The sequence below is a fragment of the Panicum hallii genome, chromosome 2 (genome assembly GCF_002211085.1).
Source record: "Panicum hallii strain FIL2 chromosome 2, PHallii_v3.1, whole genome shotgun sequence".
Classification (NCBI taxonomy): Eukaryota; Viridiplantae; Streptophyta; class Magnoliopsida; order Poales; family Poaceae; genus Panicum; species Panicum hallii.
In genome coordinates, this window is record NC_038043.1 from 26,144,514 (window position 1) to 26,216,602 (window position 72,089).

A 72,089-nucleotide genomic window follows, 5' to 3' on the forward strand; every position below is an offset into this window, starting at 1 on the left:
ATGAAGAAAGAAAACCCAAGTATACCTTGAGTGATCATCCACTACCACAAGACAATAGCAATTTCCACCATTACTTCTATAAGTAGTAGGACCAAATAAATCAATATGCAATAATTCCAATGGTCTCTCGGTTGACATGACACTCTTAGTTGGATGAGCATTTGCAACTTGCTTCCCGGCTTGACATGCACTACATAACTTATCTTTCTCAAACTTCACATTCTTCAAGCCAACTACTAAATCATGTTTTATGAGACGGTTGAGTTGTTTCATGCCAACATGACCAAGTCTTCTATGCCATAACCAACCCAAAGATGATTGAGTGAACAAACATGTAGACAAGTTGGCCTCTTTAGTAGCAAAATCCACAAGATATACATCCTCATATCTAAATCCTGTAAAGATGTGATTTTTTCCATCCAAGCTAGTCACAACTACATCATCTTTAGTGAAACTACATTTATATCCAAAATCACAAAGTTGAGTGACCACTAAGAGATTAAACTTGAGAGAATCAACCAACAATACTTTTGAAAGAGAATGATCACTTGAGATTGAAATTGTACTAACTCCTTTGACTTTGCCTCGGCTATTGTCACCAAAAATAATATCACTATAGCCATCCACATTCTCATCTAGAGAGGAAAACATCATTGGATCTCCGGTCATGTGTTGAGTGCATCCACTATCAAGTACCCAATGTCTTCCTCCGGACTTGTAGTTTACCTACAATAAAGAGATAACTCTTTTAGGTACCCAAACTTTCTTGGGTCCTTTAACGTTAGCAACCAAGACTTTTGGTACCCAAATGGCATTCTTTTTAGCACCATCTATAGGTATTCCAACAAATTTTTCACTAACATTGCCATTTGAATTTCTCATAAGAATGTAACTTGAATCAAAGGATATGACTTTCATGTTGGTGCAATTCTTCTCAACATGACCAACCTTCTTGCATTTTTCACAATATGACTTACCACTACTCTTCACAAAAGTAGTTTTGGTTTGCACAAAAACCTTCTTCCCTTTCTTAGGAATGTATCCAAACCCTTGCTTGTTCAAAGTGAACTTTTGACTTGCTCAACAATGATTAAACATGGCTCTACTATCATAGCACTTTCTCAAATCATTAGTCAAGCAAGTAACCTCTTTCTTTAACAAATCATTTTCCATAATGAGAGATTCATTGCAAGATTAGTCATCAATTTTGATGCAAAAAGAACTAGTAGAACTAGAACCACAAGGTTTATCATCAATTAAGTCACAACTCACACCAATGCTCAATGTTGCTTTTCTTTCATGATTAAGTAGGGCATTGTGAGCTTCCTCAAGCTTCTCATGAGTTTCTTTGAGATTCTTATGTGAAGTCTTTAGCTCCTCATAGGAATCTTGAAGAGAAGAAAACTTCAACTTCAATTCTTTTAACTTTGCCTTTTCTTTAGTCATGAATTCATCGGCATCATTGAGCATTTCAACAAGATCATCATATGAAAGTTCATCAAGTTCATCATCTTGTTGTACCTTTGCACCACCCTATGCCATAAGGCAATGTGGTGTGGAGAAGAGAGATGGAGCCTCCTTGATGGCGATCCCGGCAACTCCCTTGGATGGCTTGTCATCATCATCATCATCATCATCGGAGCTTGCATCGGAATCCCACTCAACAAAATAAGCTTGACCATTCTTCTTCTTCTTGATGAACTTCTTCTTCTTCTTTTCATCATTTTTCTTGTCTTTCTTGTTCTTGTCATCTTTCTTATTTGGACAATTTACACTAATATGACCCATTTCACCGCATTGGAAACAAGTCTTGTCCATAAAAGGATTTTTTCTTGATGATTGACCTTTCTTGCCAAAGTTCTTCTTGCTCATCATTCTATTGAATCTCTTGACAAAGAGAGCCATCTCTTCATCCGATTCTTCTTCTTGGCACTCACTTTCTTCTTCCTTTTTGCTATCTTGAGCTTTGAATGCCACACTTTTCTTTTTCATATCAATTTCTCCCCCATGAGCTTCATCTTGAGATTTCTTGAACATGTCATGAGTGAGAACTTCTCCCAATATTTGTGTGGGAGTTGCGGTCTTCACATTTGACCTTACAAGCAAGGTCACAATTGTATCATATCTTTCCGGAAGGCATCTAAGAAATTTGTGGTTGAAATCCGCATCCGGTACCTCAAATCCAAGTCCCTTGAGGTCATTCACAATGTCATTTAGCCGGTTGAACATCTTGGCTATACTCTCATCCTTCTTCATGGTAAATTCACTAAAATTGCCCTTAAGCAAGTATAACTTGGCCTCTTTCACACTTGATGTGCCCTCATGAATTTCCATGAGCTTTTCCCATATGTCATGTGCATTTGTGAGACTCTTGACTCTATTAAATTCGGTCACACCAATGGCACTAAAGAGCACATTGACCCCTTGATCATTTAGTATCTCATTTTCCTCTTCTAGGGGTGTCAAATTTTTTGAGTCCAAAATGATATATCCATCATTTACCACTCTCCATAGCTTTCTACTCATGGCTTTGATATGAGCCGACATCCTAGTCTTCCAATAATCATAATTGTTCCCATCAAAGAACGGTGGCTTCCCAACATGAATTCCATTATCACTAGTCATTGTTCTACTCCAAGATGGTTAAATCCGCAATTAATGGAGTACTTAGCTCTGATACCACTTGTAGGATCAAGAACACCGACTAGAGGGGGGGGTGAATAGGCGGTTTAAAACTAAAACCAACAACACTAGAGAAATTTAATTAGTAACAAAAGAAAGCCCTATGTCATGCTACTACTATGTCTAGAAAGGTTTGCAACCTAGGGTGACAAAATACAATTCAAGTTCTAGTAAAGTAAATTGCTCAAAATAACAACAATTAAAGTGAGCTAGAGAGATAACCAAGCTTGACACACAAATTTATCCCGTGGTGTCAATGACTTGCCGGTCACCCCTAATCCACGTTGAGGTGGATTCCAAGAATCAACCGCTCCTCTGTCAAGAACCTCTTGATCTTGAGCCGACTAGAAACAAGGAACCACTCCACACCTCGATTTCACTAGAGTTGCTCTTCACCACTCCGGTGAGGTGAGCACAAAACCTCTCACAACCGAAATCAGGGCTTCTCAACAATCTCCTTCAAGAAGCTCTACGAAATCACCTTCTCCAAGCCGTCTAGGGAGCGGCAACTCCCAAGAGTAACAAGCCAATGATCCTTGCTTGAAGATTCCCTAGTGCCACAAAGCTCAAACTCTAGATGCAATGCACTAGGAAGCACTCTCACTCTAAAAAATGCAAATCCTTAGCAAGTGTGTGTGAGAGAGGGATGTCTTAGCTCTAGAGGGTCAAGAATGCAGTCCAAATGGCCAAGAGAGAGACCCAAAGGCCGGGCATTGGGTATATATAGACATCCCATCAAAAACTAGCCATTACAGTCTTTTCTGCGAGATCGCGGACCGTCCGGTTTCAAAAACCGGACCGTCTGCCGTTATAAACCAGAGAGTCAGAGAGCATTTAATGCGTGTCAGAACTAGCCGTTACAGCCCTAGCGGACCATCCGCTCCCAACTAGCGGACCGTCCGCAGTTAAGAGTTCCACAACTCCAGAGACATGAGAGTTTCTGGAACAGACCTGAAATTAAACAGCGGACCGTCCGCCCCCAAAGGGCGGACCGTCCGCCGTTCATCCTAGAAGAACAGGCAGAGACAACAATGTTTCTGGATCAAGTTATCAGAGAGCCTGCGGACCGTCCGCACCACAGATGCGGACCGTCCGCGGGCCACACAATTCAGACAGACCAGAGAACATCCTTTCTGGAACGAAAGTGAGTTAGAGTGGCGGACCGTCCGCCCAAGAGAACCGGACCGTCCGCCAGCCACAAGGGGTTTCCACTAAGCCTTCTGTAACGGTAGCGGACTGTCCGCGCCCAAGGGGCGGACCGTCCGCGCTTGAGCAATCAGCACTCAAACATGTTCTTTTTCAAAACCCAGCAAAGCGTAGTTAGCCCTCATGCATGCACTTAGACATTTTGAGCAAAATGGCACTAGAGACCCGTCAAGCACGAGTACATGACTCCTCTTGATAGTACGGCTATCTATCCAACAAATCCGGTCACTTATCATCCACTAAACACCTTGTTACCGGTAAAATTCAAAAGACCCTATTTTATACCTTTGCCTTAAGCCCAAACTTTTCTCATCGTCTCCAAAAATCTACATGTTCACAAATAACTCTCATTCATCCGTGGATCAACCTATACTCATTTTCTCAAAAAGAATTGTTAATCCACAAACCGTTGTCATTAATTACCAAAACACGAATTAGGGGCCTAGATGCTTTCACTTGCGCTACCTCCTGGGTCGCGCTCGCGCTGGCCCCCACGCCCGCTGCCTGCTGCAGCCGCTCGCACGCCCAGCGCCTGAGCCGCGCTCCGTCTGCCTGCTGCCGCGAGCCGCCTGGACGCCTGGCGCTGCTGCTCGCCTTCCTGCGCCCCGCACCGCGCCACCTGAGCCCAAATCCTTGCCGAGCCGCTACCTGCTCCGCGCAGCTAACCCGCTGCTCGCCTACTCCCTCGCCAGCGCCCGCGCTTCCCAACCGAACCGCCTGAGCCCACCGTCGCGTGGCCTGCCTCCGCTCGACCGCAGCCTCTCCGAGCCGCTGCGCTGCGCGCCGGCCTGGCCCCAGCACCGCCTGCCGCTTGGGCCGCGACCGCTTGCCTGCGCGCCGCCACCGCCGCTGGGCCCGCCTGCTCGCCTGGGCTGCTTGCTCTGGCCCCGCCGTGCACCGCTGGCCCGCCTGCCCCCGCGCACGCCACACCAGTGCCAGCTCGCGCAGCGCCGCCCCAAGCTCCTGGATCCCGAGCTGCACCGCGTGGAGGAGAGAGGAGGGATGGAACCGGGTGGGGATAGGAATGGACGCAAGATGAAGCGTCCCCCCATCAGGGAAGACTTAAAAGTGTTAATTTATCAGTCCCAGGAGGCTGATAACACTTTTATTACAACAGATGGTACATCACCGTACAACTCTTCGCGGTAATGGGCAGTGAAGCGCCACTATCGTGAGGATTACAACTAAAACCCACACCACTACACTAGTTAGGAAAAGAGGATCATCAGAGTCTTGTGCCATGCGGAATCCAACGGTGGCCTCAACCACAGGCAAGACTGGGTGCAGGACGGAACCCTACTCGTTGTCTTCGGGGACGTAGTCTGGGTCTTCCACTGTAAAAGTAGGAAAGGGGTGAGTACAAACGTACTCAGCAAGTCCAATCACACCCACGGAGGGGGTATAACAGAATTTAATGCACAAGGTAATCCAAGGACAAGGTTATGGTTCGTTTACGGAAAAATTCGGTTATATGCAGAGGTTCGTTTAAAAATATTTTCAAAACTAGTTTTCAAACACCAAAAGGCACGTAATGTTGATCCACACAGGATCCAAGTTTTAAACTGCTACCGGACTCCCCGTCCGCCGTAGCACACGGCACAACTGCCGGACACCTTCCAAACAACTCACATCAGCCCAACCATTCCCAGAGAGAAACACTAGTTATGTGACCACACCATAACTTACCCAATACCGTGGGCACGGCTATTCGAATAGATTTTCAACTCTGTAGAGGTGTGCAACTTTACCCACAGGTGGGGTACCACAGCACGAACACCTTAGTGCCGGTGCAGATCCCATCAAAGCCCTTACCCACCTTAGCTAGACCTGACTAGCCACCACGGGATCTATCAAGGGGTCGTTCGACCTATCACCGAGGTTTAACCGGGGCATAAGTCACACAGAGCTTATCCCGTGGGCTTGGTCCTCGGTTGCTTGGTCGCAGTCGGGAACTTCTTCGTTCACTCCGTGTCCTACGACGCAAACAAACAGACATACAATCAAGCGAAAGAACTAAAAGCTTTTATCGTTGGGCTTGAATCGGAAATAATTTAGTTACGGAGTTAGGGGTGATATCTTTGGGTGGTTTCTTAATGGCATGACTAAAACTATACTAGAAAGGGCGTGGTAAAGTTTCGGGTCGATCGGAGACCGTTTCGCACATAAAATGATGAGGTAAAGGGGGGTTCAGGGTTAAACAGGGGTTCAGGGACTTATTCGTAAATAGTTAGGCTTGATTATAATTTCCAGAACTACTTTGGGGTATGTTAGAAAGGTGTAGGGGTTTGTTTGACATTAGGTTTACACGGCTGGGGTCGTTTTCCTAATTAACTAAGAGCAGAAGGGTCTATGGCTAAAAGTGGCACGGGGGGTGTTCTTTTGGAAATACAGGAAAAAGGGGGGGTTTTGGGCAAAAATGCCCCTTCTTCCTCCTCTCCCCGTACAGAACAGAGGAGGGGTGGGGGGGGCGCCGGCGGCGGCCCAATCCGGCCGGCCAGGACCAAGGGCGGCTCGGGGGTATGGGGGATGACAGAGAGGGGGGCACGGGGATCCCATCCCCGGCCTCACCTTGAGCCGAGGTGGAGCGAGGGGGTCGGGCGACGGTGGCCTGCGGGCGGCGGCAGAGCTGCGGGCGGCGGGCGGTGGTAGTGGAGGCCGTGGGGAAGGGCGGAGCGGGGTGGGGGCGTACTTATAGGCCGGCGAGGCGGTGAGGTAGGGGGGGTTGGCCGGCGGCTCCGTGGACGGCCTTAATGGTGTTTGGCCGTTCGCGGCCGTCGTGGAGCGGCGAGCGCGTAGCGAGGCGTACTCCGGGTGATGGGACGCCTCGGGCGGGCAGCGAGCGGCGCGGGCAGCAGTGCCGCGCGTGCGTGTGCACAGGGGAGCGGACGGCGGTGAACGCGGGGTGCCAGCGGCGGGCGGCGCGGTCCCGCGCAGGGAGAGCGCGCGCGTGGATGGGCGGGCGCGCGCGCGTGCGCGGGTGGCGCGACACGGCGCGGGCCAGGGGCGTGGTGCGGGTGGCAATCGGCACGGCGCGGCGCACGGCCACGCGTTGCACGTGCGCGCGTCGCGGCGCGGCCGGGCAGGAGCTCGCGCGCGTGGCACGGGCAGGGGTGAGCGGTGCACGAGCGCGCGCGCGTGCGCGACGCAGGAGGGGCCGGCGCGTGCGTGCGCGAGGGGGAGGGAAGGCAGCGTGGCCGGCGCGGCGGGGTGCAGCCAGGGCCGGGCGGCGTTCAGGGGCAGGAGGAGGGGAGAAGAGAAGGGAGGAGAAGGGAGGGGGAAAAAAAGGAAAAGAGAAAAAGACAAAGGGAAAGAAAAAGAGAGGAGAATTGGGAGAGAAAAAGAAAGGGAAAAAAAAGGAGAGAGAGAGAGAGGGAAGAAGGGGAAGAGGGGGTTGCGTCGGCGGCGACCGCGGCGGCGACCGCGGCCGGTCGGCCACGCGCGCGGGATTCGCGCGAGGAGAGGGAGAAAAGAAAAGGAGTCGCGTCGGCGCCAATCACGGCAGGTGGTCACGCGTAAGTGACAAGCCACCGAGTGGTGCGGAACGTAACAGCGATCCGGTTAGGGTTAGGGTTTTGACGTCGGACCGTTTTTACGAACTACTCTAGCGCATGATAAGTGAATTTTCAGGGCGTCACAAACCTACCCCACTTAAATGAATCTCATCCTCGAGATTCGGCTGGCTCCTAAACAGATGGGGAAATTCCTTCTTTAGAGCCTCCTCGCGTTCCCAGGTTGCTTCCTCTTCTCCGTGTCTGCTCCATTGAACTCTGCATATCCGTACTTCGGAGTTTCTTGTCCTTCTGGTGACTGTGTCCAGAATTTTGACCGGTACTTCCTGATATCGCAGATCCGGCTGTAGATCTATTGTTTCCACCGGCACATGTTCTCCCTCGGGTACTCTTAGACACCTCCTTAATTGCGAGACATGAAATACTGGGTGTATATCTGACATTTCTTCTGGTAACTCCAGTCGGTATGCCACTGCTCCGACTTTCTTCAGAACTCGATACGGTCCAATGTATCGAGGGGCTAATTTCCCTTGTACCTGAAACCTTCGTGTCCCTCGAATGGGTGAGACTTTGAGATAGGCAAATTCTCCCGGGTTGAAACTCAGTTCTCGCCTTTTCTTGTCTGCGTAGCTCTTTTGTCGAGACTGAGCCGCTTTCAGCTTTTCGCGGATCTCCGCTACTTTTTCTTCTGCTTCCTTTATAAGTGCGGGCCCTACTAGTGCACGTTCTCCAACTTTCGACCACATCAAGGGAGTTTTGCACTTTCTTCCATAGAGGGCTTCGAATGGCGACATGCCCAAGCTGGCTTGGTAACTATTGTTGTACGAGAATTCCGCATAGGGCAGACTCTGCTCCCAGTCCTTTGCGTAAGTCAGGACACATGCTCTCAGCATATCCTCCATAATTTGATTTACCCTCTCGGTTTGACCATCCGTCTGCGGGTGATATGCGGAGCTGAAATCTAACTTGGTGCCCATGGCTTGATGCAAGCTCTTCCAGAATCTAGAGGTAAATTGGGTTCCTCTATCTGAGACAATTCTGCTAGGCACTCCATGTAACTTTACTATGTTTTCCACATAAAGCTTTGCCAGCTTTTCTCCACCGTAAGTGGTTCGTACGGGTATAAAATGAGCCAATTTAGTGAGTCGATCCACTATTACCCATATGGAATCGTGTCCCTTCTGTGTTTTAGGTAGACCCACTACAAAGTCCATCCCTACCTCATCCCATTTCCATACCGGGATAGGCAAGGGTTGCAACAATCCCGCCGGTTTCTGATGTTCGGCCTTGATCCTTTGGCAAGTATCGCAATGAGCCACGAATCGTGCAATGTCCGCCTTCGTTCCATTCCACCAATATTTTTGCTTTATGTCCATATACATTTTGGTGGATCCTGGGTGGATGGAGTAGGCCGAGTTATGGGCTTCGTCCATGATTAATTGCCGGAAATCCCCATCCTGGGGAACACAAATTCTATCCTCGTACCATAACGTTCCCTTATAGTCCACTCTGAAACCTGGCGCTTTGTTTTCTCCGGTTTGTTTGCAGATTTTCATTAACTCCTGATCCGATCGTTGGGCCTCTCTAATCCCATCTTCTAGTGTCGATTGGACGTTTAGCACTTGGCTGAAACCTCGAGGCACAATGTGCACATTTAATCGTGCCATTTCCTCGCGCAAATTGTCATCCTTGGGTCCATAGGATTTCCGGCTTAAGGCATCGGCTACCACGTTTGCCTTTCCGGGGTGGTAATGAATTTCTAGATTGTAGTCCTTAACCAACTCCAGCCATCTCCTCTGCCTTAGGTTCAAATCCGGTTGGGTGAATATATACTTCAAACTCTTGTGGTCGGTGTAAACCTCACACTTATTTCCAATTAGGTAGTGTCTCCAAATCTTAAGGGCATGCACTACGGCTGCTAATTCCAAATCATGGGTCGGATAATTCTGCTCATGAGTCCTGAGTTGGCGGGAAGCATATGCAACGACTTTCCCGTCTTGCATCAGTACACACCCTAATCCTTGTCGGGATGCGTCACAATAAATGACAAAGTCCCGATGAATGTCCGGTAAGGTCAGCACTGGGGCGGTTGTCAACCTTTGTTTCAATTCTTGAAAACTTCTTTCACAAGACTCCGTCCAGGCGAACTTCTTCTCCTTCTTAAGAAGTTCCGTCTTGGGTCGGGCTATCTTGGAGAATCCCTCAATAAATCTCCGATAGTATCCGGCTAATCCAAGAAAACTTTTGATTTCACTAACATTGGTCGGCCGCTGCCAGTTGGAGACCGCTTCGACCTTCTCTGGGTCCACTGCTACGCCTTCAGCGGTCAGAATGTGACCAAGGAAAGCTACTCTCTCTAGCCAGAATTCACACTTGCTAAATTTGGCATATAGTTTATGTATCCTTAGCTTTTCCAACACTACCCGCAGATGTTGCTCATGTTCCTGAACACTCTTGGAGTAAATAAGTATGTCATCGATAAAGACTACGACAAACTTATCCAGTTCGTCCATGAATACCTTGTTCATGAGGTTCATAAAATAGGCAGGGGCATTGGTTAGTCCGAAGGACATTACGGTGAACTCAAACTGCCCGTAGCGGGTGACAAAAGCTGTCTTAGGGATGTCACTTTCTCTAATCTTGAGCTGGAAGTATCCCGACCTTAGGTCGATCTTGGAAAAGTACTTGGCTCCTTTTAGCTGATCGAACAGGTCATCAATCCTGGGAAGGGGGTACTTATTCTTAATGGTAACTTCATTCAATGCCCGGTAATCTACACATAACCTCATACTCCCATCCTTCTTCTTGACAAACAGCACTGGGGCTCCCCATGGCGACGAGCTTGGTCTGATGAAGCCAATTCGCTGCAGTTCTTCTAGTTGTTTCTTTAATTCTGTTAGCTCAGAAGCCGCCATCCTATAGGGTCTCTTGGCTATCGGAGAGGTTCCGGGAATAAGGTCTATGACGAATTCTATATCCCTGTCCGGCGGCATACCGGGAAGCTCCTCGGGGAATACATCTGGGTATTCGTTTACTACCGGGACTCCTTCTAAGGGCTTGGCTTCCAGGCTAAACACCATTGAGTCAAACTTACTATCCCAGGTATGGCAGATCACTTGTACTCCTTCGGGGTTTGTTAGGTGTACCACTTTGTCGGTACAGCCTATGAGACCATTGTATCGGCTTAACCAGTCCATTCCAAGGATCACGTCTAATCCCCCAGACTTAAGTACTACCAAATCTGCTAGAAAGTCTACCCCACTTAAATTGATCCTTACTCGTGGACAACCTAATTGACAATTGATGTCGCCTCCAGGCGTCCGGGTTAATAGGGGTGTTTTTAGTAGCACTGTAGGTATTTTGTGTTTCTCCACATAGCTCGAGGATATAAACGAGTGCGATGCTCCAGAATCGAATAGTACTGTTGCCAGAGCTGAGTTGACTAGGTACTCACCGAGCACTACGCCTTGAGCTTCTTGAGCCTCCTGCGCATCGATGTGATTGACGCGGGCTCGTCCAAATGATTGCTGGGGCTGCTTCGTCTGCTGGCTATTGTCGTTGTTGCGGATAGGCACTCGGTTGGCACCGGTCAGGGCTGGTCTGGGTCCATTCACCGAGTTGGAGAAGGCTGATGTGGCCGGCTTATTCTTGGCGTAAGGGCAATTGGCAATATAATACCCTATCTCGCGGCAGTTGAAGCAGGCCCTAACATTGTTGTTGTCGGAGGCGGCCAGACTTGCATTGCTCTGTGGGGCCCTCATGGTATTCTGGCTTCTAGGCTGTGTGTCAGGGGCCCGTGGTCCTGTCACTTGGGACTGAGTCCTATACTGCATTGGGGCCTGAGATCTTGGTGCAGTGTAGCTGGAGTTTCTCGGCCTTTGGAAGCGGTCCTGTTGGCGGGCCTTACTTTCCAGGAATTTGCGTTTATTATCTTTCCTCTCTTCGGCTTTGGCCCTCTCCGTGAGGATGGCTTTGTTCATCAGGGTGTTGAAGTCCGGATAGATCTGTGGGGTAAGCAAGGTCCGGAGTTCTGGGCTTAATCCCTTCTTGAACATGTCTTGCTTCTTATCGTCATCGCTCACTTCTTCCGGCGCATATCGGGCCAATTCCATGAACCGGTGGGTGTACTCTTCCACCGTGATGCTTCCTTGTTGTAGTGCGCGGAATTCATCCGCCTTGCGTTTCATGGTGGCCGAAGGGATGTGGTAGCGGCGGAACTCCCTTACGAATTCTCCCCAGGTGATGGTAGAGGCATCTTCGGCTGCGGCACAATAGTTTTCCCACCAGGATAATGCTGTTCCGGTGAGCTGGTGGGCTGCCAGAAGGACTTTGTCCCGGTCCTGGCATTCGAATGGTTCGAGCTTCCTCTGAATCACTCGCAACCAGTCGTCTGCATCCAACGGGTTGCAAGATCCGGCAAAGGTGGGCGGCTTGGTCCTTAGAAAGGCCGTCAGCTTGTCGTTCATGTTCTGCCCTCGTGGTTGCCGGTTAACGAGGGCGTTGGCCAGTGTTTCCAGTATGAGGGTCTGGTTGTGAATTATTTGTGCCAGGTCTCCGAGGGGTGGGGGTGGTGGTAGTTGCTCTCCTCCTTGGTTTTCTCCTCGGTTCTGGCTTACTTCTTGTTCTCCTTGTGGAAGATTTTGCCCTACAGGCTGCGCTTCGGCACCAGCGGCTGTAGGGTTCCGGCTGCGGGAGGCCCTTGCGATGCTTCGGGGAGCCATCTGTTGATTGGGTAGAGTGGGGTTACTATTATGTGATGTTTAAGTTGTTTAATTCGTATATAAGGCAGAACCTACCTTCTGCCAGTATTTATATAACAAGCAGCACACAACAGACCAGCATACAACATCACAAACAACAAGCACAAACAACTTTATTACTGCAAGGGGGTACAACTTGGGGTAAGGCTAGGTCTCGTACTACTCGTCCGGGATCAGGTACAACTTAAACAAAAGCGGCTGGGGACACATCACTAGGGTGCCGTCGGTCATTTTACTCACGGGGCAGGCCTTCTTCTGGGGCGGGAAGTGTGAGTGATCCTTGCTCGCCGTCCTCTGGGTTCCTATCCGTCAAGGGTCGCGCCGCAACATCCACTTCGATGGCGGCAGCGGAACTTTCAGGGTTCTCGGGTGGGGCTTGTGTGTTTCCAAAAAGGGGTCCCCATCCTATGATGGGCGTCCCGAGTAAAACATGGTCCTCCCCAATTGCTGGGACTGGTGTCCCACTTCGGGTCCAATCTTGCATGCGCCGGTCTCGGGCTTGCCTGAGGCTTTCTTGGGCGACTGCTTCGCTACTGACCGCGGCTGCGGCTCTTGCCTCGGCGTGGGCGGCTCGGATCTGCTGTAATCTCACTGCGAGCTCCGCTTGCTCGGCTCGATGGGTCTGCTCCCTTAGAAAGTTGGCTTGCTCATAGAAGAGTTGGTCCAAGGCGGCTAGGTAAGTAGCCACTTGGTACAGGGGGCCTTCTTCGTGGCGACGTCGTTCCAGGTTTCTCATGCGCGCTTCCCAGACTGGGGTTCTGATGGCCGGCGGGAAGAATTTGGCTGGCGTGGGGGCGAGGTGTTCTTCAAAAATCCGGCACAGATAACGGAGTGCTTTTCTGATGGCCAAGGGGTAGGTGTCTTGGTGTCTAAACCCTGTGGCGGTCGCTCGCCAAGGTTGGATGTCGGGGTAGCGGTTGCTCCTAGCGATGGCCATGATCACCCTGCAGCGGAGGGTACCATGGTGCTCGTACTCTCGGCTGTAGTACCTCGGGCGTTCTGTAACGCCAAGGTCCTCCAGGGTGTTGATTAAGAGGCCGGGAAAGCCAGGTGCTGCTTGGCAATCGCCCTGGGTCCATCCTTCCTCAGCCATCTGAAACATGAACAGGGTAAACAGTCTAGCACAAATACAAAAGGGAGTGGATAGCATTTATTATTGCAATACGGGGATACAATTTTCATGGGCACGGGGTTATTAGGGTCTGGTTCTAGCTTGGAGTGCTAATCCTATCACGGGGATTCTTCCTCGGTCCTAATAGAGCGCTTCTTTATTGGGAGGAACCGATCCATCTCGTTTTCGGTCTGAGTACCCTTATCCCAATGGGTCTCCATGGGTTCTTCTTCTTCTTCCTCTATCCATCCACCTATTCCGTTGCGGTTCTCGTACTCTTGTATCTGGGCTTGGAGGGTGGCTAAGGAATACTCGGCGTTTGCGGCTCTTGTCCGTTGTTCCTCCAGCTCCTGGGTTATCTTTTCAATCCCATGGATTAGTTGCTTCAGTTGTGCCGCCTGTTCGTGGTAGAGTGCATCCAAGCCAGTGAGGTAGATGGACAGGTGAGAGACCGTATCTTCTAGGTCTTCTTCTTCTCATCCAAGTCCCCTCATCCGGGCAATCCAAGTGCATCCTCTTCCCTCAGCGGGTGGGAAAAATCCCATAGGGGTCCGCTGAAGGTGGCGCCTGTAGAGCACACGCAGCCGTCGCAGGGCTTTACGAGCGGCCTTTCGATAGGTGTCGGGGTAGCGGAAGCCAGCGGTGGAGATGAACCAAGGATCCACATCAGGGTAGCGGGTGCTTCTCTCCACAAAAACCATCATGTCGCACCGAAGGGTGCTTCCGGCAATGTACTCACGGTAGGCATACTCTGGTGGTTCCATAATCCCGACGCGTTCCATGCTGAGCAATAGTAACTTGGGAAGGCCGGGCTCTGCGTGGCAGATTCCGTTAACCCATCCATTGCCAGCCATCTGGAACAAGGCAAAGACCAGTGGTGAGTGTTTGTGTAAAAAAAAATTCTAAATCGGGACAAGTTCTAGGGCCTAAAAAGGGGTCTCGCTCCTAGGGTCACGTCCTACGGCCAGTCTTCGGCTCTGATATCACCTGAAGCGTCCCCCCATCAGGGAAGACTTAAAAGTGTTAATTTATCAGTCCCAGGAGGCTGATAACACTTTTATTACAACAGATGGTACATCACCGTACAACTCTTCGCGGTAATGGGCAGTGAAGCGCCACTATCACGAGGATTACAACTAAAACCCACACCACTACACTAGTTAGGAAAAGAGGATCATCAGAGTCTTGCGCCATGCGGAATCCAACGGTGGCCTCAACCACAGGCAAGACTGGGTGCAGGACGGAACCCTACTCGTTGTCTTCGGGGACGTAGTCTGGGTCTTCCACTGTAAAAGTAGGAAAGGGGTGAGTACAAACGTACTCAGCAAGTCCAATCACACCCACGGAGGGGGTATAACAGAATTTAATGCACAAGGTAATCCAAAGACAAGGTTATGGTTCGTTTATGGAAAAATTTGGTTATATGCAGAGGTTCGTTTAAAAATATTTTCAAAACTAGTTTTCAAACACCAAAAGGCACGTAATGTTGATCCACACAGGATCCAAGTTTTAAACTGCTACCGGACTCCCCGTCCGCCGTAGCACACGGCACAACTGCCGGACACCTTCCAAACAACTCACATCAGCCCAACCATTCCCAGAGAGAAACACTAGTTATGTGACCACACCATAACTTGCCCAATACCGTGGGCACGGCTATTCGAATAGATTTTCAACTCTGCAGAGGTGTGCAACTTTACCCACAGGTGGGGTACCACAGCACGAACACCTTAGTGCCGGTGCAGATCCCATCAAAGCCCTTACCCACCTTAGCTAGACCTGACTAGCCACCACGGGATCTATCAAGGGGTCGTTCGACCTATCACCGAGGTTTAACCGGGGCATAAGTCACACAGAGCTTATCCCGTCTCCTTGATCACCCGTTGCTCCCAGCTCTCCTGATGGCTATCAGACTAACTAGTGGGGTTAGGCCAAGCCGTTGCCCATACAACGGTCAAGTGGTTTGCACGACAGGAAGCTAGGTGAGACGACACATCAACTCGGTCCTTAGGGGTGACAAGATGGATATCTCCCTTCCACGCTCAACCACACAGGTACGAGCACACCAACGGCAATTCACACAGAAATGCCATCCATCCTGTCTAACTCACTTTTCAAAACCACATTTTATCCCTTCCCACACGTACACACACTTTCTTTGCAAAACCAGGTGGTCAAGGTATGGTTATCACAAGTAGGGATGGCTATCCTACCATGTTTTCGGCACACAAAACCATGCAATTTTATAAAACAGGCCTCTGGGTTGTGTTTATAAAAACTAGGACAGAAACATGCATCAAAGGGCGGAATTGAACTTGCCATCGTCAAGTCCTTGCGGAAGGTCCTGATCGAAGTATTGTCCCTCGGGTTCGGGGTCGCAGAACTGGTCCTCGGTTGCTTGGTCGCAGTCGGGAACTTCTTCGTTCACTCCGTGTCCTACGACGCAAACAAACAGACATACAATCAAGCGAAAGAACTAAAAGCTTTTATCGTTGGGCTTGAATCGGAAATAATTTAGTTACGGAGTTAGGGGTGATATCTTTGGGTGGTTTCTTAATGGCATGACTAAAACTATACTAGAAAGGGCGTGGTAAAGTTTCGGGTCGATCGGAGACCGTTTCGCACATAAAATGATGAGGTAAAGGGGGGTTCAGGGTTAAACAGGGGTTCAGGGACTTATTCGTAAATAGTTAGGCTTGATTATAATTTCCAGAACTACTTTGGGGTATGTTAGAAAGGTGTAGGGGTTTGTTTGACATTAGGTTTACACGGCTGGGGTCATTTTCCTAATTAACTAAGAGCAGAAGGGTCTATGGCTAAAAGTGGCACGGGGGGTGTTCTTTTGGAAATACAGGAAAAAGGGGGGGTTTTTGGGCAAAAATGCCCCTTCTTCCTCCTCTCCCCGTACAGAACAGAGGAGGGGTGGGGGGGGGGGCGCCGGCGGCGGCCCAATCCGGCCGGCCAGGGCCAAGGGCGGCTCGGGGGTATGGGGGATGAGAGAGAGGGGGGCACGGGGATCCCATCCCCGGCCTCACCTTGAGCCGAGGTGGAGCGAGGGGCCGGGCAACGGTGGCCTGCGGGCGGCGGCAGAGCTGCGGGCGGCGGCGGCGCTGGAAGCGAGGGAGGCGGCGGGCGGTGGTAGTGGAGGCCGTGGGGAAGGGCGGAGCGGGGTGGGGGCGTACTTATAGGCCGGCGAGGCGGTGACGTAGGGGGGGGGGTTGGTCGGCGGCTCCGCGGACGGCCTTAATGGTGTTTGGCCGTTCGCGGCCGTCGTGGAGCGGCGAGCGCGTAGCGAGGCGTACTCCGGGTGATGGGACGCCTCGGGCGGGCGGCGAGCGGCGCGGGCAGCAGTGCCGCGCGTGCGTGTGCACAGGGGAGCGGACGGCGGCGAACGCGGGGTGCCAGCGGCGGGCGGCGCGGCCCCGCGCAGGGAGAGCGCGCGCGTGGACGGGTGGGCGCGCGCGCATGCGCGGGTGGCGCGACACGGCGCGGGCCAGGGGCGTGGTGCGGGCGGCGATCGGCATGGCGCGGCGCACGGCCACGCGTTGCGCGTGCGCGCGTCGCGGCGCGGCCGGGCAGGAGCTCGCGCGCGTGGCACGGGCAGGGGTGAGCGGTGCACGAGCGCGCGCGCGTGCGCGACGCAGGAGGGGCCGGCGCGTGCGTGCGCGAGGGGGAGGGAAGGCAGCGTGGCCGGCGCGGCGGGGTGCAGCCAGGGCCGGGCGGCGTTCAGGGGCAGGAGGAGGGGAGAAGAGAAGGGAGGAGAAGGGAGGGGGAAAAAAAAGGAAAAGAGAAAAAGAGAAAGGGAAAGAAAAAGAGAGGAGAATTGGGAGAGAAAAAGAAAGGGAAAAAAAAGGAGAGAGAGAGAGAGAGGGAAGAAGGGGAAGAGGGGGTTGCGTCGGCGCCGACCGCGGCGGCGACCGCGGCCGGTCGGCCACGCGCGCGGGATTCGCGTGAGGAGAGGGAGAAAAGAAAAGGAGTCGCGTCGGCGCCAATCACGGCAGGCGGTCACGCGTAAGTGACAAGCCACCGAGTGGTGCGGAACGTAACAGCGATCCGGTTAGGGTTAGGGTTTTGACGTCGGACCGTTTTTACGAACTACTCTAGTGCATGATAAGTGAATTTTCAGGGCGTCACACAAGAGCATGTGCCGCCGGTGGGAAATAAAGAAATAGAAGGGAAGCGTCAGGATAAGGAGGAGAAGAGAAGAAGAACAGATGGATTTTCCCAAGGGCCTAAACGCAAATTCAGAAAACTGCAGGGACTTGTTTGTAAAGCAAAATTTTCCCATCGATTTAAAACCCGAATGAAGAAATGCCCAAAACGAAAGTTGGAGAGTTTTTCAAACTCTACAACATTGCTTTAGGGCCCAAGTTCAAAAACTCAAAACTTGTATTTTTACACGTGAATATTTGAACAAAAGTCGGTTTTGAATTGCTTTTGTCCTAAAGAATGAAATTTTATAAAATTCAGGACCTAAATGCAAGCATTTATGACACGTCATAATGACAAGATAGACTCGTCATGATGACTTGTACTTTTACACTTTAGCCCTGAGTAAAATTGAAAGTTATTTTTGTAAATCAAATATTTGCACAAAAGGACTTATACTTTTATAAAATTACATAAACACCCTTGTTTTTACCATTTTACCCAAACTTTTACACAATTCAACACATGCATTTCTAATACAACTTTTTGGGTAAAGATATATTTTTACAAGATATAGAATAAAGAAAACATGTTTGCAAAACCACCCTTCACTTATTTTGAAGTTATCCCTTATCCAAATACATTTTGCAAAAACAACCCTAGGTTTTTCTGTAATTATAGAAATACCCTTTTTACTTGTACTTTTAAATTTTCAAAAGCTTCACATAAACTCACATAATCTTTACACAAACAAACACATATTTCACACTAACGAAATATCTGCCTAGCGTTACAAATACATGAACTGTCACAATGGCGGCGCGACGTTCTGCTGGCTGGAGTGTCGGAGGGCAGTGAAGGAGTAGCTGGATCGCTTCTGCGGGAGGATGTAGTGCTGCTGGTACCCTTGGTTGGGGCTGCGGGGCGGTATCGCGTCGGGTCGACGGCGAGGCCGAGCGGTGGCGGAGCTCAAGCTCACCGGTGCTGCGGAAGGCGATGCTTGGATGCGGGAAAGGGAAATTGGGTGGGTCGGTGAGCTGCGGGGAGTTGCGGTGGTGCTCTAGGAGCACTGGATCGTGGCTGGGAGGCGGCGTGGGTGGCTGATGACGGTGACCAGGGGTTGCGGCGAAGGTCCAGTGAGGCGCGGCGGTCAGAAAAGAGAAATGCCGGGGAAACGAAGTGTTTGGGTGAGTAAAAAAGGTCGTGGAGCAGCTGCTGAGCATGCTTTAAGGCCGGGAGAGGCATTGCGCGCGCGAGCAGGAGCTGTCAACACGGGCGGCGGTGTGACGTGGAGAGGCGCGGAGAGAGCCAGTGCGGGCCGGGGAAGCGGCGGCGCGGACGCAGGGGCGGCACGTGGCGCGAGGAAAGGCGGCGCGGGGGCGGCGGGTGCGCAGCACATGGCCGGCGAGGGCGACGAGGCGGCGCAAAGAAGAAACAGAGGAGGAGGGAGCTGGAGGTAGACGATGGGGGCTGATCTGCTATTTTCAAAAAGTGCAGGGACTCCTCTGTAATGCCTAGATAACTTTCAAACCATAACTCAAATGAAAACGTGCCCAAAAGCAAAACTGTAGGGTTTAGCAAGATCTACAACTTTGCTTTAAGGTTCAGTTACAAAAGAGCTAAGGATTTGAAACTAACATAAAACTTGGCAAAGTTTAAACTTTAATTAAATCCTATTTAAAAACTACACTAAACTTACATCCTATGTGTAGTTTCACCTATATTCGTGATTTAAAAGCAAGTTTTTGACTTTTGTAAAACAACCTTCATATCTTTTGATTTTACCTCCCATGCTCTCCCATTTAGCACTAAAGGACCTATATTTTCCAAAATATAATAAAATATCCTTTTCCCTTTGCATTTAAATTTTAGCACACCTATACAAAATTAAACATACACACTTTATACTAGAATCTAGTGTATTTTAACCCTAGTTACATGAATGTCACAGAAAAATTCTAACGCAACTTCGTTTAGCGAACTTGTGCGTTAATGGCACTAGTTCGGCCAGTTTTGCATCAACTTTCGTGCAGTAACGTAACGGTCCAAAACGCCCCAAAATATGAGTTTTGGGTCCAATGGAGTGGATCCGGTGCGTGTGTTGCGAAAAATTCCAAGGCAACTTCATTTAGCGAACTTGGGCGTTAATAGCGCTAGTTCAGCCAGATTTGTATCGACTTTCGTGTAGTAACGAAACGGTCCGAAACGCACCAAAACATGAGTTTTGGATCCAATGGAGTGGATCTGGTGCGTTCGTTGTGAAATTTTCCGACGTAACTTCGATTAGCGAACTTGTGCGTTAATTGCACCAGTTCGACAAGTTTTACATCGACTTTCGTGCAATAACTAAACAGCCCGAAACGCCACAAAACACGAGTTTTGGGTCCAATGGAGTGGATCTGGTGCGTTCGTAACAAAAAAATGCAACGCAACTGATGTGAACCCGTTAGGGTTTGTTCCCAATCTTTCGGTGAGAGGGGATGGATAACTCGATCGGTGGATGGAGATGACGTTCACGGCCCGACTACAGCCTTCCAAGGATACTGCACCTTAGCAACCGATACACCACCTCCAATGGCTGCTGCGATCTTGTGGAGCGCAACACCCGGCCACTAGGGCACTTGTCCTGCAAGCAATCGAAGAATAAGCAAGAACAAGTAGAACAAGGAACTCAATTGCAAATATGGAGATAAGAACCAATCTGAAATCATAAAGGTGGGGTTCTGAATCGAGTAGAACGGATGGTCTAGCCAACACACCCGTCTACAAGCAAGTAGCAATGGCTAAACTTTCAACAAAACAAAACCCAATCTGTTCATGGTGGCTATGGAGGTATATGAGAGGGTAGAGGATGACCAGGACGTGGTGGAGGTCATCTCTAAACCCTAGGACGCGCCCCTGTTGGGCCCCACTTGATACACGCCCCATCGGGCTAAAATCAGTTGACGCAGCACCGTGGACAGAAAAGGTCTTTGTAGTAAATCAACGATTGCGGCTGCCTCAGGGAAGAAATGGACATGAGTCTGAATCTATATGAAAATAGACTTTATAAGCTTTCCGTGAAGTCCAAGAACTCCCCAATCAGAGTCCGTATGAAGTCGTGGCAGCCGTTACAACTTGGTTCTGTCCTGCAGTCCGAATCCAATATCCAAAACGTGTTGGATTTGAACTCTTCCTTTCCTTGCACCAAAAGTGACGTGGTGGCCTGGTGGAGAACATTGGGAAGACTTGGGTTTGGTCCCCAATCAATTTTTTTGTCCTCCGTGTTTTCCATATAATTTCCACGCACGGCTTTATCCAGTCAAGTAATTCTGAAAACGAGAATGCACAGAAATCATAGTGCAGCATTAATTGTTCAAATGTATCAAATTTAATCTTGATATAGAGTTGATTCACCTTTGGAAAAGAAGGTACTAATATGGTCGTATTCATGCTAGTGATGTCCTCATCATTCTCCCCTTTTTGGCTGCAAACCGTCCTCGGTTTGGCGTTACGAGTGTTGTTCAGTAATGGAGTCTTTTCAAGTAACCCAAAGTATTCAAAGATGATATGAGTTTCAGCTCTTCATTCTTATTATTAACGCAATGAAAATCAGGAAAAGCAACATGTTCATCATTCAAATGAGATTGCACATGTCCATGTACTAGTTGTGTGGTAGATTTGAGTGAATTATGATCATGCAACTCCTCTTTATCACAAGGATCAACAAGCAAATCACCATGTAACAAAGGCAAATCAGCGATGATTTCCACTATTTGTTGTTTTCTAGTAGCATGATAAGTAGACAATTGCGTTTGATCTTGATGGCACTCACCTCTAGTATCTGAAGCACTCCATACGTTACCTATATGAGCCTCCTTAGGGAAGGATGGCGGAAGAAGCTTGTCTTCTTGATTATCCATTGATGCACATGGCAGCTCATCTCCCGAGTTGGAGATGGGCCCGATTTCCTGCAAATTATTAGAACCATACAATGGAACAAAAGGAAACTCCTCTGCTGAAAGCACTTCATCATTGCAAGTATGCAAGGCTAACAAAATCTCATTTTCAGTAGTGCAAGCTAATTTTAACAATTGAGGCAAGGAAGTATATGTTTCATGAACAAGAATATCATATATTTCTTTGTTCAGCCCTCTCAAAAATCTATTTTCAGTAGCATCTTCGCATTCTATCAAACCACATTGCAACATAAGAATCTGGAGATCTAGGTAGTATGTTTCAACGGTGTTATTACCTTATTTCAAACTTTGTAGCTTAGCAAGCAAATGATCAGCATAATATTCAGGAATAAAGTACTCTCTAAAAACAGTTTTCAACGCATTCCATATTTTAGGTACCTTATCATGTCTACATAAGTGTTTCCAAGCAGCCAAAGCATGATCAATAAGAACTCCAGCAACAACTAGAATTTTTTGCTCTTCTGACAAATCATGTTTGCAAAATTCTAAATGTACTGCTAGTTCCCATTTAACATATCTTTTAGGATCAAACTTACCATCATATAACAGCAAGTGTTGAATGACATCCTAAATCTGAAGGTGTACTTTCATTAGCTCAAAAATCTCTGAATCACCTGCCATAATTAGTAGAAAACAAGAAACACAAATAATATGTACCCTCCTGTCAACTACTAGGATGTGTCGATTGTAAAACTCTCAAACTCAACTTGTTTAAAACAAGCTCTTACAAGTTCTTTCCAAGCCAAAACAGGACCGGTCGGCAATCAACAAGTGAAGCACCTAGAAAGAAGTGTATCGGTGCTGCAGCAACAACACCTATCAAGCCATAGTCGGATATGTGGAGCTGTAGGTGGGCTAAAAAAAACACAAGAAAATACTAGCACCACATTAGTCACAAAAGCGAGCTCAGTAATCGTTCAACGGCGGGAGTGTGCTGGTCCTAACCTAGACCGTACTAGAGGCGTGAGCCTGGACACAAAGGAAAGTCACAACACACCTTCAGAATCAAAACAGAAACACAAAGAACAGCCCCTTTCTTTTTCCTTTTCTCTTCTTTTTTTCTTTCATTTCTTTTTCTTTTTTTGTTTCTTTCTTCTCTTTTCTTTTCAGGGGAATAAAATCTTTTGTCTGACAACCAAAACAAAAAGATTACTACATACAACCTCTACCAACTCAGAATGACAAATCTTGTTTCAGACAGCCAGACGCACAAATCTCCAAGCCGATTCTGGAGTGCTCAGATGAAGTTTGTGACCAAGGTCAGATCCGTTGGAAAGAGCACGAGTTGAGCTCTCTAGATTGTCTTAAAACTCCCAAATTGGATACTGAACACAGAAACTATAGCAGTTTTCTCCCCGGGCTGAATTGAAACTCCGAAACAAAATTTGGTGACAAGAACTCGAAACTCTAAAGGACTACAACTAAGACCAGCAACTCGACACAACCGATGCAACCAAAAACTCAACAAGCCCTAACTAAGAAGTACTAGTAAAGGCTCAAAAGGGTCTATAGGATTGCGGTGGGGGACAAATTCTACTATTTTTAGCTTTTTCTGGACTGTAGGAAAATAAAAATAGCGAAGGATTGGAAGTCTCTCACCGAACAACCTTGCTCTGATTACCAACTGATATGAACCCGTTAGGATTTGTTCCCGATCTTTCGGTGAGAGGGGATGAATAACTCAATTGGTGGATGGAGATGACGTTCATGGCCCGACTACAGCCTTCCAAGGATGCTGCACCTTAGCAACCGATACACCACCTCCAATGGCTGCTGCGATCTTGTGGAGCGCAACACCCGGCCACTAGGGCACTCGTCCTGCAAGCAATCGAAGAACAAGCAAGAACAAGTAGAACAAGCAACTCAATTGCAAATATGGAGATAAGAACCAATCTGAAATTATAAAGGTGGGGTTCTGAATCGAGTAGAACGGATGGTCTAGCCGACACACGCATCTACAAGCAAGTAGCAATGGCTAAACTTTCAACAAAACAAAACCCAATCTGTTCATGGTGGCTATGGAGGTATATGAGAGGGTAGAGGATGACCAAGACGTGGTGGAGGTCATCTCTAAACCCTAGGACGCGCCCCTGTTAGGCCCCACTTGATACACGCCCCATCGGGCCAAAATCAGGTGACGCAGCACCGTGGACAGAAAAGGTCTTTGTAGTAAATCAATGATTGCGGCCGCCTCGGAGAAGATATGGACATGAGTCTGGATCCATATGAAAATAGACTTTATAAGCTTTCCGTGAAGTCCAAGAACTCCCCAATTGGAGTCCGTATGAAGTCATGGCAGCCATTACAACTTGGTTCTGTCCTGCAGTCCGAATCCAATATCCAAAACGTGTTGGATTTGAACTCTTCCTTTCCTTGCACCAAAAGTGACGTGGTGGCCTGGTGGAGAACATTGGGAAGACTTGGGCTTGGTCCCCAATCAATTTCTTTGGTCCTCCGTGTTTTCCATATAATTTCCACGCACGGCTTTATCCAGTCAAGTAATTCTGAAAACAAGAATGCACAGAAATCATAGTGCAGCATTAATTTTTCAAATGTATCAAATTTAATCTTGATATAGAGTTGATTCACCTGTGGACAAGAAGGTACTAATATGATCGTATCCATGCTAGTGATGTCCTCATCAGCAACTTCGTCTAGCGAACTTGGGCGCTAATGGCGCTAGTTCGGCCAGTTTTTCATCGACTTTCGTGCAGTAACGAAACAGTCCAAAACGCCCCAAAACATGAGTTTTGGGTCAAACAGAATGAACCAGGTGCGTTCGTTGCGAAAAATTTTGATGCAACTTCCTTAAGCGAACTTGGACGTTAATGACGCTAGTTTGGCCAGTTTTGCATCGACTTTCATGCAGTAACGAAACGGTCCGAAATACCGCAAACCATGAGTTTTGGGTCCAATGGAGTGGATCTGGTGCATTCGTTGCGAAAAATTCCAACGCAACTTTGTAAATCGAACTTTTGCGTTAATGGGCAATAGTTCAGCCAGTTTTGCACGACTTTCGTGCAGTAACGAAACGATCCGAAACGCTCCAGAACATGCGTTTTAGGTCCAACGGAGTGGATCGAGTCCGTTCGTTGCGAAAAATTCTGACGTTACTTTGTTTAGCGAACTTGTGCGTTAATTGCACCAGTTCGGCCAGTTTTGCATCAACGTTCGTGCTGTAACGAAACGGTCCGAAACGCCCCAAAACATGAGTTTTGGGTACAACGGAGTAGATCATGTGCGTTCGTTGCGAAATTTTCCGTCGTAACTTCGTTTAGCGAACTTGTTTTGGGGCCATTTACTGGCCGAACTTGCGCCATTTACGCACAAGTTCGCTAAACGAAGTTACGATAGAAAATTTCGCAAGAACGCACCCGATCAACTCCATTGGACCCAAAACTCATGTTTTGGGGCGTTTCGGACCGTTTCGTTATGGCGCGAAAGTTGATGCAAAACTGGCCGAACTGGTGCAATTAACGCACAAGTTCGCTAAAGAAAGTAACTGTTATCGCCATAATTTGACTGGGCCAAAGGATGGGCCGAGAGCAACATGGCTGAAGTAAGTCATCGTGGCCCACCAGCAGTCCCGGAAGCCTCCCGGCTCCTCATGTTGCCTGTCGTTGCTCGCCGGTGGGTTTTGGCCGATAACAGTACCATCAGAATTTTTCGCAACCAACGCACCTGATCCACTCTATTAGACGCAAAACTCATATTTTGGGGCATTTCGGACTGTTTCCTTACTGCACGAAAGTCGATGCAAAACTGGCCAAACTAGCGCTATTAATGCACAAGTTTGCTAAACAAAATCACGTCAGAATTTTTCGAATGGAGTGGATCACGTGTGGTCGTTGCAAAAAGTGCAAACGCAACTTCGTTTAGCGAACTTGTGCGTTAATAGCGCAAGTTTAGCCAGATTTGCATCGACTTTCGTGCAGTAACGAAACGGTCTGAAATACCCCAACACATGAGTTTTGGACCCAACGGAGTGGATCAGGTAAGTTCGTTGTGAAATTTTTCGACGTAACTTCGTTTAGTGAACTTGTGCATTAATCGCACAAGTTCGACCAGTTTTGCATTAACTTTTGTACAGCAACGGAACTGTCCGAAACGCCCCAAAACATGAGTTTTGGGTCCCATAGAGTGGATCTGGTGCGTTCGTAGTGAAAAATTTCTAACGCAACTTCGTCTAGCGAACTTGTGCGTTAATGGCACTAGTTCGGCCAGTTTTACATCGACTTTCGTGCAGTAACGAAACGGTCCGAAACGCCCCAACACATGAATTTTGGGTCCAATGGAGTGGATCCGGTGCATTTGTTGCGAAAACTTCCAAGGCAACTTTATTTAGCGAACTTGGGCGTTAATAGCGCTAGTTCAGCCAGATTTGTATCGACTTTCCTGGAGTAACGAAATGGTCCGAAACGCCCCAAAATATGAGTTTTGGATCCAACAGTATGGATCAGGTGCGTTCATTGCGAAATTTTCCGACGTAACTTCATTTAGCGAACTTGCGCGTTAATTGCACCAGTTCAACCAGTTTTACATCGACTTTCGTGCAGTAACGAAGCGGCCCAAAACGCCCCAAAACACGAGTTTTGGGTCCAACCGAGTGGATCAGCTGCGTTTGTTGCGAAATTTTCTGGTGTAACTTCGTTTAGCGAACTTGTGCGTTAAAGGCACTAGTTCAGCCAGTTTTGCATCAACTTTCGTCCAGTAATGAAACGGCCCGAAACGCCGAAATACGAGTTTTGGGTCCAATGGAGTGGATCTGTTGCATTGATAGCGAAAAAATGCAACACAATTTCGTCTAGCGAACTTGGGCGTTAATGGCACTAATTCGGCCAGTTTTGCATCGACTTTCGTGCAGTAACGAAATAGTCCAAAACGCCCCAAAACATTAGTTTTGGGTCAAATGGAGTGAACCAGGTGCGTTCGTTGCAAAAAATTTCGATGCAAGTTCGTTAAGCGAACTTGGGCATTAATGGCGCCAGTTCGGCCAGTTTTGCATCGACTTTTGTGCAGTAACGAAACAGTCCGAAACGCCCGATAACATGAGTTTTGGGTCCAATGGAGTGGATCCGGTGTGTTCGTTGCGAAAATTCCAACGCAACTTCGTAAAGCGAACTTTGGCGTTAATGGCGATAGTTTAGCCAGTTTTGCATCGACGTTTGAGTAGTAACGAAATGGTCCGAAACGCCCCAAAACATGTGTTTCGGGTCCAATGGAGTGGATCGGATGTGTTCGTTGCGAAAAATTCTGACGTGTCTTTGTTTAGCGAACTTGTGCGTTAATCGCACCAGTTCGACCAGTTTTGCATCGACTTTCGTGCAGTAACGAAACGGTCCGAAATGCCCCAAAACATGAGTTTTGGGTCCAACGGAGTAGATAAGGTGCGTTCGTTGCGAAATTTGCCGACGTAACTTCGTTTAGCGAACTTGTGCGTAAATGGCGCCAGTTCGGCCAGTTTTGCATCGACTTTCATGTAGTAATGAAACGGTTCGAGACGCCCCCAAACATGAGTTTTGGGTCGAATGGAGTGGATCAGGTGCGGTCGTTGCAAAAAACGCAAATGCAACTTCGTTTAGCGAACTTGTGCGTGAATAGCGCCAGTTTTGCCAGATTCGCATCGACTTTCGTGCAATAACGAAACGGTCCGACACGCCCAAAAATATGAGTTTCGGATCCAACAGAGTGGATCAGATCCGTTCGTTGTGAAATTTTCCAACGTAACTTCATTTAGCAAACTTGTGTGTTAGTGGCACCATTTCGGCCAGTTTTGCATCGACTTTTGTGCAGCAATGAAACGGTCCAAAACGCCAAAAAATAAGAGTTTTGGGTCCCTTGGAGTGGATTGGGTGCGTTCGTTGTGAAAAATTCTAACGCGACTTTGTTTAGCGAACTTGTGCGTTACTAGCATGAATTCGGCCAGTTTTGCATCGATTTTCGTGCAGTAACGAAACGGTCCAAAACGCCCCAAAACACGTGTTTTGGTTCCAATGGAGTGGATCTCGTGCGTTCGTAGAAAAAATTCTAGCGCAACTTCGTCCAGCGAACTTGTGCGTTCATGGCACTAGTTCGGCCAGTTTTGCATCGACTTTCGTGCAGTAATGAACCAGTTCGAAACGCCCCAAAACATGAGTTTTGGGTCCAATGGAGTGGATCCGGTGCGTTTGTTGCGAAAAATTCCAATGCAACTTCATTTAGAGAACTTGGGCGTTAATAGCGCTAGCTCAGCCAAATTTATATCGACTTTCGTGCAGTAACGAAACAGTCCAAAATGCCCCAAAACATGAGTTTTGGGTCAAATGGAGTGGACCAGGTGCGTTCGTTGCGAAAAATTCCCACGCAACTTTGTAAAGCGAACTTTTGCGTTAATGGCGATAGTTCAACCAGTTTTGCATCGACTTTCGTGTAGTAACGAAACGATCCGAAGCACCCAAAAACATGTGTTTCGGGTCCAATGCAATGGATCGGGTGCGTTCGTTGTGAAAAATACTGACGTTACTTTGTTTAGCGAACTTGTGGGTTAATTGCACCAGTACGGCCAGTTTTGCATCAACTTTTGCGCCGTAACGAAACGGTCCGAAACACCCCAAAACATGAGTTTTGGGTCCAATGGAATTGATCGGGTGCGTTCGTTGCGAAATTTTCCATCGTAACTTCGTTTAGCGAACTTGTGCGTAAATGGGGCCAGTTTGGCCAGTTTTGCATCGACTTTCGTGTAGTAATGAATGGTTTGGAACACCCCAAAACATGTGTTTCGGGTCGAATGGAGTGGATCAGGTGTGATCGTTGCAAAAAATGCAAACGCAACTTCGTTTAGCGAACCTGTGCGTTAATAGCGCAAGTTTAGCCAAATTTACATCGACTTTCGTGGAGTAACGAAACGGTTCGAAACGCCCCAACACATGAGTTTTGGATCCAACCGAGTGGATCAGGTAAGTTCATTGCAAAATTTTACGGCGTAACTTCGTTTAGCGAACTTGTGCGTTAATCGCACAAGTTCGACCAGTTTTGCATCGACTTTTGAGCAGCAACGAAACGGTCCGAAACGCCCCAAAACATGAGTTTTGGGTCCCATAGAGTGGATCTGGTACGTTCGTAGCGAAATATTCTAACGCAACTTCATCTAGCGAACTTGTGCGTTAAATGCACTAGTTTGGCCAGTTTTGCATCGACTTTCGTGTAGTTACGAAACAGTCCGAAATACCCCAAAACATAACTTTTGGATCCAATGAAGTGGATCCGATGCGTTTGTTGTGAAAAATTCCAAGGCAACTTCATTTAGCGAACTTGAGTGTTAATAGCGCTAGTTCAGCCAGATTTGTATCGACTTTCGTGTAGTAACGAAACGGTCCAAAATGCTCCAAAACATAAGTTTTGGATCCAACAGAGAGGATCAGGTGCATTCGTTGCGAAAGTTTTGGGGCACTTGTTCGGCCAGTTTTGCATCGACTTTCGTGCAGTTACGAAATGGTCCGAAATGCCCCAAAACATGAGTTTTGGATCCAATGGAGTGGATCCGGTACGTTTGTTGCAAAAAATTCCAAAGCAACTTCATTTAGCGAACTTGGGCGTTAATAGCGCTAGTTCAGCCAGATTTGTATCGACTTTCGTGTAGTAATGAAACGGTCCAAAACGCCCCAAAACATAAGTTTTGGATCCAACAGAGTGAATCAGATGCGTTCGTTGCGAAAGTTTCCGACGTAACTTCGTTTAGCGAACATGTGCGTTAATTGCACCAGTTCGACCAGTTTTACGTCGACTTTCTTGCAGTAATGAAATGACCCGAAACGCCCCGAAACACGAGTTTTGGGTCCAATGGAGTGGATCTGGTGCGTTCGTAACGAAAAAATGCAACGTAACTTCGTCTAGCGAACTTGGGCGTAAATGGCGCTAGTTCGTTGCAAAAAATTTTGACACAACTTCGTTAAGCGAACTTGTGCTTTAGTGGCGCCAGTTCGGCCAGTTTTGCATCGAATTTCGTGCAGCAACGAAACGGTCCGAAATGCCCTGAAACATGAGTTTGGGGTCCAATGGAGTGGATCCGTTGCGTTCGTTGCGAAAAATTCTGACGTTACTTTGTTCAGCGAACTTGTATGTTAATAGCACCAGTTCGGCCAGTTTTGCATCAACTTTCGTGCAGTAATGAAACGGTCCAAAACGCCCACAAACATGAGTTTTGGGTGCAATGGAGTGGATCTGGTGCGTTTGTTGCGAAAAATTCCAAGGCAACTTCATTTAGCGAACTTGGGCGTTAATAGCGCTAGTTCAGCCAGATTTGTATCGACTTTTGTGTAGTAACAAAACGGTCCGAAATGCCCCAAAACATGAGTTTTGGATCCAACAGAGTGGATCAGGTGCGTTCGTTGCGAATTCCGACGTAACTTCGTTTAGCGAACTTGTGTGTTAATTGCACCAGTTCGACCAGTTTTACATCGACTTTCTTACAGTAACGACACGGCCCGAAACGCCCAAAAACATGAGTTTTGGGTCCAATGGAGTGGATCTGGTGCGTTCGTAATGAAAAAATGCAACGCAACTTCATCAAGCGAACTTGGGCGTAAATGGCGTTAGTTCGTCTAGTTTTGCATCGAATTTCATGCAGTAACGAAACAGTCCAAAACACCCCAAAATATGAGTTTTGGATCAAATGGAGTGGACCAGGTGCGTTCGTTGTGAAAAATTTCGACGCAACTTTGTTAAGCGAACTTGTGCGTTAGTGGCGCCAGTTCGGCCAGTTTTGCATCGACTTTCGTGCAGTAACGAAACGGTCCGAAACGCCCTAGAACATGAGTTTAGGGTCCAATGGAGTGGATCTGGTGCGTTCATTGCGAAAAATTCCAACGCAACTTTTAAAGGGAATTTTTGCGTTAATGACGATAGTTCAGCCAGTTTTGCATCGACTTTCGTGCAGTAACGAAACGGTCTGAAATGCCCCAAAACATGTGTTTCAGGTCCAATGGAGTGGATTGGGTGCATTCGTTGCGAAAAATTCTGACGCGACTTTGTTTAGCGAACTTGTGCGATAATTGCACCAGTTCGGCCAGTTTTGCATCGACTTTCGTGCAGTAACAAAACGGCCCGAAACGCCCCAAAACATGAGTTTTTGGCCCAACGGAGTAGATCAGGTGCGTTCGTTGCAAAATTTTCCGATGTAACTTCGTTTAGGGAACTTGTGCGTAAATGGCGCCAGTTCTGAAAGTGCATCTTGGCCCCTAATTGATTTTGGTGATTCTTGACAATCACAATTTGGGATATGATGCTTTGATGAAGTTGTGTGCATGAATAAAATGAAAAGATTTGAGAAGAAGATGAAAAGAAGGTCCCCAATTCAAATATGTATGGTGGTGGAGTTCACTGGTGATTTACTTCAAATTTTCATTTTGAATTTGAGTATAGGACCACCGTACTATAAGGGGGATGCTGTCGATTGATCTAGGTTGTCAAAGTGCTTCAAATTTGAGATGAAATACCTCTTTTGAGAAAACCTTCCTTCCAAGTTCATCTGGGTCGGATGATCCGGCCCTAGGCCGGATGATCCGGCCTGCCAGCCTATAACCTCTGCCCCAGGCCGGATGATCCGGCCTGCCTAGCTGATCCCCTCTGCCCCGGGTCGGATGATCCGGCCCTAGGCCGGATGATCTGGCCTATACACCTGGAACCCTCTGTTGCTGGCCGGATGATCCGACCCCCTTGCCGGATGATCCGGCCCTGGGAATTTTGGAGAGCTTTTCGTGCTTAAAGTTAGTTCTGGGTCGGATGATCCGGCTATAGACCGGATGATTTGGTACCCCTCAGTTTACACATAACGGTCACTTGAGGAGGGTGGGGTATTTATACCCTCTCACCCCCCTCATTCATGGCTGCTGCTTCCCACGACCTAACACCCCTCCACAGCATTGATTTCAACTCTCTCCTCCATCCAAGAGCTTGATTCTTGCAAAGATTCACCTAGGGATTGAGAGGAAGTAAGATTTGGGGTGTGGGAAGAGAGCACTTCGTGAGCTTTCACTTGTTCATCTCAAGAAGCACTTGAAGCATCCTTTGATTCGTCGATTTGAGTTTGTTACTCTTGGAGTCTAGCTCCTAGACGGTTAGAGGTGCCGGGAAGCTCCCATTCCCTTGTGGTTTGAGCTCTCGGAAGTTTGTATTACCCATCTCTTTGTGAGATTAATAGTAAGTAACTCAATCCTCCTTCGTGGTTGATTGTGAGAGACTTGGGGCTAGTGACAGCCCGGCTCTTTGTGAGCATCTCAACGGAGACGTAGCTCCTTTGTGGAGTGAACTTCGGATTAAATCTTGTGTCTCCATTTACTTATTGTTGTTCATATCGTTCTTGAGCTTGTTTGGACCCGATCTACTAGATAGGTGTAGATCTCTCTCATTGGATACCTGCATAGGCTTTGTAATTCCTTTTACCAACTTTGTATTCAAAGGGAATTGTCAAAAGTCAAGTATATTTTGAATTTAGTTGTTGGTGATTTTCTCCCGGCAGGAAGATCCGACCTTAGGCCGGATCATCCGACCCCCGGAAGATCCGATATAGCGCCGGATCATCCGGCCACTAACGTTTTTCTGCCAAGTTTTTCAGGAAATTTTGAACAAGGCCTATTCACCCCCCTCTAGGCCTAGTGTTGGTACTTTCAATTGGTATCAGAGCCTAAACCCTTGATTTAGGCTTAACCGCTAAGGGAAACACACTATGGCCGGGATCGGTGACAACTCCCGCATTAGTGCATCCTCCGAGAAAGAACATGTGGTTGTGGAATCATGCTCAGATGATGACGACTTCGCTATAAGCGATGTTGATGCGAGCTTGGAGGAAGCGGAGAAGAAGAAGAAAAGAATTGAGAAGATAAGAAAGAAGATTGCCGAACAAGCTGAGAAGAAAGCACAAAAGCTTCTCAAGAAGAAGTTGAAGGAGAAAGAAATTCTTGCAGGACTTCATGCGGTGTCTCATTCATATGAGACTTCTTCCTCTCATAGAACTCTTGATCCCGCTAACCTTGCTTTTACATCGGTTCCAATGGGAAAAGTTCCTCACTTTGATGGGAGTGACTATGCTCGTTGGAGCCATGACATGAAAATGTACTTATATGGTCTTCATCCATCTCTTTGGACTATTGTGGTTGTAGGTGTGGATATCAACGCCAACCCTCCTCACACAAAAGAGCAAGAACACGACTTCTTCCGAAATGCTCAAGCCGTGATGGTTCTTCGAAGCTCTCTAAGCTCTTATGAATACAACAAGATAAGAGGGCTTGAAATTGCAAAGGACATTTGGGATACACTTCAATTTTCTCATGAAGGAACGGATGTGGTTAAGGAAGGAAAGATGGATGTTCTTCAAGGGGAACTTGAATCCTTTGTCATGAAGAAGGATGAAAGTCTTAAAGAAATGCATGATCGCTTGAAGCTTCTTGTGACCGAGATAAGGATGCTTGGTAGTAAGGATTGGGATGAGCACAAAGTCACCAAGAAAATGCTTAGAGCATAGGCTCCCAAGAATCCAATGCTTGCAACCATGATTAGAGACAAAAGAAAGTTCAAGCATATGCTACCCATGGAGTTGTTCAACAAGTTGCAATTCCATGAGATGAACAACTTGGATGTGTCCAAGTCTATTGAACAAAGTGAAGTCAAAGCAATTGCTCTTAAGGCCGAACCAAGCAAGAAGAATGAGTCAAAAGAGTAGACCACAAAGTCTAAGAAGAAGGAAGACTCAAGTGACAATGATAGCACCGATGAAGAGACCGCCATGATGGTGAAGAACTTCAAGAAGTTCATGAAGAGAAGAGGTGACAAGAAGCCGGTTCACCAAAGAAGATGCTATGAGTGCGGCGAGAAAGGTCACTACATCGCCGATTGTCCTCACAAGAAAAATGACAAGGAGGACAATAAATCAAAGGACAAGTACAATGATAAAGAGAAGAAGTATAAGGAGAAGAGCAAGGAATACAAGAAGAAATATGGCAATGCCCATGTTGGTGAAGGTTGGGAGTCAAGTGATGACTCCGACAAAGAAGAAATAGCAACTCTTGCTATTCAAGCCCCTACACCAACTCAAAGACTCTTCAACAACTACTCCGAAAGTGATGATGAATTTCCCATTTGCCTTATGGCTCAAGGGACCAAGGTATTAAATGCTTCCGCTCCTCCATCATCTACTCCCTCAACATCTAGTGACATAGAAGATAACCTAAATGAAGAGGAGGCCGAACTAGAAAGAAACATGATATATGAGTTTGGCAAAAAGGGCTATAAACAAATTAAAAAACTAATGGAGAAATTGGAAAAGAGAAAAGAGACTCTTGAGAGGCAAGAAGACTTGCTTATCCTTGAAAGTAAAGAAACCTTGCCCTTAAGAAAACTCTAGTTGAGGAAAAGGTGAAGGTTGATAAATTGTCACTTGACTTGTCAAGTGCCAATGATTCTCTTAAGAGGATGTCAAAGGAAGCATCTTTAATTAATGACTCTTTTGTTAATTTAAAGAATGCACATAGTGAGCTTCAAGTAAGGCATTCAAGCCTAGAGTTCAAATATAAAGATCTTGAAGCTAACTTTGACACCCTTTTGAAAAATGCCAAAACCAACTCCAAAACAACTCATGATCCAAATGTCTCCACTAGTGAAGGTTGCTCAAGATGTTTTTCAATTGATACAAATCTTGTGAAACTAACCTTGTTAAGCTAGAAGAAAAGATCAAAGCGAAAGATGCTCAAATTAAGGATTTGAACAAGTTGGTTGACATGAGTAAAGCTAAAGGTAAAAGTGTATTCGAGTCTCATCCGGCATATAAGGCCAAGAGATATCCTAGTATTAAGGATGGACTCGGATTCACACGAGGTGGAGGATCAAATGGCACAAGAAAAATAAATGGATATGAGGTGCCCCTGTTCAAGAGAGGCACCAATCTTGGAGAGTTGATGAACATTGCTCATGGTACATCAAGAGTGAACAACATTGAAGCAAAGCCCTTGGTTAAGATTCTTAGCAAGGTTACCAAGGAAAAAGAGAAGATCATTGAGCGCAAACCATCTTCTAACTACACAATTGACTACACGGTCATGTGGGATCAAAATGGGAAGATGGTAGTCAAGTATGTTGGTGCTCATGCGAAGAAAATGATGAGAAGTGTTTGGGTGCCAAAGATGTCTCGATCTAACCCTCAAGGACCCAACTTTATTTGGGTACCTAAAATCAAGACTTGATTTGTTTTGTAGGCATATTCCTCCGGTGGCCCTACATGGTTGCTAGATAGCGGTTGTTCAAATCATATGACCGGAGAGAAGAAAATGTTTACAAATCTTGAAGAATATGATTCGCCTATTGAAAGAATCATGTTTGGCGATAATAATTATGGTGATGTTGTTGGTCAAGGTGATATCCCTATCTCAAAAGATTCATCACTTACTAATATTTATTTAGTTGATACCTTAGGATACAATTTGTTGTCCGTTTCACAACTTTGTGAGAAAGGCTACAATTGTCTCTTTACTAATGAGGGTGTGACCATCTTGAGAAGGGAGGATTCCTCTATTGCTTTTATAGGTTGTTTAAAGGGAAAACTTTATTTAGTTTATTTCACAACTACTAAAGTGGAACCTAAGACATGTTTAGTGGCAAAATGTAACTTGGGTTGGCTTTGGCATCGCCGGCTTGCCCATGTTGGCATGAGGAACTTGGCCAAACTTCAAAAGGGTGAGCACATCCTAGGACTAACAAATGTTACTTTTGAGAAAGACAGGTTATGTAGTGCTTGCCAAGCCGAGAAACAAGTTGGTGCTCCTCATCCACCCAAGAACATATTGACTAGTTCAAGACCTTTGAAACTACTTCATATGGATTTATTTTGTCCAGTTGCTTATGTTAGTATTGGTGGGAATAAATATGGTCTTGTGATTGTGGATGATTTCTCTAGATACACTTGGGTATACTTTTGCAAGATAAAAGTGAAGCTCAAAGAATTATCAAGAAGTTTATTAGAAGAGCACAAAATGAGTTTGAATTGAAGATTAAGAATATTAGAAGTGATAATGGTTCGGAGTTTCGGAATCTCAATGTAGAGAAATATCTTGATGAAGAAGGGATCAAGCATGAGCTCTCAGCTCCTTATACTCCTCAACAAAATGGCATTGTTGAAAGGAAGAATAGAACTCTTATTGAGATGGCTAGAACTATGCTTGATGAATACAAGACTCCGGATTCATTTTGGGCCGAAGCAATTAATACGGCTTGCCATGCCGTGAATCGTCTCTATCTTCAAAAGTACTTGGGAAAGACTCCATATGAGATCCTCACCAGTAACAAGCCAAAGGTGCATTACTTTAGAGTCTTTGGTTGTAAGTGTTATATTCTTAACAAGAAAACCAAAAGCTCTAAGTTTGCACCTAAGGCCGATGAAGGTTTTCTACTTGGTTATGGTACTAACGAACATGCCTATCGCGTCTTCAACAAAATCTCCGAGTGTGTTGAGGTCACGGTAGATGTGAAATTTGATGAATCAAATGGCTCTCAAGTAGAGCAAGTTGAAAATGACCTTGTAGGAAATGAAGAGCCTCCAAACCAATCCATCTTGAAGATGGGTCTAGGAGAAGTAAGACCTCATGAAGATCAAGAAGAAGAGCAAGCGGAAACCCAAGCTCCGAATATTTGTCCTAAACTTAATGTATCATCATCAACAAGAGTTGAACCAACAAGTTCCTCTCAAGATCAAGATCAAGCTCATGGTGACAATCATGATCGTGGCAATGATCAAGGGGGAGCTAGTGGCGAAGATGCTCAAGTTGATGGTTCTCATGATGAGGGTGATGATAATGAGCCTATTCAACGCCAATCTATATTTCCTCACCCAAGAGTTCATCAAAGCATTCAACGGGATCATCCCGTTGATAATATCCTTGGGAGTATTCGAAGAGGGGTAACTACTCGTTCACATTTAGTTAATTTTTGTGCATGTTACTCGTTTGTTTCCTCTTTGGAACCTCTTAAGGTAGAAAATGCTCTTGGTGATGCGGATTGGGTTATTGCAATGCAAGAAGAGCTAAATAATTTTACAAGAAATGAAGTTTGGGAATTGGTTCCAAGGCCCAAGCAAAATGTAATTGGTACAAAATGGGTTTTCCAGAACAAGCAAGATGAGCATGGCATTGTCACAAGAAACAAGGCTAGATTGGTCGCTAAAGGTTTTACTCAAATTGAAGGTCTAGATTTTGGTGAGACTTATGCTCCGCTGGGTAGGCTTGAGTCCATTCGTATTCTTCTAGCCTATGCCGCCCATCATGACTTCAAGCTATATCAAATGGATGTGAAGAGTGCATTCTTAAATGGACCTCTCTCCGAGTTGGTATATGTAGAGCAACCTCCGGGCTTTGAAGATCCTCAATTTCCTGATCATGTGTACAAGCTCCATAAGGCGCTCTATGGGCTCAAGCAAGCTCCAAGAGCATGGTATGAATGCCTTAAGGAATTTCTTCTTAAGAATGGCTTTGAAATGGGCAAAGCTGATTCTACTCTCTTTATTCAAAAAGTAGACAAGAACTTATTTGTTTGCCAAATCTATGTTGATGATATTATCTTTGGTTCTACTAATGAGAAGTTTTGTGAAGAATTTAGTAGAATCATGACAAAGAGGTTTGAAATGTCTATGATGGGCGAATTGAAGTTCTTTCTTGGTTTTCCAATCAAGCAATTGAAGAACGGAACTTTCTTATGTCAAACCAAATACACAAGTGATATGCTCAAGAAGTTTGACATGGCAAATGCTAAGCCCATCAAGACTCCTATGGCTGTAAATGGACATCTTGATCTCAATAAAGATGGAAAACCGGTCGATCAAAAGGTATATCGCTCCATGATTGGATCTCTTCTTTACCTTTGTGCATCTAGGCTGGATATCATGCTTAGTGTGTGCATGTGTGCAAGATTTCAAGCCAATCCTAAGGAATGTCATTTAGTGGCTGTTAAAAGAATCTTTAGCTATTTAGTGCATACTCCAAACCTTGGCTTATGGTATCCCAAGGGCTCCACTTTTGACCTACTTGGCTACTCCGATTCGGATTATGCCGGTTGCAAGGTAGATCAAAAGAGTACAACAGGGACTTGCCAATTTCTTGGTCGGTCCTTGGTGTCTTGGAGTTCTAAGAAACAAAATCCCGTTGTGCTATCCACCATCGAGGCCGAGTATGTTGCAGCCGGTGCTTGTTGTGCTCAACTACTTTGGATGAGGCAAACCTTGAGTGACTTCGGTTGTGAGTACAAAAAGATTCCTCTCTTGTGTGACAATGAGAGTGCCATTAAACTAGCCAACAACCCGGTCCAACACTCAAGAACCAAGCATATTGACATAAGACACCATTTCCTTAGAGACCACAAAGCCAAAGGAGATATCGCACTATGTCATGTAGGAACCAAAAAACAACTAGCCGATATCTTCACAAAGCCTCTCGATGAGCAAAGGTTTTGTTCTTTGAGGAGTGAGCTAAATATCTTGGATTCTCGTAACTTAGCTTGACTTGTGGTATACACCTTGTGTTGATGCTTAGTCTAAGAAAAATTCTTTTGGGTGAGTTTTTCAAAAACCTTTGGTGTTGATCTTTGGATCTTTCCTTGGCTCAAATGATCATAGTTATGTAATAATGAATGTGGCTGATCATTTTGAGTCAAGGGTCTTATATGTCTATACCTCCAATCATCTTCGTCGGATCAAATTCCTTACATCATCATCACCTAGGCTCTTATCTCTGGTGGAAGTTGGATCATCCGGCCTAACACCGGATCATCCGACTCTCTACCCTGTTTCTCTCTGCTAATCGTCGGATCATCCGGCCCTACCGCCGGATGATCCGGCCCTTTCATCCGGGTCGTCTCTGCTACGTACCGGATCATCCAGCCTCCCACCGGATGATCCGCCTCTCCCCTCTATCACCCGTCGGATCATCCGGCCCTACACTGGATGATCCGGCCCTGGTGCTTCACCGATATAAGAACCGACCGTTTGGAGACCTAGGGTTCATTCTTTTTCCCTCCGCCGGCCACCCTTCTCTCCAAAAATTTGTGCGGCGATTTTTCGAGCCAACCAGGATTTCTTCGTGCTCTCTTGTGCCTTGCTTCCCCCGCATTGGAAGATCCGGCATTAGTCCGGAACTTTGTTTCAAATCACGCGAGAAACTCAAAGATGGTGAGGGAAAAGGTGACAAAGAAGAAGGGTCCTCTCACCGATTCCGAATCCACAGAATATGAAACCGGCTCCAACGGAGAGGTGTATATCAAGGAAAAGACAAGGAAGAACACCGCTCCTCGGAGGAATGTCAGAGGACGAGGTGCACAAATTCCTCAAGGAAGGGGCTCGACGGCTGCAGGAAGTTCCAGTGGTCGTCCGAGAATGAAGCAAGCTAGCATTTGTCATCCCCCAGATGAGTATGATGATGATGTCGATCTTTCATATCTTGAAACCATGGTTACTAGCATCATGCGTCCAACTCGTAGCGCCCATGACCCCTCAATGGTGAACTACAAGAGGGGTGGCAACTCTATATCAACACTTTGATATAGTGAAGATCCCAGATACGTTGAGCGCAGCTTCTTTGGTGATGTTCGTTTTTGGTTTCCTCACCAAGCTGATTGGTATGAGTCCGTCATCATGACCAAGAAACATGTTACCACTGAGATGAGGTGGATCGATTGGGACTACTTGAAGCGATTGTCGTCACCGGTCAAGGAAGTAGTTGATGCTGTATATGATCGCTGCAGGGAGATGGATCTCGTGGAGATCATGAGTTTCCAATGTGATTGGAATGAAGAGGTTGTGGCTCAATTCTATGCCACACTTTTTGTTGAGCAAGATGGGCGAACTATCCATTGGTCTCTTGGAGGAAAGCGCTTTAGATATAACATGGCTCAGTTCAGTACATTATTTGGTCACACCGGAGACTCTATGGTCTATGGGGGTGGCTACATTGTGGGTCGTGACACCTCCAAGGTTGACTTCCATGAAGGTAATGAGCTTGAGCCCTCCAAGATGCATTTCATGTATGATCGTGCTTATAGAGATATTGTGTATGGGCAAATCAAGGGGCTCACTCCATACTATAAGATGCTCAACACTCTCTTTAGGTTCACTCTCACTCCTAGAGGTGGTGACTCCGATAAAATATCCTCCAGAGCAAAGAATCTTCTAGCTCAAATGGCCCCTGATCGTCCCAAATTTGCTGTCATGGAGTTCATTTGGCATGAGATTATAGCTTGTTCATCTGATCCATCCAGTGCATGTCATTATGCTCCATATATCTTCCACATGATCAAGGCGGTAACTCAACTCAACATTCTGCCCAACATCACTCACATGGCCTATCGGTCCAACAAGGGGAAGATTGAGCAGACACTTCATATTGCCGGTCATGGCACGGGGATTTCTGCTTCTGGACCCTTTCCGGGTGCTTATGCTTCGAACTTCACTCCCGGTGCATCATCTTCATGACCTACTCCTCCTTCACCTTCCGGACCATCTACCTCTCGCCGGCGCAAGTCTTCCAAGTCAAAGCAAGGCAAGTTATCCTTTATTGCTCAAGGGATTTTTGCTTGCTTTAATATGTGTCGCCAAAATGCACATGAAATGCGAGAACATAGGCGATATATGGATGAGGAACTCCTCAAGATGGAATGGAGGCAAAAGGAGTTAACGGCCAAAGTAGACATTCCTCACTCTCCCGTTCGTGAGCCACGAGACTTTCCTTCTCCACCACCCATCTATAATCCTTGGGATGATTATGTGCCTCAAGAATATCAGTTTGGCGATGATGTTGAGCTTGATTACGGAGGCCAAGAGATGCCCTTCCAAGGTGGTCAAGCCCATTGGAATGAGGAGGAAGAGGAAGAGGAAGAGGAAGAAGGCGGCGATGACGAGACCGAGTCCGAGTGAGCTGTTGATCTGCTTTCTTTTTGGTGCTTGCTGCCAAAGGGGGAGTGATATTTGGGTGTCATCGTCATTCTATCTTTATTTATGTCTTATCGAACTCTCTTTGGACATTGGACATGTAAGAACTATGCATTGGGGTTATGATTGGTGATCGTTGAACTTTGATTTGATAATTTGTAAGACTTATTTGCTAGTGTGATGATAAACTTGATTTTTATTAGCTTGATGCGTATGGATGATGTAATGTTATTTGTCACTTTTTGATGTGGATATCTTTTCACATGCATCACGGTTATTTTCATCACACTTGAGCACTTCTATGCAAAGTATTGGGGGGAGTTCATCTAAATATGTGCATTGGTATTTGAGACCACTTTGAGTTGTACATGCACATATTTAGGGGGAGCTCGTCCATTTTGTTGTTTACAATTCATGGATTTTATTCCTCCCTTGTGAGCCCAAATTGGTATTGTCATCAATCACCAAAAAGGGGGAGATTGAAAGTGCATCTAGGCCCCTAATTGATTTTGGTGATTCTTGACAATTACAATTTGGGATATGATACTTTGATGAAGTTGTGTGCAGGAATAAAACGAAAAGATTTGAGAAGAAGATGAAAAGAAGGTCCCCAATTCAAATATGTATGGTGGTGGAGTTCACTGGTGATTTACTTCAAATTTTCATTTTGAATTTGAGTATAGGACCACCGTACTATAAGGGGGATGCTGTCGATTGATCTAGGTTGTCAAAGTGCTTCAAATTTGAGATGAAATACCTCTTTTGAGAAAACCTTCCTTCCAAGTTCATCTGGGTCGGATGATCCGGCCCTAGGCCGGATGATCCGGCCTGCCAGCCTATAACCTCTGCCCCAGGCCGGATGATCCGGCCTGCCTAGCTGATCCCCTCTGCCCTGGGTCGGATGATCCGGCCCTAGGCCGGATGATCCGGCCTATACACCTAGAACCCTCTGTTGCTGGCCGGATGATCCGACCCCCTTGCCGGATGATCCGGCCCTGGGAATTCTGGAGAGCTTTTCGTGCTTAAAGTTAGTTCTGGGTCGGATGATCCGGCTATAGGCCAGATGATCCGGTACCCCTCAGTTTACACATAACGGTCACTTGAGGAGGGTGGGGTATTTATACCCTCTCACCCCCCTCATTTATGGCTGCTGCTTCCCACGACCTAACACCCCTCCACAGTATTGATTTCAACTCTCTCCTCCATCCAAGAGCTTGATTCTTGCAAAGATTCACCTAGGGATTGAGAGGAAGTAAGATTTGGGGTGTGGGAAGAGAGCACTTCGTGAGCTTTCACTTGTTCATCTCAAGAAGCACTTGAAGCATCCTTTGATTCGTTGATTTGCGTTTGTTACTCTTGGAGCCCAGCTCCTAGACGGTTAGAGGTGCCGGGAAGCTCCCATTCCCTTGTGGTTTGAGCTCTCGGAAGTTTGTATTACCCATCTCTTTATGAGATTAATAGTAAGTAACTCAATCCTCCTTCGTGGTTGATTGTGAGAGACTTGGGGCTAGTGACAGCCCGACTCTTTGTGAGCATCTCAACGGAGACGTAGCTCCTTTGTGGAGTGAACTTCGGATTAAATCTTGTGTCTCCATTTACTTATTGTTGTTCATATCGTTCTTGAGCTTGTTTGGACCCGATCTACTAGATAGGTGTAGATCTCTCTCATTGGATACCTGCATAGGCTTTGTAATTCCTTTTACCAACTTTGTATTCAAAGGGAATTGTCAAAAGTCAAGTATATTTTGAATTTAGTTGTTGGTGATTTTCTTCCGGCAGGAAGATCCGACCTTAGGCCGGATCATCCGACCCCCGGAAGATCCGATATAGCGCCGGATCATCCGGCCACTGACGTTTTTCTGCCAAATTTTTTAGGAAATTTTGAACAAGGCCTATTCACCCCCCTCTAGGCCTAGTGTTGGAACTTTCAAGTTCGGCCAGTTTTGCATCGACTTGGGTGTAGTAATAAAACGGTTCGGAACGCCCCATGATTTTTGGGTCAAATGGAGTGGATCAGGTGCGGTCGTTGCACAAAATGCAAACACAACCTCGTCTAGCGAACTTGTGCGTGAATAGCGCTAGTTTAGCTAGGGCATCAACTTTCGTGCAGTAAAGAAACGGTCCGAAACGCCCCAGCCCATGAGTTTTAGATCCAACGGAGTGGATCAGGTACGTTCGTTGCGAAAGTTTCCGATGTAACTTCGTTTAGCGAACTTGTGTGTTAATCGCACAAGTTCGACCAGTTTTGCATCGACTTTTATGCAGCAACGAAACAGTCCGAAACACACCAAAACATGAATTGGGTCACATAGAGTGGATCTGGTGCGTTCATAGCGAAAAATTCTAACGCAACTTCGTCTAGCGAACTTGTGCGTTAATGGCACTAGTTCGGCCAGTTTTGCATTGACTTTCGTGTAGTAACGAAATGGTCCGAAACGCCCCAAAATATGAGTTTTGGGTCCAATGGAGTGGATCCGGTGCGTTTGTTGCGAAAAATTCCAAGGCAACTTTGATGTGAACCCATTAGGGTTTGTTCCTGATCTTTCGATGAGAGGCGTGGAATAACTCGATTGATGGAGGAGACGACGTCCACATATCCAACTACAGCTCCACAGGTCTTGTTGCTGCAGCGCTGATACACTTCATTCCACGGTTGCAGACTTGTTAGTTGCCGTCCCCTCCTAGCAGCAAGGTAAGAATTGGTAAGAGTTTGTGCATATCTTTTTGGATCAAACTTACCATCATATAACGGCAAGTTTGAATGACATCCTGAATCTGAAGGTGTACTTTTATTAGCTCAAAAATCTCCGAATCACCTGCCATAATTAGTAGAAAACAAGAAATACAAAAATAATATGTACCCTCTTGTCAACTACTAGGATGTGTCGGTTGTAAAACTCTCAAACTCAACTTGTTTAAAATAAGCTCTTAAAAGTTCTTACCAAGCCAAAACAGGACAGGTCGGCAACCAACAAGTCAAGCACCTGGAAAGAAGTGTATCGGTGCTGCAGCAACAAAACCTATCAAGCCATAGTCGGATATGTGGAGCTGTAGGTGGGCTAAAAAAAACAAGGAAATACTAGCACCACATTAGTCACAAAAGCAAGCTCAGTAATCATTCAACGGCGGGAGTGTGCTGGTCCTAACCTAGACCGTGCTAGAGGCGCAAGCCTGGACACAAAGGAAAGTCACAACACACCTCCAGAATCAACACGGAAACACAAAGAACAGCCCCTTTCTTTTTCCTTTTCTCTTCTTCTTTTTTTTTCTTTCGTTTCTTTTTCTTCTTTTGTTTTTTTCTTCTCTTTTCTTTTCAGGGGAATAAAATCTTTTGCTTGACAATCAAAACAAAACGATTACTGCATACAACCTGTACCAACTCAGAATGACAAATCTTGTTTCAGACAGCCAGATGCACAAATCTCCAAGTCGATTCTGGAGCACTCAGATGGAGTTTGTGACCAAGGTCAAATCCATTGGAAAGAGCACTAGTTAAGCTCTCTAGATTATCTTCAAACTCCCAAATCGGATATCGAACACAGAAACTACAGCAGTTTTCTTCCCGGGCTAAATTGAACCTCCGAAACAAAATTTGGTGACAAGAGCTCGAAACTCTGAAGGACTACAACTAAGACCAGCAACTCGACACAACCGATGCAACCGACAACTCAACAAGCCCTAACTAAGCAGTACTAGTAAAGGCTCAAAAGGGTCTATAGGACTGCGGCGGGGGGAAAAAATTTCTACTATTTTTGGCTTTTTCTGGACTGTAGGAAAATAAAAATAGCGAAGGATTGGAAGTCTCTCACCGAACAACCTTGCTCTGATTACCAACTGATGTGAACCCGATAGGGTTTGTTCCTGATCTTTCGATGAGAGGTGTGGAATAACTCGATTGATGGAGGAGACGACGTTCACGGCCCAACTACAGCCTTCCAAGGATGCTGCGGCTTAGCAACCAATACACCACCTCCTTTGGTTGCCGCGATCTTGTGGAGCGCGACACCCGGCCACTAGGGCACTCATCCTGCAAGCAATCGAAGAACTAGCAAGAATAAGTAGAACAAGTACTGAAATTATGAGATGTAATTGAAGGTCTCAAACCAAATCTCAATATTGATGGGGTTCCGAAAACAAGTGGACGGGCGGCTGGATCAGCACGCGCGTCTACAAGGAAGTAGCAAAAGCTAAACTTGCATCTAACAAAACCCGAGTGTTCCTGATGGCGGCTAAAGGTTATAAAGAAGTGGGAGAATGAACATAAGGGTGCTGGGGTCGTGTTCCAACCCTAGGACGCATCCGTCTTGGACTCAACTTGATACACGGCCCGTTGGGCCAAATTAGGGTGACGCAGCACCGTGGCTGAAAAGGACTCTGTAGTAAATCTAGGATTGCGGTTGACTCCGAGCAGATATGGAGGTGATTCCAGATCCGTTGGAAAGTAGATTTGATAAGGTTTCCACAAAGTACACGACTGACCAAAACGGAGTCCGGATGAAGTCGTGGTGGCCGTCACAAGTCGTGTCTGTCCTGTAGTCCGAATCCAGCCTGCGCGATGCATCTTCCCTTTTGATCCAATCCATTGTTCCTGAGTAAAAGAAGAGTGCACGTATCTCCATTATCTAAATATGATCAACCTGAGCTTAAGAGTGAATTTACTTGATGGGTAAGCCGACGAGCACGAGCGCGAGTAATAGGATCAAGAGGTGTTGTTGAAGTAGATACTGGTGTAGGTGTGGATGTATCGTTAGTGGTGATGTCCTCATCAAACTTCATTTAGCGAACTTGGGCGTTAATAGCGCTAGTTCAGCCAGATTTGTATCGACTTTTGTATAGTAACGAAACGGTCTAAAACGCCCCAAAACATGAGTTTTGGGTCAAATGTAGAGGAACAGGCGCATTCGTTGCGAAAAATTTCGACGCAAGTTCGTTAAGCGAACTTGTGCATTAATGGCGCCAGTTCGGCCAGTTTTGCATCGACTTTCATGCAGTAACGAAATGGTCCGAAACATGAGTTTTGGGTCCAATTGAGTGGATCTAGTGCGTTCGTTGCGAAAAATTCCAACGCAACTTCGTAAAGCTAATTTTGCGTTAATGGCGATAGTTCAGCCAGTTTTGTATCGACTTTCGTGCAGTAACAAAACGGTCCGAAACGCCCCAAAACATGTGTTTCGGGTCGAATGGAGTGGATCGGGTGCGTTCATTGCGAAAAATTCTGATGCGACTTTTTTTAGCAAACATGTGCGTTAATTGCACCAGTTCGGCCAGTTTTGCATCGACTTTCGTGCAGTAATGAAATGGTCCGAAATGCCTCAAAACATGAGTTTTGGGTCCAACGGAGTAGATCAGGTGCGTTCATTGCGTAAATGGTGCCAGTTCGGCAAGTTTTGCATTGACTTGCGTGTAGTAATGAAATAGTTCGGAACGCCCCAAAACATGAGTTTTGGGTTGAATGGAGTGGATCAGGTGCGGTCGTTGCAAAAAATGCAAATGCAACCTCGTTTACCGAACCTATGCGTGAATAGCGTCAGTTTAGCCAGATTTGCATCAACTTTCATGCAATAACGAAACGGTCCGAAACGCCCCAAAACATGAGTTTTGGATCCAACGGAGTGGATCAGGTCAGTTCGTTGCGAAATTTTCCGTCGTAACTTCGTTTAGCGAACTTGTGCGTTAATGGCGAACTTGGGCGTTAATAGCGCTAATTCAGCTAGATTTGTATCGACTTTCGTGTAGTAACGAAACGGTCGGAAACACCCCAAAACATGAGTTTTGGATCCAACAGAGCGGATCAGGTGCGTTCGTTGCGATATTTTCCGACGTAACTTCGATTAGCGAACTTGTGCGTTAATTGCACCAGTTTTACAAGTTTTACATCGACTTTCATGCAGTAATGAAACAGCCCGAAATGCCCATAAACACGAGTTTTGGGTCCAATGGAGTGAATCTGGCGCGTTCGTAGCGAAAAAATGCAACGCAACTTCGTCTAGCAAACTTGGGCGTAAATGGCGCTTGTTCGGCCAGTTTTGCACCGACTTTCGTGCATTAACGAAACAGTTCAAAATGCCCCAAAATATGAGTTTTGTGTCAAATGGAGTGGACCAGGTGTGTTCGTTGAGAAAAATTTCGACGCAACTTCGTTAAGCGAACTTGTGCGTTAATGGTGCCAGTTCGGCCAGATTTGCATCGACTTTCGTGCAGTAATGAAACGGTCCGAAACGCACCAAAACATGAGTTTTGGGTCCAATGGAGTGGATCCGGTGTGTTCGTTGCGAAAAATTCTAACGCAACTTTATAAAGCAAACTTTTGCGTTAATGGTGATAGTTCAGCTAGTTTTGCATCGACTTTTGTGCAGTAACGAAACAATCCGAAACGCACCAAAACATGTGTTTCGGGCCCAATGGAGTGGATCGGGTGCGTTCGTTGCGAAAAATTCTGACGTGACTTTGTTTAGCGAACTTGTGCGTTAATGTCACTAGTTCGGCCAGTTTTGCATCGACTTTCGTGCAGTAACGAAACAGTCCGAAACGCCCCAAAACATGAAATTTGGGTCCAATGGAGTGGATCCGGTGCGTTTGTTGCGAAAAATTCCAAGGCAACGTTATTTAGCGAACTTGGGCGTTAATAGCGCTAGTTTAGCCAGATTTGTATCGACTTTTGTGTAGTAACGGAACGGTCCGAAACGCCCCAAAACAAGAGTTTTGGATCCAACAGAGTGGATCAGGTGCGTTCGTTGCGAAATTTTCCGATGTAACTTCGTTTAGCGAACTTGTGCGTTAATTGCACCAGTTCGACTAGTTTTACATGACTTTCTTGCAGTAACGAAACAGCCCGAAACGCCCCAAAACATGAGTTTTGGGTCCATTGGAGTGAATCTGGTGCGTTCGTAGCAAAAAAATGCAACGCAACTTCGTCTAGCGAAGTTGGGCGTTAATGGCGCTAGTTTGGCCAGTTTTGCATCGACTTTCATGCAGTAACGAAACAGTCCAAAACATCCCAAAACATGAGTTTTGGGTCAAATGTAGAGGACCAGGTGCGTTCGTTGCGAAAAATTTCGACGCAAATTCGTTAAGCGAACTTGTGCGTTAATGGCGTCAGTTCGGCCAGTTTTGCATCAACTTTCGTGCAGTAACGAAACGGTTCGAAACATGAGTTTTGGATCCAATTGAGTGGATCTAGTGCGTTCGTTGCGAAAAATTCCAACGCAACTTCGTAAAGCTAATTTTGCGTTAATGGCGATAGTTCAGCCAGTTTTGTATCGACTTTCGTGCAGTAACAAAACAGTCCGAAACGCCCCAAAACATGTGTTTTGGGTCCAATGGAGTGGATCGGGTGCGTTCATTGCGAAAAATTCTGATGCGACTTTTTTTAGCAAACATGTGCGTTAATTGCACCAGTTCGGCCAGTTTTGCATCGACTTTCGTGCGGTAATGAAATGGTCCGAAATGACTCAAAATATGAGTTTTGGGTCCAACGGAGTAGATCAGGTGCATTCATTGCAAAATTTTTCGACGTAACTTCATTTAGCGAACTTGTTCGTAAATGGCGCCAGTTCCGCAAGTTTTGCATCGACTTTCGGAACGCCCCAAAACATGAGTTTTGGGTTGAATGTAGTGGATCAGGTGCGGTCGTTACAAAAAATGCAAACGCAACCTCGTTTAGCGAACTTGTGTCTTAATAGCGCTAGTTTAGCCAGATTTGCATCGACTTTCATGTAGGGATTCAAAACGTCTCAAAACATGAATTTTGGGTCGAATGAAATGGATCAGGTGTGGTCGTTGCAAAAAATGCAAACGCAACTTCGTTTCGCGAACTTGTGCGATAATGGCGCCAGTTCGGCTAGTTTTGCATCGACTTTCGTGCAGTAACGAAATGGGCCGAAATGCCCCAAAACATCATGAGTTTTGGGTCCAACGGAGTGGATCAGGTGCGTTCGTTGCGAAATTTTCCGACGCAACTTCGTTTAGCGAACTTGTGCATTAATGGCACGGGTTCGACCAGTTTTGCATTGACTTTTGTGCAGTAGCGAAACGGTCTGAAACGCCCCAAAACATGAGTTTTTGGTCCCATGGAGTGGATCGGGTGCGTTCGTTGTGAAAAATTATAATGCGACTTTGTTTAGCGAACTTTCGCTTTACTGGCACGAGTTCGGCCAGTTTTGCACCGACTTTCGTGCAGTAACGAAATGGTCCAATACGCCCCAAAACACGAGTTTTGGGTCCAATGGAGTGGATTTGGTGCGTTGGTAGTGAAAAATTTCAACACAACTTCGTTTAGCGAACTTGGGCGTTAATAGCGTTAGTTCAGCCAGATTTGTATCGACATTCGTGTAGTAACAAAATGGTCAGAAATGTCCCAAAACATGAGATTTGGATCCAACAGAGCGGATCAGGTGCGTTCGTTGCGATATTTTCCGACGTAACTTCGATTAGCGAACTTGTGCGTTAATTGCACCAGTTCGACAAGTTCTACATCGACTTTCGTGCAGTAACGAAATAGCCCGAAATGCCCATAAACACGAGTTTTGGGACCAATGGACTGGATCTGGTGCGTTCATAGCGAAAAAATGCAACGCAACTTCGTCTAGCAAACTTGGGCGTAAATGGCGCTTGTTCGGCCAGTTTTGCACCGACTTTCGTGCATTAACGAAACAGTCCAAAACGCCCCAAAACATGAGTTTTGTGTCAAATGGAGTGGACCAGGTGTGTTCGTTGAGAAAAATTTCGACGCAACTTCGTTAAGCGAACTTGTGCGTTAATGGCGCCAGTTCGGCAAGATTTGCATCGACTTTCGTGCAGTAACGAAATGGTCCGAAACGCACCAAAACATGAGTTTTGGGTCCAATGGAGTGGATCCGGTGCGTTCGTTGCGAAAAATTCCAACGCAACTTTATAAAGCAAACTTTTGCGTTAATGGTGATAGTTCAGCTAGTTTTGCATCGACTTTTGTGCAGTAACGAAACAATCCGAAACGCACCAAAACATGTGTTTCGGGCCCAATGGAGTGGATCGGGTGCGTTCGTTGTGAAAAATTCTTACGTGACTTTGTTTAGAGAACTTGTGCGTTAATTACACCAGTTCGTCCAGTTTTGCATCAACTTTCGTGCCGTAACGAAAAGGTCCGAAACGCCCCAAAATATGAGTTTTGGATCCAACGGAGTAGATCAGGTGCGTTCATTGCAAAATTTTTTGATGTAACTTCGTTTAGCGAACTTGTGCGTAAATGGTGCCAGTTCGGCTAGTTTTGCATCGACTTTCGTGTAGTAACGAAACGGTTCAGAACGCCCCATGAGTTTTGGGTCGAATGGAGTGGATCAGGTGTGGTCGTTGCAAAAAATGCAAATGCAACCTCGTCTAGCGAACTTGTGCGTGAATAGCACCAGTTTAGCCAGATTTGCATCAACTTTTGTGCAGTAACGAAACGGTCCAAAACGCCCCAACACATGAGTTTTAGATCCAACGGAGTGGATCAGGTACGTTCGTTGCGAAATTTTCCGACGTAACTTCGTTTAGCGAACTTGTGCGTTAATCGCACAAGTTCGACCAGTTTTGCATCGACTTTTATGCAGCAACGAAACGGTCTGAAACGCCCCAAAACATGAATTTTGGGTCCCATAGAATGGATCTGGTGCGTTCATAGCGAAAAATTCTAACGCAACTTCATCTAGCGACTTTGTGCGTTAATGTCACTAGTTCGGCCAGTTTTGCATCGACTTTCGTGCAGTAACGAAACGGTCCGAAACGCCCAAAACATGAAATTTGGGTCCAATGGAGTGGATCCGGTGCGTTTGTTGCAAAAAATTCCAAGGCAATGTTATTTAGCGAACTTGGGCGTTAATAGCGCTAGTTCAGCCAGATTTGTATCGACTTTTGTGTAGTAACGAAACGGTCCGAAACGCCCCAAAACATGAGTTTTGGATCCAATAGAGTGGATCAGGTGCGTTCGTTGCGAAATTTTCCGATGTAACTTCGTTTAGCGAACTTGTGCGTTAATTGCACCAGTTCGACCAGTTTTACATGACTTTCTTGCAGTAACGAAACAGCCCGAAACGCCCCAAAACACTAGTTTTGGGTCCACTGGAGTGGATCTGGTGCGTTCGTAGCGAAAAAATGCAACGCAACTTCGTCTAGCGAAGTTGGGCGTTAAGGGCGCTAGTTCGGCCAATTTTGCATCGACTTTCATGCAGTAACGAAACAGTCCAAAACATCCCAAAACATGAGTTTTGGGTCAAATGTAGAGGACCAGGCGCGTTCGTTGCGAAATATTTCGACGCAAGTTCGTTAAGCGAACTTATGCGTTAATGGCGTCAGTTCGGCCAGTTTTGCATCAACTTTCGTGCAGTAACGAAACGGTCCGAAATATGAGTTTTGGGTCCAATTGAGTGGATCTAGTGCGTTCGTTGCGAAAAATTCCAACGCAACTTCGTAAAGCTAATTTTGCGTTAATGGCGATAGTTCAGCCAGTTTTGTATCGACTTTCGTGCAGTAACAAAACGGTCCAAAACGCCCCAAAACATGTGTTTCGGGTCCAATGGAGTGGATCGGGTGCGTTCATTGCGAAAAATTCTGATGCGACTTTTTTTAGCAAACATGTGCGTTAATTGCACCAGTTCGGCCAGTTTTGCATCGACTTTCGTGCAGTAATGAAATGGTCCGAAATGACTCAAAATATGAGTTTTGGGTCCAACGGAGTAGATCAGGTGCATTCATTGCGAAATTTTTCGACGTAACTTCGTTTAGCGAACTTGTTCGTAAATGGCGCCAGTTCCGCAAGTTTTGCATCGACTTTCGGAACGCCCCAAAACATGAGTTTTGGGTTGAATGTAGTGGATCAGGTGTGGTCGTTACAAAAAATGCAAACGCAACCTCGTTTAGCGAACTTGTGCCTTAATAGCGCTAGTTTAGCCAGATTTGCATCGACTTTCATGTAGGGGTTTAGAACGTCCCAAAACATGAGTTTTGGGTCGAATGAAATGGATCAGGTGTGGTCGTTGCAAAAAATGCAAACGCAACTTCGTTTCGCGAACTTGTGCGATAATGGCGCCAGTTCGGCTAGTTTTGCATCAACTTTCGTGCAGTAACGAAACGGTCCGGAATGCCCCAAAACATGTGTTTCGAGTACAATGGAGTGGGTCAAGTGCGTTCATTGCGAAAAATTCTGATGCGACTTTGTTTAGCGAACTTATGCGTTACTTGCACCAGTTCGGCCTGTTTTGCATCGACTTTTGTGCAGTAGTGAAATAGTCCGAAATGCCCCAAAACATGAGTTTTGGGTCCAACAGAGTAGATCACGTGCGTTCGTTGCGAAATTTTCCGACGTAACTTCGTTTAGCGAACTTGTGCGTAAATGGTGCCAGTCCGGCCAGTTTTGCATCGACTTTCGTGTAGTAATGAAACGGTTCGGAACGCCCCAAAATATGAGTTTTGGGTCGAATGAAGTGGATGACGTGCGGTCGTTGCAAAAAATGCAAACGCAACTTCGTTTAGCAAACTTGGGCGTTAATAGCGCCAGTTTAGCCAAATTTGCATCGACTTTCGTGTAAACGCACAAAAACATGAGTTTTGGATCCAATGGTGTGGATCAGGTATGTTCGTTGCTAAATTTTCCAACGTAACCTCGTTTAGCGAACTTGTGCGTTAATGGCACCAGTTCGACCAGTTTTGCATCAACTTCTGTGCAGTAACAAAATTGTCCGAAATGCCCCAAAATATGAGTTTTGGGTCCCATGGAGTGGATCTGGTGCGTTTGTTGCGAAAATTTTCGACGCAACTTTTTTTAGCGAACTTGAGCGTTAATGGCGAGAGTTCGGCCAGTTTTGCATCGACTTTTGTGCAGTAACAAAATGGTCCGATATACCCCAAAACATGAGTTTTGGGTCCCATGGAGTGGATCAGGTGCGTTCGTTGTGAAAAATTCTAACGTGACTTTGTTTAGTGAACTTGTGCGTTACTGGCACGAGTTCGGCAAGTTTTGCATCGACTTTCGTGCAGTAACAAAACGGTCCAAAATGCCCGAAAACACGAGTTATGGGTCCAATGGAGTGGATCTGGTGTGTTCGTAGTGAAAAATTCTAACGCAACTTCGTCTAGCGAACTTGGGCGTTAATGGCGCTAGTTCGGCTAGTTTTGCATCGACTTTCGTAACGTAACGAAATGGTCCGAAATGCTCCAAAACATGAGTTTTGGGTCCAATGGAGTGGATCCGGTGCGTTTTTTGCGAAAAAGTCGAAGGCAACTTCATTTAGAGAAGTTGCGCGTTAATGTCGTTAGTTCGGCCAGTTTTGCATCGACTTTCGTGCTGTAACGAAATGGTACAAAAGTCCCCAAAACATGAGTTTTGGGTCAAATGGAGTGGATCAGGTGCGTTCGTTGTGAAAAATTTTGACGCAACTTCGTTTAGCGAACTTGTACGTTAATGGCGTCAGATCGGCCAGTTTTGCATCCACTTTCACGTAGTAATGAAACGGTCCGCAATGCCCCAAATCATGAGTTTTGTGTCCAATGGAGTGGATCCGGTGCGTTCATTGCGAAAAATGCAAACGCAACTTCGTTTAGCGAACTTGTGCGATAATGGCGCCAGTTCAGCTAGTTTTGCATCGACTTTGGTGTAGTAACAAAACAGTCCGAAATGCCCCAAAACATGAGTTTTGGGTCCAACGTAGTGGATCAGGTGAGTTCATTATGAAATTTTCCGACGTAACTTTGTTTAGCGAACTTGTGCGTTAATTACACCAGTTCGGCCAGTTTTGCATCGACTTTCGTGCTATAACGAAACGGTCCAAAACGCCCAGAACATGAGTTTTGTGTCCAATGGATTGGATCAGGTGCGTTTGTTGCGAAAAGTTTCAACGCAACTTCGTTTAGCGAACTTGAGCATTAATGGCACCAGTTCGGCCAATTTTGCATCGAGTTTCGTGTAGTAATGAAACGGTTCGGAACGCTCCAAAACATGAGTTTTGGGTCGAATGGAGTGGATTAGGTGGGTTTGTTGCTAAAAATGCCAACGCAACTTCGTTTAGCGAACTTGAGGGTTAGTAGCGCTAGTTCAGCCAGATTTGTATCGACATTCGTGTAGTAACGAAACGGTCTGAAACGCCCCAAAATATGAGTTTTGGTTCCAACAGAGTGGATCAGGTGCGTTCGTTGTGAAATTTTTCGACATAACTTCGTTTAGTGAACTTATGCGTTAATTACACCAGTTCGACCAGTTTTGCATCGACTTTTATGCAGTAACGAAACGGCCCCAAACGCCCCAAAACACGAGTTTTGGGTCCAATGGAGTGGAAATAGTGCGTTCATAGTGAAAAATGCATCGTAACTTCGTCTAGCGAACTTGGGCATTAATGACGCTAGTTCGGCCAGTTTTGCATCGACTTTCGTGCAGTAACGAAACGGTCAAAAACGCCCCAAAACACGAGTTTTGGGTCCAATGGAGCGGATCGACTGCGTTCGTAGCCAATAATTGTATCGCAACTTCGTCTAGCGAACTTGTGCGTTAATGGCGCTAGTTCGGCCAGTTTTGCATCGACTTTCGTGCAGTAACGAAACGGTCCGAAATGCCCCAAAACATGAGTTTTGGGTCCAATGGAGTGGAACCGGTGCGTTCGTTGCTAAAAATTCCAACACAACTTCATAAAGCGAACTTTTGCGTTAACGGTGATAGTTCAGACAGTTTTGGATCGACTTTCGTGAAGTAACGAAACGGTCCGAAACGTCCCAAAACATGTGTTTCGGGTCAAATTGAGTGGATCGGGTGCGTTCGTTGCGAAAAATTCTAACGCGACTTTGTTTAGCGAACTTGTGCGTTAATTGCACCAGTTCGGCCAGTTTTGCATCGACTTTTGTGCAGTAACCAAACGGTCCAAAACACCCCAAAACATGAGTTTTGGGTCCAACGGAGTAGATCAGGTGCATTCGTTGCGAAATTTTTGGACGTAACTTCGTTTAGCGAACTTGTGCATAAATGGCGCCAGTTCGGCCAGTTTTGCATCGAGTTTCATGTAGTAATGAAACGGTTCGGAATGCCCCAAAACATGAGTTTTAGGTCAAATGGAGTGGATCAGGTGCGGTCGTTGCAAAAAATGCAAACGCAACTTCGTTTAGCAAACTTGCGCGTTAATAGCGCCTGTTCAACCAGATTTGCATTGACTTCCGTGTAATAACGAAACGTTCTGAAATGCCCCAAAACATGAGTTTTGGATCCAACGGAGTGGATCAGGTACGTTTATTGCAAAATTTTTCGACGTAACTTCATTTAGCGAATTTGTGCGTTAATGGCACCAGTTCGGCCAGTTTTGCATCGACTTTCGTGCGGTAACGAAATGGTCCAAAACGCCCAGAACATTAGTTTTCCGTCCAATGGAGTGGATTAGGTGCGTTTGTTGCGTAAAATTTCGACACAACTTCGTTTAGCGAACTTGTGCATTAATGGCGCCAGTTCGGCTAGTTTTGCATCGACTTTCGTGCAGTAATGAAACGGTCCAAAACGCCCCAAAACATGAGTTTTGGGTCCAATGGAGTGGATCAGGTGCGTTCGTTGTGAAAAATTCTAACGCGACTTTATGTAGTGAACTTGTGCGTTACGGGCACGAGTTCGGCCTGTTTTATATCGACTTTCGTGTAGTAACAAAATGGTTCAAAACGCCCCAAAACATGAGTTTTGGGGCCAATGGAGTTGATGAGGACATCGCCACTAACGATACATCCACACCTACACCAGTATCTACTTCAACAACACCTCTTGGTCCTATTACTCGCGCTCGTGCTCGTCGGCTTACCCATCAAGTAAGTTCACTCTTAAGTTCAGGTTCATCATATTTAGAGAATGGAGACACGTGCACTCTTGTTTTACTCAGGAACAATGGATTGGATCAAAAGGGAAGAGGCATCGCGCAGGCTGGATTTGGACTGCAGAACAGACACGACTTGTGACGGCCGCCACGACTTCATCCGGACTCATTTTGGTCGGTCAAGTACTTCCTTGAAAGCATATCAAATCTACTTTCCAACGGATCCGGAATCACCTCAATATCTGTTCGGAGTCAACTGCAATCCTAGATTTACTACAGAGTCCTTTTCAGCCACGGTGCTGCGCCACCCTAATTTGGCCCAACGGGCCGTGTATCAAGTTGAGTCCAAGACGGATGCGCCCTAGGGTTGGAACACGACCCCAGCACCCTTGTGGTTGTTCTTCCACTTCTTTATAACCTTTAGCCGCCGTCAAGAACACTCGGGTTTTGTTAGATGCAAGTTTAGCTTTTGCTACTTCCTTGTAGACGCGCGTGCTGATCCAGCCGCCCGTTCACTTGTTTTCAGAACCCCACCATAATTGAGATTCGGTTTGAGACCTTCAATTACATCTTGTAATTTTAGTACTTGTTCTTGCTGGTTCTTCGATTGCTTGCAGGACGAGTGCCCTAGTGGCCGGGTGTCGCGCTCCATAAGATCGCGGCAACCAAAGGAGGTGGTGTATCGGTTGCTAAGGCGCAGCATCTTTGGAAGGCTGTAGTCGGGCCGTGAACGTCGTCTCCTCCATCAACCGAGTTATTCCACGCCTCTTATCAAAAGATCAGGAACAAACCCTAACGGGTTCACATCAGTTGGTAATCAGAGCAAGGTTGTTCGGTGAGAGACTTCCAATCCTTCGCTGTTTTTATTTTCCTACAGTACAGAAAAAGCAAAAAATAGTAGAATTTTTTCCCCCACCGCAATCCTATAGACCCTTTTGAGCCTTTACTAGTACTGCTTAGTTAGGGCTTGTTGAGTTGTCGGTTGCATCGGTTGTGTCGAGTTGCTGGTCTTAGTTGTAGTCTTTTAGAGTTTCGAGTTCTTGTCACGTTTGGTCACGTACGCTGCCTTTTCATCACTATTTTGGCTGAATCAGAATACACTTTGGCTATCAAGTTCGACTTGGAATCGGTTAAGCGCGTGTTGGCCGAGACCGACTTGATTTCAGGTAGCCTTTTCATCTTGCGGTTGCCGAATCTGAGTGTCTCTTTGTTATCAAGTCCGAGTTGGACTCGGTGCCTGTTTGTTATCAAGTCTGAGTTGAATTCGGTGCTGGTTGCATCTGAGTCCGAACTGTGCACTAAAGGCAATAGCACTTCACATATATATTTAAGTGTTCGGCCCACTCTAGAGAGAGAGAGCGTGTGTGGTGACTTGCTCACTTGTATTCCTTTGTTCATAGCATCTGTTTTTGAGGTTTCCCCTGGAAAAAAAAGAAAAAAAAGACAAAAAAAAGGATCAGTGTCAAAAAAAAAAGAAAAAAAAGAGAAGAAGCAAGGGGCTAATTCATTGCGTTTGTTTTTTCTTTCTGTTCGGAGTGGTGCTTTGTAACTTCCTTTGTGTCCAGGCTTGCGTCTCTAGCACGGTCTAGACTAGGACCAGCACAGTACCACCGTTGAACGATTATTCAGCTTGCTTTTGTGACTAACGTGGTGCTAGTACTTCCTTGTTCAAGCCCACCTACAGCTCCACATATCCGACTACAGCTCCACAGGTCTTGTTGCTGCAGCGCTGATACACTTCATTCCGCGGTTGCAGACTTGTTGGTTGCCGTCCCCTCCTAGCAGCAAGGTAAGAATTGGTAAGAGCTTGTGCAACAGATTGAGAGTGAGCGCTTTGCAGTAGCTACACCCTATTAGCTGTAGGGATTTTACTACTTCACTTGCTTTTCTTGTTGTTCTTATTTTTCTCACCATGGCAGGCTCCGAGGAGGATCATAGCTTGCATCAGTCTCCATGTACCAGGGGCATCATACAACATTTTGAAAGGCAAGTGCAGCGGCACACAGAGGGACTTGATAATGATATGCAGGTGACGAATGACAAGATTGGACAATTGGAGGCTACGCAGATTGCCACCAACACCAAGCTTACGGGTCTGGAGACAGCGGTCGGCAATATTGACAAGAGTCTTGCTGCTCTTTTGCGGCGTTTTGATGAGCTCCATGCGAAGACCAACGAACAGCGTGATGATCGGGAGGAGGAATATATTGCTGATACTGAACAGGATGAACAAGACGCTCGCCATCGCCGACGGCTACGCACTAATCGTAGAGGTATGGGTGGTTTTTGCCACCATGAGGTACTCACCAATGATGACGCTTTCAGCAAGATTAAATTTAAGATACCTCCTTTTGATGGTACATATGACCCTGATGCATACATTTCTTGGGAAATTGCTGTTGATCAAAAGTTTGCATGCCATGATTTTCCTGAGAATGCACGTGTTAGGGCTGCTACTAGCGAGTTCACTGATTTTGCTTCTGTTTGGTGGATAGAACATGGCAAGAAAAATGCTGATGACATGCCACAAACTTGGGATGCTTTGAAACGGGTCATGCGGGCTAGATTCGTTCCTTCTTACTATGCACGTGATCTGTTACATAAGTTACAACAATTGAGGCAGGGCACTAGAAGTGTAGAAGAATATTATCAGGAATTGCAAATGGGTATGCTACGTTGCAATTTAGTGGAGGGTGAGGAACCTGCTATGGCTAGATTTTTGGGCGGGTTAAATAGAGAAATTCAGGACATTCTTGCGTATAAAGATTATACTAACGTAACCCGTTTGTTCCATCTTACTTGTAAAGCTGAAAGGGAGGTACAGGGACGACGTGCTAGTGCTAGGTCTAATGTTTCTGCAGGTAAATCTACATCATGGCAGCCACGCACGACTACTTCTATGGGCGGACGTGCACCTGTACCAGCTCCTTCACCAAGTCGTACAGCAGCGTCTTCTCCATCCAGCGACAAGCCATGCGCTCCTCCCACCACTTCAGCAACCAAGACTGTCCAGAAGCCAGCCGCTAGTGCTTCCTCGGTTGCATCACGGGTAGAACAAGGGATGTCCAGTGTCATCGGTGCAAGGGCTTTGGGCACGTGCAGCGTGACTGTCCTACCAAACGCGTTTTGGTGGTCAAAGATGATGGTGCGTATTCCTCTGCTAGTGATTTTGATGAAGATACGCTTGCTTTGTTTGCTGCTGACCATGCAGGTAATGAGGGACCACCAGACGAACATATTGATGCAGGGGCAGCTTTCAGACCCGGGGCCACCGGGCTGGGCACGTTACGTAGTCTAAGAGATTAAGCCCGTCTTATCTCTTATTCTTTTCCTTTATCTCTTGTTTATCCCGTTTAAATAGGAGATAGAGCTAACCAACACGGAGAGGTTCTACTCGAGATATGCTCTGGTATGATCCCTTGACGGAGGTTGGTTAGCATCTTTGTAACTCTGACCTCTTGGATATATAAGGGAGGTCAGGGACCCCCCTCAAAAAGGAACATCATTAGATCATTCTACACCAAAGGCAATACAAACTATACAGGACGTAGGGTGTTACGCTCCGTGCGGCCCGAACCTGTCTAAGTCTTGTGTTCCTTGCACCTTCAAGTTCCTGATCTCGGCGCCTCCTCACCCGAAACTTACCACCTTGGGTGTACCCCTCGGTGGGCTGCCAGTTAAACACCGACAGCTGGCGCGCCAGGTAGGGGGGCGCGTCGAAGATCCACCGGCGAGCTCGATGGCGTCTTTCAACTTCATCAAGTCAGTTCCCTCTCAGGGCACGACGTTCGTTTTTGGCTCGTGGGTTTGCATCGCAGATGGTGCGGGCAACTTTCGGCGATTCCTTGTCGACATGACGCCAAAATCTTCGCTGCGGATCCCCGCAACGGCCTCGACAAGTTCGTCGATGAACTCGACAACTTGCCGCTCCATACTTCTGCAGCACATGTCGAGGAGGCCAATGTATCTGGATCCCTCTCCATGTTAGAGAAGGATCTGGACTTGCTGCTCCAGGACGGAAATCCTGAAGCCACCGCGCGTCGGGGTGCTTCGGGTTGTTCTGGTCCCGGTGATTTGATGATCACCTCTTTGCCGAAGGGGTGCATTATGCATTGGAGGGGCATGATGCTCTCCGATCTACCCGAGGCGGAGGGCTGGCTTGTGGCTCACCTCGAGCTATTGCCCTTCCAAGAAGGCAGGCCATTGGCTGCGGTGGCGGAGGGGTCGACTGAACTTGTCGATGAAAGCTCTCATGATCTTTCCTCCCGCCAGGTGCTGATGGCCGAAGAAGGCGAGGACGGTGGGGACTTTCCCATTGACAACTTTGAAGCGATCTCCGAAGATGAGATCACGGCCAACGCCGATAACGAGAACGACGCCGATCGTGAGGCGCGGAGGGCCAGGAACAAGGCCCGCACAATCCGGCGGAGGAGGGCTAATGAGCGAAGGCGATCTATGCATCGCGAGCTCGACCCTAAGTTTGCTGCCGTAAGTGAGCGGGGTTTCAGGACTCCGGTGGCCAACATCGCCAGGGTGACGGCTATCCTCGAGCGCAGCCACGATCCGGAGGTACATCAAGCACTCCTCTACGCGCAGAGGGCTTGGATCCAGCTGGATCAACACAATCCGGTGTCCATCATCCGGGAAGAACGCGTGGATGAGAGTCGAAGTCAGGCTCGCAGTCGAACGGCTGGCGGCCATCCTCAACTCCAGATCAGCAACGACAACGCATGTGGGAGCCAGGCCCCTGTCGGGAGGCAACAGCCACCGCAAGGGGGTCATCTGCGACAAGCCAATCGACGACCTCCCCCGGAGGACCTGCACCAGCACATCAATGAAGGTCGCGACGCGCGCACCGTGATTTCCTCCAGGCGTAGGACCCGCGATGAAGTCGAAACTAAAGGTACTAACTGTAGCGATCGATTCCCTGCTTTCTCTGCTTGTTTCAGCAGCTACAAGTACCCAGAGGGCTTCAAGCCGATCGGCATCACCAAGTACGACGGCAAGCAGGCTCCCCAGCAGTGGCGCCGTTGCTACTCCACGGCCATTGAGGTCGCGGGCGGCTCAAATATCACCAAAGTCGTCTACTTCCCGATAGCTTTGGATCCTGCACCGCTCACTTGGCTGGAGAGCCTCGGTAGCAATTCCATCGACTCCTGGGAACGACTTAAGAAGGTCTTCATCGACAATTTCCAGGGAGCGATCACCCGTGCAGGTACTCGACACGATCTTGCCCAGTGCAAACAAGAACATAATGAGCTCCTGCGGTCCTACACGCGTCGTTTCTTCGACGTCCGCGCCACCATCGCGAACATCTCGGAGGACGACATCATCGACTACTTCTACAACGGCATCACCGACCCGGGCATATATAGGGATTTCGGGCGGAACAGGCCGAAAACTGTTGCGGGCCTTCGTGATATGATGCATGATTGGTCCGAGCAGGAGGAGAAGATGCGGGAACGGTTCCCGCGGTGCCAAGATAGCAATCTGCGGTGCCCAAACGACAACCGCAGCGACAAAGGCCAGCAGAACTTTTCGGGGCCACCCCGGAAACGAAAGCCAGATGAGGTCATCGCGGCTATCGACCGTCCTCCGCGGGGCAAGAAGTCGACGACGCAGGAGGAGTTTGAAAAGCTCCTGCAAAAGAAGTGCCCATGGCATCCGAGCGCCAGCCATGCTGCCATCGACTGCTATCACCTTCGGAGGACGTTCAGCAACTCCGGTGGTGGAAAGAAGAACAAGAAGCCTGCTGACAAAGAACCCGAGGATGATGATCAAGAGGATCACGGGCGCAACCCGAAGTTTCAGGACGCGTTAAAGGTTGTCAACGTCATCTTTGGGGGAGACGAGGATTTTTTTTCCAGGCGGGATAAGAAGCTGCTCCTCCGGGAGATTTTGTCCATCGAGCCGGCGGTACCACGACCACTCCGTTGGTCGGAGGTCCCCATCTCGTTCTCTTGTGATGACCAGTGGACGAGCTTTTCTGAGCCTGGCAAGTTCCCCTTGGTCCTGGATCCTGTGGTGGCGGAGGTCAAGCTTACCAAGGTCCTGATCGATGGTGGGAGCGGGCTCAATCTCATCTTCGTCAGCACTTTGAAGAAAATGGGCCTGGATTTCAAGGATATGCTGGTTCCCAGCAAGTCCCCCTTTTACGGCATCGTTCCAGGTAATACGGCGCACCCGCTTGGTACGGTGGTCCTCCCAATCACCTTCGGCACGCGGGAGAATGATCGTAGTGAGTTCATCAAATTCGAAGTGGCTACTTTCGACTCCTCTTACCATGCAATATTGGGTCGTCCGGCGCTGGCCAAGTTCATGGCAGTGCCACATTATGTCTATATGCTTCTTAAGATGCCAGGACTCGGTGGAGTGCTCACCCTCCGCGGCGACTTGAAGAAGTCGTATGACTGCAATCAGGAGGCGATTCAATACGCTTCGACTGCTCGCATGCCAGATGCTTCGGGAGAAGTACTCGCGGCCGCGCAGCAGCTCTCCTCGACAGGGCTGGAGATTCCTTCCAAGAAGGCCAACAAGTCAAGCATCCAGTCGACTGATGATGTGGCCCTCAAGATGATCCAGCTCCAGGAGGGAGATTCATCTAAGACCGCCGTCACCGGTGCGGGCTTGGGTGACAAATAGGAACTCGCGCTCGTCAGCTTCCTTCGGGCTAACTGAGACATATTCGCATGGAAACCCACGGATATGCCAGGGGTGCCCAGTGAGTTGATCGAGCACGCTTTGAATGTACACCCGAAGGCTACGCCTAAGAAGCAACACCTGCGGAGGTTTGCCCATGACAAGCGTGAGGCCATTAAACGGAAGATCGCTAAACTTCTCGCAGCTGGATTCATTAAAGAAGTAATCCATCCAGAGTGGGTAGCGAATCCCGTTCTTGTAAAGAAAAAGAACAATGAATGGGGAATGTGTGTCGACTACACCGATCTCAACAAGCATTGCCCAAAAGATCATTTTGGTCTGCCGCGCATTGATCAAGTTGTCGATTCGACAGCTGGCTGTGTCCTTCTTTGTTTTCTTGATTGTTACTCAGGGTATCATCAGATCACGCTCAAGGAGGAGGACCAAATCAAGACTGCTTTCATCACCCCGTATGGGACTTACGCCTACAAAACAATGTCCTTCGGGTTGAAAAACGCAGGAGCAACATACCAGCGTGCGATCCAGATGTGTTTCGCGGATCAGCTGCACCGGAATGTTGAGGCCTATGTGGATGATGTGGTCATCAAGACCAGGGATTCTGATAACTTGATCGCAGATTTGGAAGAAACATTTAGCAGTCTGCGCAGATTTCGGTGGAAACTCAATCCCACCAAGTGTGTCTTTGGAGTACCTTCAAGAAAGTTGCTCGGGTTCATCATCAGCAATCGGGGCATTGAAGCCAACCCTGTAAAGATCAAAGCCATCACTGATATGGAGGCTCCGGCCATAATCAAGGATGTGCAAAAGTTAACAGGTTGTATGGCGGCTCTGAATAGGTTCATCTCCCGGCTCGGCGAGAGAGGACTACCCTTTTTCAAGCTTCTGAAACGCCTAGATAAGTTCCAGTGGACGGAGGAGGCCGAGCGGGCATTGCAGGATCTGAAACATCATCTTCAGTCACCTCCGATCCTCTCGGCACCATTGCCCGGGGAGGATCTACTACTTTACATCGCGGCAACGACTCATGTTGTCAGCAGTGCTATCGTAGTCGAGCGAGGCGAAGAAGGCCATGCGTTTGGAGTGCAGAGGCCTGTCGACTTCATCAGCGAAGTCCTCTCCGAATCCAAGGTGCGGTATCCAGCCGTTCAAAAGCTCTTGTATGCAATCTTAATCACATCAAGGAAGCTACGCCATTACTTTGATGAGTACAAGATCGCTGTGATCACGGACTTCCTGCTGGCAGATATTCTTCATAATCAAGATGCCACGGGTCGCATATCCAAGTGGGCAGTGGAACTGGGGGCTTTGTCAATCGACTTCAAGCCACGCACTGCAATCAAGTCACAGGCTCTAGTCGACTTCATGGCTGAATGGAGGGAGAATCAAGTCCCAACCCCGGTGGACAAGCCAGAGCACTGGACCATGTATTTCGATGGGTCTCTCAAGCTCGACGGCGGCGGCGCAGGTGTTCTACTTATTTCTCCGCGAGGTGAACAGTTGAAATATGTCCTTCAGATCCTGTGGGCGGTATCCAACAATGAAGCCGAGTATGAAGCTTTGCTTCACGGGCTCCGGTTGGCGATATCGCTAGGGATCAAGCGACTACTTGTATATGGCGATTCTCTTCTTGTTGTTCAGCAGGTCAACAAGGAATGGGACTGCAACAAGGAGACAATGGATGCTTACGTACAGGAAGTGCGCAAATTGGAAAGCAAATTCTCCGGCCTGGAGGTTCATCATGTGTTGCGGGAGCACAATGTTGGCGCGGACGCCCTATCCAAACTGGGTTCCACGCGTGCCCAGGTCCCGTCGGGAGTCTTCATCCAGGAGCTCAAACAGCCATCCATCAAGTCTTCTCCGCAGGTAGCCATCGACGTGGGTCCCCAACAACCCGATCGAGAGGTTATGGTGCTGGAAGAGGACTGGCGAGGGGCTTTTATCGACTTCATTCGAGATCAACGATTACCAGCAGGAATCGACGCCAGGAGCGCAGAAGCAGCTCGCATCTTACGACAAAGTAAGGGTTTCGTCCTGGTCGACGGCAACCTCTATCGGCGAGGTGCTCGGTCAGGGGTTCTCATGAAGTGCGTCACAAAGGAAGATGGTTACGACATACTGCGGGAAATCCACGATGGCGTCTGCGGCAACCATGCGGCTTCAAGAACGCTGGTGGGGAAAGCATACAGAGCCGGTTTTTGGTGGCCCACCGCAGTGATCGATGCGGAGGATCTCGTGCGCAGGTGCCAAAATTGTCAATTCTTCGGCAAACAGACGCACGTTCCAGCTCACAGCCTCATCACCATACCGCCATCCTGGCCTTTTGCTTGTTGGAGTCTTGACATGATCGGGCCCTTCACGACGGCGCCAGGCGGTTTCACTCATGTTCTGGTGGCTATCGACAAGTTTACTAAGTGGATCGAGTACAAGCCGATAGCCAAGCTCACGCCAGATTGGGTCGTCGACTTCATTTCAGATATTTTACATCGTTTCGGCTTCCCCAACACCATCATCACGGACTTGGGATCAAACTTCACAGCGAACCAGTTCTGGGAGTTATGCGAGAATGCTTGCATCGAAGTTAAATACGTCTCAGTCGCACACCCAAGGGCCAATGGACAAGTCGAAAGGGCGAACGGCTTGATAATTGACGGCCTCAAGAAGAGACTTCATGATGAACATATCAAGAAGGGAGGCAAATGGGTGCATGAGCTGCCACATGTCGTCTGGGGGCTTCGGACTCAGCCGTCCAAAGCCACAGGACAAACACCTTTCTTCCTTGTGTATGGATCTGAAGCTATTCTACCAGCCGATATCATGTGGAAGTCTCCAAGGGTCGAAATGTACAACGAAGGCGAGGCGGACGAGGTGCGGCAGTTAGAGCTCGATTCCGTGGAAGAAGCTCGCTGCACCGCTCTTGTTCAGTCAGCTCGGTACCTACAGGGGATCCGGCGATATCATGATCGCAACGTCAGGGAGCGGTCATTCAGTGTTGGTGATTTGGTCTTGCGTCGCATTCAGGACGAATCCGGCCTACACAAGCTCAATTCAAGGTGGGAGGGCCCATTCATCGTCAAGCAGGTTACAAGGCCCGGGTCTTATCGACTACAATATCCTGAGGGTCAGGATGTCCCGAACTCCTGGAACATTCAGAACCTGCGCAAGTTCTACCCTTAAGATGAGGTCCGGTGATAGCTGAATCCCCGGGGGCTGAGACAATTTCTTTTCCCCGATTCAATTTTGAGGCTATGAGCTACAAGACTCGGGTTGTACATCCCTTCCTACTTGCACGACGGCCATGGTCACGTGCAAACACTTATATAAAAATCGACTTCTCGTCGTGAATAATGTGGGGGCTACGGCCACGCTCATCCCCCTTCGACTTCAGTTCCTGACGGAACCCTCGGCTCCGTCCAACTCTTCTACATATCGAGTCCCACCACAACCTCGGATGCTCGCACGCGACAGCAGTCATATTCTTTCCAACGCAGTCGATCCACTCGACTAGCTTAACAGTAGTATGCTGGAAAAGGCTCGCATAAAGAGCTATCTCGACTACATCCTGAGTGGCTGCACTCAGAACAGTCTTGTTTCTGCCAAAAAAGAATGGCAAACTCGCGGTACCGCTCGCACCTGCTCCCTGCAAGCTTGATCCGTCCATCCGGGTCTTACCTAGCTTACGGAGCACGCTCACAACAGGAGCGACCTTCGACTACACTCCGAGTCACCGCACTCGGGGTAGTCCCCTTCCTGCCCTACGCACGGCAATCCCGCGACGATGCTCGCGCTCTTTCCTAACAAGTTTAGACCCGCTCGATCGAGTTGTGGCTAATCTGTTAGACGAGTGTTAGCTACCCCTCGGGTCGTTGCACCCAGGGAAGCGCCTACTACTCGAGCCTTGCAAGCCTGGATCCCAATTCAGCTAAGGCACACACACAACTAGAAACATCAAAAGAAGCCATATATACAAGGAAATGAATACTTGTTTTCAGTACCCTAATCCTGCATTACACTTTGAACTATGTGTTTTGATACAGGTTGGGCCTCTAGGAGGTATTTGTCGAATTGCTCCTCGGTGCAGTCCGCCGCCATGCCTTGAGCAAATATCTCCAGCTTCGCGCTCGGCAGGAAGGACTTCACGATTGCGAGGGCATTGTTGACGCACGTGACAGCCACCTCGGAAAGGAACCTCATCACCTTCTTCGGGGCCTCACGGAGACGCTCTAGCAGGGGCCGGGGGTTCGCTTCGCCTTCTTCTTGTGGGTCCACCATGTCCACCAGCTCCCGGGCGGCCCCCCTGATGCTCTCGAGTTCTTCGCCCAGCGTCTTGATTCGCTGAAGGCTGTCGACGAACTGTTGCTTAGTGTCGCCGATCACCTTCTGCAGCCTCTCGACGTCATCTGTACGGTGATAGAGCAGGTTCTTCACGTCAGTAAGTAGCTCTTCTTTACTGATTAAATTTCTCCTAAGCTCTGTGGTGGAAAGCTTTTCAGAACCCAGGGTGAGTCATACAGAGCAAAATCCCCGAGGGAAGCAACGGTTTACCTTGGTGCGCCTTCTTTTGCGCCCTGAGCTGCTCCTTATGCGCCTCGAGCTCCTTCTTCTGTTCCTCGAGTTGTTGCTGGAGCTCGGCGTTGACTTTCTCAAGATGTACATTCTCCGTCTTCTCGTCGTCAAGGCGCATCCTTAGGGCCTCGAGTTCCTTACGGTCGCAGGCAAGGGTCTTCAACTCCTCCGCCTGCTTCCGGGAGCGGGCGACCATACTCTGCATAAAAAGGACAAAGCCAGATTAGCAACTCGACTCAGCCACTGACCGAAAACGCTCTCAGGTTTTACCATGGTCAAGTCATGCGCCTTCTTGAGGATATCGACATTGTCATCCGTCAGTAGCAGGTCGTCTGCCAGGTCCGTGGCAACGGCTTCCTGACTACCCGACCCGGTCAGCAGCAGCTCATCGGGTCCCCCGGAAGTTCCCACGGTTTCTTCAATAATCAGACGCTGGGCACCTGCAACCACAAGTGTTCTCAGCACACATCATGCGGATCCCGGCAGCTAGCCGGGGCGGTCAGACACTCACCTGCGCCATCTGTTGGAGCGGCGCCAGGGGCCTCGACCTGTTTCTCGCCACCGGCCCCAGCCTCGACTTGTTGGAGCTCGGGAGGCGGCAGGTCGGGCAGCGCGATGTCGGCCCCGGGGACTGGCTCCGTAGGCATCGACCCCTCGAGGGCCAGTGCCTCGGGGGCTGACGCAGCGATGGCTAGCCCAGCACTCGGTGATTCTTCTCGGGTCGAGGACTCGGGGGCTGGGGCAGCCGAAGTCAGCATCAGCTGGAGGTCCGCAGCACTTGCAGCACTAATGAAGTCGAAATTTGTCAACACAAAGGCCGAGAGATCAACTCATCTGCAGTGCACCAAGAGGCAGACTTACAGTATAGATTTTTTTCTTAATGGCTCTCTTCATCCGCACGGCCTGACACGGCGCCTCCGTTGCCGGTGGCGGGGTTTCAACGGCTTGTGGCGTGGTCCCCGCCACGGCGATGGTGACAGCGGCGGCGATTGCTGGGCTTGCCCTTCCTCCTTCGGGCTCGGCCTGGGCGGAGGATGTGGAAAGACTACAGGTGGATGGTATAAGTACGACTCAGCATCAAGGCAACACATTACAACAAGCAAGTAGGCTCGTACCCGGTGGACTCGAGTTCTTGCGCCTTGCGCTTGCGCGCTAGTCGATGGCCTTGTGGCACCGGTGGCAGAGCGCTGGTCAACTCCACGCTCTGATCGGAGGAGTTGTCCTGGGGCGTTCTTCCTTCGGATCCTTCTCCCGCCTGCAAGCTCATGCCTTCGGTCGACTCGCTGCTGTGTAGAGCTGCAGCAAGGCGAGCCCTCTTGGCTTCAACGGCGGCAGAGGGGAGGAGGTGGTCCGGTCGGGGGACGTCAGGTCGCGGCGGGTAGCTGCGATACAGCTCCATGTGTCCCTGCAGAGAGCTCTTCGATCACGCAACGAAGCAAAAGCGGTTATCTTCAGCAAAAGAAGTCGAATACTCACTGGTTTGGGTGGATTCCTGGCGGAAAACAATGTGGGCACGTATGGCACGGCATCCACGTCTAGCAGCACTCGCTGAACTCGCTGCAGCACGACTTCATCTGGCAAATCCTCTGCGCACATGCGAGAAGGATCAGCGGGGCCTGTGTACTCGAATCCCAGGCGATGGTGCTGCTGGATGGGTTGGACGCAGCGTTTGTAAAATGCGAACATGACGGAGGCACCGGTCACTCCCTTCTTCTTCTGAGCCTCAATGACATCCAGCAGCTCTTTGACTTGGTCCATTTCCCCGCTGGAGGGCTCCAGGTTCCATTCCCCCCTGATTACAGGTGGTCTATTCGACTTCGTCGGCAGATGGGGAGCATGGTTTTCGATGTAAAACCAGTGGTTTTTCCATCCAGGAAGGTTGGAGGGGAATTTGTATGTGAGATATTTGTCGCCGGCCTGCTGATGCAGTTGGATGCCGGTGCCCCCCACAACGGAAAGGTTCTTGGAGGTGGGCTGTGGCTTGATATGGAAGAGAAAGCGGAAAATATCCCAGTGGGGTTCGATTCCGAGAAAAGCCTCGCAGTAATAGATGAAAATTGAAATGTGGCATATAGAATTTGGGTTGAGATGGTGGAGCTCAAGCCCGTAGTAATACAGAAGGCCTCGGAAGAAGGAACAAGAGGGGAGGGCCAATCCCCATTCGGCAAAATGAAGAAATATGACGATTTCATCAACATTTTCCATGGGAAAAGGTTCGCGGTAAGAGGGGCGCCAGTTGACAAGGGTTTTCTCTTGTAGCAACCCCTCGGAAACCAGGCTCTTAAGGTGGTTGAGGGAGCACTTATTGTGTGACCACTCCGGGGTTGAAGACTGCGCCTCCTTCGTCTTCTTCCCTCCGATCTCCGCTTTCTTTGGCGCCATCTCCGATTCGCTGGCCACGAGACGCTCGGGGCTGCGGGGAGAGGGGCGGGGAGGTCGGAGCGGGAGGATCTCCTTGGGGGGATGGCGGCGGTGCTTGGCTTGGACTGGGGATTTCGGTGGCTTTTGATGGAATGCAGATTGAAAGCGTGGTTTTTTCCTACCGTTATCGCGGGGTTAAATAACCAGCGGGGTGGGGAGAAGTCACTGTTCCGAAGTTCAGGAGTCACTTCCGAGAATATTCCGAATCTGAGGGGTCGTTTGATGGATTCTTTGGATTGGCTTTTCGATTAATCATTTTTTCAGGGTTTGTTCGCCCGAAAAAAGCGGTTTTTCGAATTAATAATCTAATACCAATCATCTGTACCATCGTTTTGGTAACTTTGCAAGTTGTCGTTTTTAGCCTGCATGCCACGGTTGTTGGATCCTTATCTCCAAATTTTGTGGGATTTGGATTCAAGGCTCGGGGGCTGCGGGATACGTGGCATCGACTACTTATTTTTTCAAATCTTCTGAAGGATAAATGGGGCTACAGACAAATGCGACCCTCAGCCTGATTCTCAGATTCAACCTAAGGCTCGGGGGCTACTCCATATGGAGTGCGATTTTTAAATCGCACACCATAACAGAAATTCGGGGCATGAGCACCTCATAGCTTCGACGCAGCCAAACAAGTACTCGAAGAAGGACTTCAAGATGAAGCTTCAGAATAAGTCGAAGACTGCTTCGAAAGTACTCGATAAGCCTGCGGTGCTCAGCTACGAAGAGCTCGGGGGCTTGTCAGACCCGGGGCCACCGGGCTGGGCACGTTATGTAGTCTAAGAGATTAAGCCCGTCTTATCTCTTATTCTTTTCCTTTATCTCTTGTTTATCCCGTTTAAATAGGAGATAGAGCTAACCAACACGGAGAGGATCTACTTGAGATATGCTCTAGTATGATCCCTTGACGGAGGTTGGTTAGCATCTTTGTAACTCTGACCTCTTGGATATATAAGGAAGGTCAGGGACCCCCCTCAAAAAGGAACATCATTAGATCATTCTACACCAAAGGCAATACAAACTATACAGGATGTAGAGTGTTACGCTCCGTGCGGCCCGAACCTGTCTAAGTCTTGTGTTCCTTGCACCTTCGATTTCCTGATCTTGGCGTCTCCTCACCCGAAACTTACCACCTTGGGTGTACCCCTCGGTGGGCAGCCGAATAAACACCGACAGCAGCCGAACACTACGAGAGTCTCATTGTGCAGCGTGTGCTTAGTGCACAGATGGAGAAGGCGGAGCAAAATCAGCGACACACGCTGTTCCAAACTAAGTGTGTCATTAAAGAGCGTTCATGTCGTATGATTATTGATGGAGGTAGCTGCAACAATTTGGCTAGCAACGAACTGGTCGAGAAGCTTGCACTCAGCACCAAACCACACCCACACCCGTATCACATTCAATGGCTAAACAACAGTGGTAAGGCTAAGGTAACGAGGCTGGTGCGCATTAATTTTGCAATCGGATCATATCATGATGTTGTTGAGTGCGATGTTGTGCCTATGCAAGCTTGCCATATTCTACTCGGTAGGCCTTGGCAATTTGATACGGATTGTGTGCATTATGGTAGGTCAAATCAGTTTTCGCTCTTGCACCATGATAAGAAAATTGTGTTGCTTCCTATATCTCCTGAAGCTATTGTGCGTGATGATATTGCTAGAGCTGCCAAAGCTAAAAGTGAGACCAATAAGATTGACAAGTCGGTTGCTAATAAGCAAGATGAGATACGCTTGAAAGGGACTTGCTTGCTTGCTACTAAATCTGATATTAATGACTTGATTGCTACCACTTCTGTTGCCTATGCTTTGGTGTGCAAAGATGCTTTGATTTCCATTCACGATATGCAGCACTCTTTGCCCCCTGTTGTCGCTAACGTTTTGCAGGAGTATTCTGATGTGTTTCCAAGTGAAATACCAGCGAGGCTGCCACCAATACGAGGGATTGAGCACCAAATTGATCTGATTCCAGGTGCATCGCTGCCCAACCGTGCGCCGTACAGGACCAATCCGGAAGAAACGAAAGAGATTCAGCGACAAGTGCAAGAACTACTCGACAAAGGTTATGTACATCGAGTATCTTTTCTTGGCTATGTTGTCACTCCACAGGGAATTGAAGTTGATCAAGCCAAGGTGGAAGCTATTCAGGGATGGCCGGTACCAAAGACCATCACACAGGTGCGGAGTTTTCTAGGACTTGCTGGGTTCTATCGTCGTTTCGTGAAGGATTTCAGCACCATTGCAGCACCGTTGAATGCGCTTACGAAGAAGGGGGTGCCCTTTTCTTGGGGCACCACACAAGAGAATGCGTTCACCATGTTGAAAGATAAGTTGACACATGCACCTCTCCTCCAACTTCCTGATTTTAATAAGACCTTTGAGCTTGAATGCGATGCTAGTGGAATTGGTTTGGGTGGTGTTTTGTTACAAGATGGTAAACCTGTTGCATATTTTAGTGAAAAATTGAGCGGACCTATTCTGAATTATTCTACTTATGACAAGGAATTGTATGCTCTTGTGCGCACATTAGAAACATGGTAGCATTATTTGTGGCCCAAAGAGTTTGTTATCCATTCTGATCATGAATCTTTGAAACATATTCGTAGTCAAGGAAAACTGAACCGTAGACATGCTAAGTGGGTTGAATTTATTGAATCTTTTCCTTATGTCATCAAACACAATAAAGGGAAAGAGAACGTCATTGTTGATGCTTTGTCTAGGCGATATACTTTGTTGACACAACTTGATTGTAAGATTTTTGGTTTGGACACAATTGAAACACAATATGTGAATGATGCTGATTTTAAGGATGTTTTGCTGGATTGTAAGGATGGAAAAGCATGGAACAAATTCATCGTCAATGATGGGTTTGTGTTTCGAGCTAACAAGCTATGCATTCCAGCTAGCTCCGTTCGTTTGTTGTTGTTACAGGAAGCGCATGGCGGTGGCTTGATGGGACATTTTGGAGCAAAGAAGACAGAGGATGTACTTGCTGGTCATTTCTTTTGGCCAAAAATGAGAAGAGATGTGGAGCGATTTGTTGCACGCTGCACTACATGTCAAAAAGCTAAGTTACGTTTAAATCCGCATGGTTTGTATATGCCTTTACCAGTTCCTAGTGCTCCTTGGGAGGATATTTCTATGGATTTCATGTTGGGATTGCCTAGAACTAGAAAGGGACGTGATAGCATTTTTGTGGTTGTGGACAGATTTTCCAAGATGGCACACTTTATTCCATGTCATAAAACTGATGATGCTACACATGTTGCTGATTTGTTCTTTCGAGAAATTGTTCGTTTGCATGGTGTGCCAAACACAATTGGTTCTGATCGTGATGCCAAATCTCTTAGCCA